The sequence below is a fragment of the Phycodurus eques genome, chromosome 3, assembly GCF_024500275.1.
Source record: "Phycodurus eques isolate BA_2022a chromosome 3, UOR_Pequ_1.1, whole genome shotgun sequence".
Lineage (NCBI taxonomy): Eukaryota > Metazoa > Chordata > Actinopteri > Syngnathiformes > Syngnathidae > Phycodurus > Phycodurus eques.
The window spans coordinates 28868451-28940539 of record NC_084527.1 but is presented as its reverse complement, the minus strand read 5'-3'; the positions used below and the strand labels follow the sequence as shown (position 1 = coordinate 28940539).

General features: G+C 40.7%; 1 protein-coding gene across 3 annotated transcripts; it reads right to left on the bottom strand.

Moving 5' to 3' along the window:
- Positions 1-14833: 14833 nt before the first annotated feature.
- Positions 14834-57258, bottom strand: atad1a (ATPase family AAA domain containing 1a). 3 transcript variants are annotated; one of them, XM_061673013.1, is made up of 11 exons: positions 57190-57258; positions 55705-55906; positions 55519-55617; positions 55058-55178; positions 48216-48416; positions 43301-43407; positions 43047-43136; positions 39961-40011; positions 39691-39863; positions 38578-38660; positions 14834-15162 (listed from the first exon to the last, which is right to left on the bottom strand). In XM_061673013.1, exons 2-11 carry the CDS (start codon positions 55873-55875, stop codon positions 15149-15151), a joined length of 1110 nt encoding a protein of 369 aa, XP_061528997.1. In that variant the 5' UTR covers positions 55876-55906; positions 57190-57258; the 3' UTR covers positions 14834-15148. The 3 variants fall into 3 exon arrangements, with proteins under 3 accessions (XP_061528997.1, XP_061528996.1, XP_061528998.1); XM_061673012.1 differs by lacking the exon at positions 14834-15162 and having other exon boundaries at positions 30975-38660; XM_061673014.1 differs by lacking the exons at positions 14834-15162; positions 48216-48416 and having other exon boundaries at positions 30975-38660.
- Positions 57259-72089: the final 14831 nt, after the last annotated feature.

The window sequence follows — 72089 nt, the reverse complement described above, 5'->3', positions numbered from 1 at the left end:
AATTTTAAAGCTGTATGAACATCTTTTAACAGTATAGTACCGCATTTTGGATTTTTGTCACAGTAATTTAATCTACCGTAATGTTTTCAATAGTGTAACACTGTATTATGGATTGTAGTGTCACCATAATTTAACAGTACCTCTATCATAATTTATTTTAACAGTATAGTACTGGGTGGCACGGTGGCCGACTGGTTAGAGCGTCTGCCTCACAGTTCTGAGGACCGGGGTTCATGTTCTCCCCGTGCCTGCGTGGGTTTTCTCCGGGCACTCTGGTTTCCACCCACATCCCAAAAACATGCATGGTAGGTTAACTGAAGTCTCTAAATTGCCCCTAGGTGTGCATGTGAGTGCGAATGGTTGTTTGTTTGTATATGCCCTGCGATTGGGTGGCAACCAGTTCAGGGTGTACCCTGCCTCCTGCCCGATGATAGATGGGATAGTCTCCAGCACTCCCGCGACCCTTGTGAGGATAAGCGGCTCAGAAAATGGATGGATGGGTATATGTTACTGTATTTTTGATGACAGTATGTTACCAGAATTTATCTGTGAGTGTTGGTAATTTATTTTAACAGTACAATGGAACCTCGATTCAACATTCATCCATCCATCAAAAATTTTCTACCGCTTATCTGGGTCGGGTCGCCGGGGTAGTAGCCTTAGCGGGGACACGCAAACTTCCCTCTCCCCAGCCACTTCATCCAGCTCTTCCGGGGGGATCCCGAGGCGTTCCCAGGCCAGTCGAAGGAAGTAGTCTTTCCAGCGTGTCCTGGGCCGTCACCGGGTCTCCTCCCGGTTGGACGTGCCCAGAATACCTCACCAGGGAGGCGTCCAGGAGGCATCTGAATCTGATGCCCCAGTCACCTCATCTGGCTCCTCTCGATGTGGAGGAGCAGCGGCTCTACTATGAGATCCTACCGGATGACCGAGCTTCTCACCCTATCTCGAGAGCCCGGACACCCTGCGGAGGAAACCCATTTCAGCCGCTTGTATCCGGGATCTTGTTCTTTCGGTCACGACCCACAGCTCATGACCAGAGGTGAGGGTAGGAACGAAGATCGACCGGTAAATCGAGAGCCTTGCCTTTCGGCTTAGCTCCTTCTTTACCACAACGGATCGATACAAAGTCCGCATCACTGCAGACGTTCCATTCTTCCCTCACTCGTGAACAAGACCCCAAGATACTTGGGGCAGGATCTCATCCCCGACCTGGAGAGGGCACGCCACCCTTTTCCGACTGAGGACCATGGTCTCAGATTTGGAGGTGCTGATTCTCATCCCAGCCGCTTCACACTCCGCTGCGAACTGCTGCAGTGAGAGTTGGAGGTCATGGCTTGATGAAGCTAACAGAACCACATCATCTGCAAAAAGCAGAGATGCAATACTGAGGCCACCAAACCGGACCCCCTCTACACCTCGGCTGCGCCTAGAAATTCTGTCCATAAAAGTTATGAACAGAATCGCCGACAAAGGGCAGCCTTGGCAGGAGTCCAACCCTCACCGGAAACGAGTCCGAATGGTTGTTTGTCTATGTGTGCCCTGCAATTGGCTGGCGACCAGTTCAGGGTGTATATCCTGCCTCTCGCCCGGAGTCAGCTGAGATAGGCGCCAGTACGCCTGCGACCTTAGTCAAGAAAATGGACGGATGGATAACTTTGTACTGTACTTGACATTTTCGGCCACACAAAAAAAAAGTACAAAACAATAATTTTAGGTAATATGGGTGCGTATGGTCACAAAAAAAAGGTGCGTCAATATAATGGACGACCCCCCGCCCCTATTAGTTTGTTAAAACAAGGTTCCACTGTATATTACTGCATTTTGGGTTATAGTACACAATAGTAGGATAACTGTGGGTTGTGGTAGTTTTCCAGTACATGCTAGTATGTTACTGTTTCTTCACAGAGTAATAAAGATAATATTCTATTGTCATGAACACATGCCCACAAAGTTCTTCCTCTGCATTGAACCCACAATTGTTGGCACGGCAAACACATACTGTTAGCGGTGGCACACAATGGAGCAGGGGGCTGTTTAAGCGCCCAGGTTATCGTTCAAACATAACCCCTCCAACATCAGTAAGATGCTGAAGGCGCCTGGGCATGTGAAGGGGTGATGGTGCACACTACTATCACTTGGAAGAAAATGCAACGTGAGTGTGGCTTGGTTAGTAGAGCCAGTCATCAAATGACTGAAGAGTCTATGGTTCAAATCCCACCTGCCTGCTTTTGAAGTGTCCTTGGGCAAGTCACTGAACTCTAAATTGCCTCTAGGTTGGTGTTGGATATGGAAACTGTTCTCAATTGCGTTACCTGGTTAAACAAAGGATATTATTTTTACAGTATAACACTTTATACTGTTAAATTACCGTTTCTTCATGTTAACCGAGCATTGACTGTTAATTTACCTGCGAGTAATGACTATTTAAGTGTTTTACAATTATTAAAAAATACTGTAAGATACAGTTGTAACTAACTGTTAATTTACATGCAAGTAAATTTCGCGTGTCGCTGGCGTGCTGGAGCCTATCCCAGCTATCATTGGGCAGGAGGCGGGGTACACCCTGAACTGGTTGCCAGCCAATTGCAGGGCACATACAAACAAGCAACCATTCGCACTCACGTTCACACCAACGGGCAATTTAGAGTTGCCAATTGACCTAGCATGCTTGTTTTTGGGATGTGGGAGGAAACCGGAGTGCCCGGAGAAAACCCACGCAGGCACGGGGAGAACATGCAAACCCCACACAGGCGAGGCTGGGGATTGAACCCTGGTCCTCAGAACTGTGAGGCAGACGCTCTAACCAGTCGGGCATTGGTTCCTTGTAATGTAGTTTAATGGGTTTTTTTTGTTTGTTTGTTTTACAGTTTTAGGCTAGGAAGCTTTTATTTTAACACAAAAAAATCAGCATACACTCCAAATCCTGTGACAAGGCGAATTATGCGTGATATGAATATGAAACAAAATCATTGCACTGAATCTACAATATGTGAACCACGATATAATGAGGGAACACTATACCATTATATTGCACAGTTCTAATTTGCGGGGTTCCTGTTTATAATTCAGTATATTTGAAAGAAAATACAAGTTCTACTTCAGCGTGCGTGCGTGTGTGTACGTGTTTGTGTGTGCGCACGTGTACGTGTGTGTGTGTTAAGGAGTGGGTGCCTAAGGGGGATCTCGCACAATGTGCCATTGAAGTTAGGACTGCTCCTGCTTGCTTGCCCGTGTGAGAAAAAGTCAAAGTAAACTTTCAAACGACAAGAACAGGCTGCACTGATAGCAGCACAGCTGGGCTGAGATCAGCCATCCAACAACAAGCAGAACGTAGCTGAGGGCGATGTAAAGGCTGTTCCTCCTTAGCCAGACACTTGATGTTTTATTATATTTTGTTTTGTTTTGTTTTGTTTTTCCGGTGACCTTCTTTGCAGTCTCTCAGCAGCGGGTGATGAGTGTGTCCCATCAATCAGCTGCGACCTGCATTGATCCCACTTTTGTAATGTCGCCTACAAAAACTCTGCATGGCGAGATGGGCAACATGGTGCGAGACTTTGAATACGTCGCTGCTGCTGGGTCAAATCAATGACACGCTCAGCCAGTATATCTGTCCCCAAAACAACATCAGTGATGGTTGTTTTGCAGCGTTGATTTAAATAGAAAGCAAGTTTAGTCCGATAAAACATCAATATATGGAACATCCAAAAGGCAGACAAAAGGGGCAAGGGTAGAAAATTCATAACAAATGGCTTGAACAAAGAAGACTCAGGAAATGAAAATGAGAGGGAAACATTCGGTCATTTATGAGACTGATCAACCATAACTATCCATTTCACATAACCTCAAAATGTATTAGCTTGTTTAATTCACAGAGAGGGTAGAAAGGATGATTACTTAACTGACAGGAAATTAATTGCAAGCATTAATTAGGTCCTCTTCTTGTCCTGTGGACATGTCGTTTTAAATGGATGTGCTTGACCTACTATGTAAACTCTATGGAAGGTTCACATTTCATTTGCATCTGTAGCCCTGGGTTCAGCTCTTGACAAAATGCCACCTTAGTAAACAGCATGATTCATCCTCAGAGCACTCCTGGGCATGTTTTCCATGCACTGTGATGAATTTTTTTCAAGGAACAGGTTTCTGTGAATGAAGTACTCTTTCAAAAGCAAAAATAACATAAAAATACAAATTCATGGGAAGTAGAAAAGAAGTAAGCTACCAAAAGAAAATGAAATGTAACAAAAGACTATAACAGCAATGTTTTGCTGCACAGTGTCCAGTAGCTTGTTCTAGGGAAACAAAATACATTTCAAAAATCAAGCACATAATTACATTTTTGTTAGCATTGCGCACATCTCTCCCCAAAAATTTAAATCCTTTTAAAGTGATTTGCACTCATTTATAATTCTTTGTTATACAGTGTTCACATGACGCCCCATGCTCCTTTACCCTGCCAGTGAATGATTGACATGACATTGCCAACTGCTCTTGCGTCCCTCTGCACTGAATTGTCTCGATGACTGTTTGATGGAGCGGCATGACATTTGCTGCAGACACGAGCTGATCTTTGAGAATCAATCCCAATGACATTAGGCAGCTGCTGGTTTAGAGCAAAAATGTCTTGACTTTGCTGAAAACATCTCATGATGACTTACTTTCATGACATATTCATTTAGAGTCTTTATCGGGTCTGTGAAAGTACCTTATACCTTGGTAAAAAAACAACAACTATGTTTTTATAAAATGACAACATGGAATGTTGTTGAGAAGTTATACGCTGTATGGCAAAAATGTCGCACACTCAACATTTTGTTGGAATGCATTTATTTTTAGCTATGGCACTCATCAGAATCAGAATATTCTTTATTTGCCCAGCATGTCCAAAAAACACAAAAGGAATTTGTCTCCGGTAGTTGGAGCCGCTCTAGTACAACAACAGACAGTCAATTTACAGAACACTTTGGAGACAGAAAGACATTGACAAAAAAAAAAACAGTCACTGAGCAGTAAAGGGTTGCTAGTTATCTGGTAATGCCGGTACATTTTTTATTTTATTTTTTTGACAATTGTGCAAAAAGATGCAGAGTCCTCTAGCACTTAGAGCAGTTCGAATGACTAATATTGCAATAGTCCGGTGCAATGACCATTGTGCAAAGGGCGCTGAGACTTCAAGGAGTGTATGCGGTTTAGAGTGACGAGTAGTGCGATCATCTGGGACGATGTCGGTTGTGCAAATGTTACAGATACTCCTCAATCAGTGTGCAAATGGAGCAGATGCTACTCTGGCATGAGTGGCCAGTATATGCAAATAGTGCAGCATGGCGAGACAACTACAGTGAGTGCACGAGTAATACATAATTGGCCCCACAGAAATGTGACAACGACAGACATGTGACATACTCGTCAATCTGCACTCTCCAGACTATATAACCTTTTTCCAGAGACCAATCATATTTCTCTCAAATGTGCAGCAAATTGAAGCCTTGAAACATATTACTATCACTGGAAAGTGGTCAGCTCTGTTTACATTTTGAATGTGAAAATGCTCTGACTAACAAATTGACGACAGGCTAGCATGGTTGTTTAAGAACTAAGAACATACTCATTACAGCAGAGTAAAAAATAAAAGAAAAAAATATCTGAAATATATTAATTGTTGAGGAAATTAAGCAATGACAACGCCTTCACTTTTTGCTTCATTAAACCCAGATGTTGACTTTCTTTGGGCAGTGCACGCCAGCCAATCGCAGGGCACATATAAACAAACAACCATGCGCACTCACATTCACACCTATGGCCAATTTAGCATCTTCACTTAACCTACCATGCATGTTTTTGGGCTGTGGGAGGAAACCGCAGTACCCGGAGAAAACCCACACAGGCACCCCACGTCTTCAGAACGGTGAGGCTGCACTTTTTTAATTCTTAAATTCTGCTGTTTTGCAAATCAATACTACTACAGTACTACATTTCAGTTCATACAGTTTTTTTTAGAAACTGCATTCTCTTGTTCTACATTAGATGCATTTTTTTCTTCCTTTCTTGTTTTCGTCATCCTCCTTGCTACCAGATTGGCTGCTTGGCTGTTGTTACCTGTTAATTGCTTCCATAAGCACTGACAGTTTGACAGCACCTACGGTTTGCTTAATGGACTCCATCTCCACCGGTAAACTTGGAAGTTAAAAAAAAAAAGACAATAATGGGATTCAAATAGAGTTGAGCCTTTGCCTATTTACACTCTCTTGAGCTCATGGTAACATAGTGAAAATGATTGTCTCTTTTATTAATGTTTTATAACAAACTCACAAAACAATGATATCATGGTGGGTTTACAAAGCCAAAAATCCTTTGTCTTGGCATTGCTTAAAAAGTGCACATTTAGGAATGTCATGCATATCAAGCAGTTCTGATAAAGTTGCCCAATTTAGCCTTAAAATTCAGAGATGGAGATGAATACATTTCAATGCATGTTGTGGCCGGGTTTCGAGAGCAAATTCAAGAAGGTTCATCAATGGATATTCGGGTAAGCACTTAATAGGGAGCTGATGAACATGTTGTTCCTGGGTGCCGAATATGTTCTTCATTCTCTATCATTAATAAGGTAGATAACTCAAATTATACAGCTTCACCATAAACACTCAAACATGGTAAGGGTTTACACTATATTCTTTTGTCATAACATAACTCTATGTACACAGTCTTGTATAAAGTACCTGGTCTTGAGTAAAAGAACAAGTTATCTTAAAAAATAACCTTGGTAGAAATGAAAGTCATCTTGTATGATGTCTCTTGAGTAAAAGTCTTAAAGTATATGACGTGCTGTATTTAAATATCAAAAGTAATTTTCTGATAATAAATGTAGTTAAGTAGGTTGATTGAAGACTCTAAATTGCCCATAAGTGTGAATGCGAGTGCGAATGGTTGTTTGTTTCTATGTGCCCTGCGATCGCCCGAAGATAGCTGGGATAGGCTCCAGCACGCCCGCAAGCGGTGTAAGAAATGGAAGGATGGATAAATGTAAAGTATTGGAAGTATAAATAAAAGTTTGGGTTTTTTAGAAAAGTGAATTTTTAGAATGTTGATTATGCTTTTATATATCTAAATTATTATTTTTATTTTATTTTTAGTGGTGTTCATTAGTTAAAGATCTGCATGTTGGCTAATGATAATTTAGCCTGGCCAACATACGATGCTGTTGGAAGGAGCAACAGAGAGAGTCACACACAACCAGCGCGCTTATATAAAGACTTCCGGATTACCTAGGTTTTATTTTCATAACCTCCCCATACCGGTATTGATTTTACTGCATCAGTAGAGGAAGGACTACTCTTCCAGTAGAAGTGAAAGCTGCCAAAATATAAATAACAAAGTAAAGTACAGATACATGAAAATTTGACCTAAGTACGATAAGAAAGTGTTTAAACTCCGTTAAATTCATTACCTAACAAGACTGGGTACACAGTACCAAAAGTCAGGCCTAATTTGAGCCTAATTCCCCTATTACGATCAAAGTCATCAGAATACCCGATTATTAGATGTCACTAAAAGATTATCCTGAATGATTATCCTGTGGTGCAATGTGTCAAAGGTTTGGCTATTTAGACGTCCATAGATTGACCCTCTTACATGGACTTAGTATAAAAGTGTCAATTTCATTTCAAAAAACACCTTGGTTTTGTCATGCGAGTCTCCAGAAAAGGCCCCTCTGACAGCTACTTCTGCTTGACCCAGTTTTCTATCTGCTTTATCGATACAGTATTTGGCTAAAACCGCCCCCTTTCCTCTGATTGGATGCATCCATGAAAAAGACCCACTTGTGAGAGCACACGTTTGTTATGTTGACGCCGCTGGCTCGGAGCAGAAAGAGAATGCGGAGATCTTCGCTCGTGACGCAGATAAGCTTGACGAATTTGAATGACCTGATTTTAGGCCTCTCGGCAGATGAAAATGTCTGGAACTCAGGAATGTGTGGACAATTTTAATTCATATTTCACATGTTTACTGAGGCCGGCAGGGTGGACGACCGGTTCGCACAGCTGCCTCACAGTTCTGGTTCGCCTGTGTGAAGTTTACATGTTCCCTCCATGCCTGGGTGGGTTTTCTCCAGGCACTCCGCGTAGAGCGTAGATTTGCGAAGCGGATCGATGGGAGCGGCATTTGGAATCCTCTCTCCCGGATCTTGACCTGCACTCTGACTCGCCTCTGTAGTGACGACGCCCGATGTCCCGGCTGCCAAGCAACCCCTCAAGAACTGCTAAACAGTTCAGGGCAGCCGTGGCCCAATTCTTAAGATAATCACCTGCCACTGTGGGGGACCTACGTTCAAGAACCCGACTGGACCATCCGCCAACATCCCCTGGACTCACGGCTGTGGTGTCCTTGAGAATCAGAATCATCTTTATTTGCCAAGTATGTCCAAAAAACACACAAGGAATTTGTCTCCGGTCGTTGAGCAAGACACTGATACCCTGAAATGCTCCCCGGGCGCTTCAGCTGCCCCCTGCTCCAGTGTGTTCCACTAACATGTGCATGTGTTCACTGTGATGGGTTAAATGCAGAGAACAAATTTCGTATGCATGCATGTTCATGACAGTAAAAAGTGCTTCTTCTTCTTCTAAACTTCTGCATTCCTCTCTGCTGACCTGCTGAGCCAGTTTGCTTTCACCTTAGACAAGAAACCTGGTTTATCATTTGGTGCTGTAAAACTGACTGCAAGTCTCCTCTCACTGGCACAGCATGGTTGATGGGGGTAGGAAGTGATTGATGACTGCTGAACAATGGAATACGGTCACAACCACCCCCAATCCCCCCACCCCACGGTGGTTCGAGACAATGCCTGCGGACATTGAAATGACACTGAAATCCCACGTTTGCAACAAACAAAATTAACCTTTATGAATGTTCTAAAAGTATGCCGCGATGCCTGTGTGATTTTGTTTTTAGTTTGCCGTCCAACTTTGTTTATTCTGACTGTGCCACTCTGTTTGATATCATCCTGCAAAAACTGATTGTGGCAAGAACACTAATTTAGCGCCTGCACGAGAGTTATAACCATAGTTTGTTATTATGTTTATTTCCTAAGCGTAGGAGAGGACAAGGTTGAGAGTATTTTAGATTAATATATGATTTTTAAACCCATCTCGTTTTTCGGCCAAATTGGAGACTAAATTCAAGTCGATGGGCCTGGTCTTCTCTACTTCCCCTGTCCCTTAGACACGCCCCCTGGGTATTTAACCCTTCGACTCCCGCCTTTTCGAGTTCTTGTCCTCTTGGCTCTTGACTAACATCTCTCCAGCTACGGGGCGCCTTCGGCCAACCCCTTCCCCTCCCCTTGTCTTTGTCCTTCGCAGGCACCACGTGCGCGAGCGTCCACCTGACCAAGACGGTGGCGCTTTCTGGTCAAAGAAGCCAGCCATGCGGCCATGATCTATTGGCAGAGGCTCCAGGAATCAACTACCGGCCAGTTACGCCCGCAGTTGAGAGCATGTGCGGGCCCCGCAACAAGTTCAAATGGTAGCAAAAGTTACAAATACGCCACAACGGGACAACAACTTTCCTTTTGCATTTTTGGGGTTTTTACTTTTTGTGCATCTTCTTCTTCAACTAAACCTGCCACCTTTCCTCCTGTGATGGTCGGAGAAAGACCATCTCTAGCGCCAACTGATCTATGTTCCTGAGTAGAACATGGCAATCATTGCCAGAGTGTACAAAATTAGTGCCTACTAATTTTGGGGTAAAATACCAACTTCACACAAGTTCCAGCTTTGTACTATCTCAACACGCTGTAACCAAGTCATGCTCATTTTTAATCCAGCAACACACGATGTCCTATTTTTCTTTATGTATGCCTATTTTCTTTCTATTACCATTATTATTATTTTCATTTTGTAGAGTCCCTCTGTGTGTTACCCCGTAGTTCTCCATTTTCATTTCATTAAATTTTCTATAAAATTCCACTTCCTGTCATGCTTTGTGTGTGTTGGAGTTTAATAGTAAAACCGCTGTAATCGATAAATCGTATTTCGTGTAGCAACCTTCTAAATTACTGAGCTAGATTAAGGTTTTTCATCACTTTTCCAAAATTTCACACATATAAAAAGACGTGGTGCTCCTTTTCAAGACAAAGAAACTAAACCGCAAGTAAATGCAGGCGTTTATCTTCCACCGTATCTTTTTCCAAATTAATTTTGTTTTTATCCAAAACCAATATATGCTACACCTCCATGCACCATAGATCACAGCCACTCCACCTGTGAGTAACTCTTGAGGAAAAACAATTGTGAAGGTTGGTGACTCCCTAACGTTTAGCAACTCTTCCCATGTGTCAGTAAGTCGTGTGATATCTCCAAAGACGAACGAAAAACACAAAAACATAGAACTGAAGAGCTCGTTACCGAGATGACCAGACAGTTAGGTGTCATCTTCTATTCTAAAGCCTGACCATGCAAATGCTAAAACTGCAAATTAGCTCGAGCTAGACATATTCTATGCATCACATATTTCAATTTTTAAAGGCAACAAAGAGCAGTAGAGAGGAAAACACATTGCTTGCTTCAATTCAGTGCAGATACTGTGAGCATTTATTTTTAATAAACTCAAACTCAATAGGTAATAATATGAGCAATATGTGCGAAAGGTCATAGGTCGAGGCATATAAAAACCTACTGAGGAACAACGGAGGTATATCTTGTCTGGTAGTGACTCCAGTCAAATAAAAGAAGGGACACCTCTCATATTTTCTTTCACCATACAATAAAATGCACCAGACAGAAAATGAGCCCACCGTTTAAAGCCTAAGAGTCGGCTAAACGTATTGAAGCATTTTAGCTTCATCTTGAGCGTAGTGGGATTTATCCCAACTTTTAATATGAAAGCGATTAAGGTTATTATTATTATTATGACTATTCCCCTCTGAAAATGGATGTAAATGGGTGACAATCGTGTGATTCCTGTTCGTCTGTAGGCTGTAGTAGAAAGACAAGATATCATGACATAATTATGATACACTCAAGACTAGTGGGGAGGAGGAAATGATTAAAAAGGATTAAAAGGATAATTATAGTTTACAGTCTTTACAGTGTGCATCTCTGGGCATATACTGTATTAGGATATCATTAGGATATCTTTTCTCCATGAAGCCAGGGTTCATTGTCTTCCTTTGAATTTGCAGGGAGGGTCTCCAATTTTGAGCGACATTCAATCGAGTTCTGAAATTTCTGACCGAACAGCTTTCTGGAATGCGTCACGAAGAATCATTTTTTTCCCCCACTACTGACAAAAGTGGCCCAACATTCACACATTTAGCTCAAGTAGGAAAAGAGTCTTTGTGCTTCATCTTTTCATGTTCTCTCTGTGCTGTGGTGTGAAAGACAAGCAGGAAGAACTATTTTGTTAAATATACAGTATATGTGGTAATTAATAAATGATTGGACGTATAAAAAGCCCCTTTCCCAGTGTAACGCACGTTTGCATCAGTGCTGAGATAACCATCTCACTTGAGATCAGCTCATCCAAAGTGGAAGTGAGTCACAGTATTTTGGTCCTGTGTCGCTGGAAAAGAGACGAACAGCATGACAGCCCCCGTCCCCCGAATGAATAATTAGTCATCATTATCCCATCTCCGTTCTAGCAATGGCTGCTGCGCTTTTGTACTTTTCTTTATGCTCCTTACAAGATGGGCCGCTTTTGACGAGTCTGGATAGAACATGATAATCTATGCTGCAGTGGTTCAACACAGTCTGTCCCATATACTGATTGGATCAGTGTGGTCTTAATGTTTCGTCTTCCTGTGATGAAGTGTGAAAGCACTAAGGGAAGGAAGGAAATGGTTTTGGTTACTATACAGCAAATGTCGCATTAAAGAATGTGGATTTTGGCAAAGTGCATTCTTTCATATTTGAGTGCAGCAAAATTATTCATTACATAGTGTACTACTCCTCCTCCCACTACTAATGCTATAAAAGTTGAACTAAATTCACTGTCATGTTTTTTTTTTCTAATACATTGGACTGGTTAGTACATCCGCCTCACAGTTCTGGGGACCGGGGTTCAAATCCCGGCCTCGCCAGTGTGGAGTTTGCATGTTCTCCCCGTGCCTGGGTGGGTTTTCTCTGGGCACGCCGGTTTCCCACCACGTCCCAAAAAACATGCGTGGTAGGTTGATTGGACACTCTAAATAGCCCGTAGGCGTGAATGTGAGTGCGAATGGTTGTTTGTTTATGTGTGCTCTGCGATTGGCTGGCAACCAGTTCAAGGTGTACCCCGCCTCCTGCCCGAAGATAGCTGGGATGGGCTCCAGCACTCCTGCGACTCTAGTGAGGATAAGCGGCTCAGAAAATGGATGGATGGATTTTGGCAATGTGCATTCTTGCATATTTTAGTGCAGCAAAATTATTCATTACATAGTGTACACCTCCTCCTCCTCCCACTTCTAATGCTATAAAAGTCGAACTAAAGTCACTGTCATGTTTTTTTTTTTAATACTGGCACATCTGCCTCACAGTTCTGGGGACCGGGGTTCAAATCCCAGCCCCGCCTGTGTGGAGTTTGCATGTTCTCCCCGTGCCTGGGTGGGTTTTCTCTCCTCCCACATCCCAAAAACATGTGTGGGAGGTTGATTGGACACTCTAAATTGCCTGTAGGTGTGAATGTGAGTGCGACTGGTTGTTTGTTTATGTGTGCCCTGCGATTGGCTGGCGACCGGTTCAGAGTGTACCCTGCTTCCCGCCCGAACATAGCTGGGATAGGCTCCAGCACGCCCGCGACCCTTGTGAGGATAAGTGGTAAAGGAAATGGATGGATGGACATTAAATATGTTTAAAGGTAAGTGCTGTAAATGTGTGCAAAGGCCTAAGATCAATTTAGTACTTAACAGTTGAAATATAGCTCAAAACCAACATCGCTTTTGGAGTGATTTTTACTATCCCCGTAATGAAGGCGGGCTGGGGCGTATATTTTCTGACATAAGGCCCTCCCCCACTATAGAACTAATGAGCGCCAATTGCGAGTTACCTAGTAATAATAGCTTAGCCATTTCTCGCACAACTACATCGTGCAGTTAGCCACCAAGCTATGCCTACGACCTGAAAAATGCATCTTTTTGCACTATTTGGGCTAGTGTCTCTGTTGTGGTGACCCACGCACGGCACACGGATAATTTAAAAGTGGAAATAATATAAAAAGAATGACAAAAAAGACGTTTTTAACCTGGACTTAAAAACATTCACACTTGGGGCTGATGTCACTTCTATTGGCAACTTACTCCATTTGTGTGCAGTGCATTTGTTTGTACGACTACTACTACTACAACTATTAATAACTGACTGGCTGGTCACCATTCCAGCGTGTAGGCCAAATTCACCTGAGATAAACTCCAGACCAGCTCATCCAAGGCACTAATGACAGCGAGCCATTTAAAAAATGGCCGAATAATGATAATTTTAAAAAGTCAAATCAATAAGGGATAGTAGCAAACAGAAGCAGAGCGAAGTGACCTTTGGCGGCTGAGAGGGTTCAGAAGGAATGCGGAATTAGCAAAATTCCTGCTCGACAGATTTGTTTATCGCCTCTGTGATTTTTAGCTGATTTTACTTTCCAAAAAGTAAAATTTTAAACAAATAACATTGAGCGCTCCACTTTTCATAATCGGCGCAACTGCGGTCGAGCGCAAAAGCTGCCGTATCTTGATTTTCATGCAAGCGCAATGCCCGCTATGGGTATTTGCCAGGTTGACAGATCGGTCTGCACCAAGCTTAGTGTATCGGCGCAGCAAGGGTGTGCCCTTGGAGAATGGAAGACAGAGTAACAGTTGTAATAAAAATATGCAATATAGTGGAACCGCAAAGCAAGAACCATGATGTAGCGGGGGATTACTGTATCTGTATTCCGTGACGATAAATTGCAGGGACTCATTGTTCAAGGGCTGGGACTCATTGCTTCCATGTGCATCCCGGGACTCCATCCATCCATCCATTTTCTGTACCGTTTATCCTCACAAGGGTCGCAGCCGTGCTGGAGCCTATCCCAGCTATCATCGGGCGGGAGGCGGGGTACACCCTGAACTGGTCGCCAGCCAATCGCAGGGCACATATAAACAAACAACAATTTACACTGACATTCACACCTACGGGAAATTTAGAGTCTTCAATCAACCTACCACACGCTTTTGGGATGTGGGAGGAAACCGGAGTGCCCGGAGAAAACCCACGTAAGGACGGGGAGAATATACAAATTCCACACAGGCAAGGCCGGGATTTGAACCCCGGTCCTCAGAACTGTGAGGCAGCCGTGCTAACCAGTCGCCCGCCGTGCCCTCACAAAGTCTCAAGTGTAAAATGATCTATGCCAGGTCTAACACGCATCCGCGCAGTTACGCCACACGCCACGCGCCACACATGATTTAAGTTATTCATGAAAATAAAGCCCTTAATGTTATACTCCCAACTTAGCCACTGGCTACCATCAGCTTGTTTACAGTGCTATTGCTAGTAGTGCAATTTTGGAGAAGCTGGATATGTGTTCTCTGTGACTACAGTATTTCTTATAAGTTCATGACAATGCACTTTCATAATGGAATGCTATTATAAATGGAAATGTTTGAGAATTGCGCTTGTGTATGTTAATGAGGGGCAAGGTTTTGTTCAAGGTCGTGGGGGGGATTAGTGTAATGAGGTTACATTTAAATCTTGCTAGCAGTTTTGGCACAGCTAAGTTCCCCTTTAAACGTGGTGCTTGAGATGTTAATAATAAGATCAAGGTGGCATTTAGTGCAGGTTCTGTATAGCCATGTGGATGAGCAGAGTGCAGTGAACTCTGCAGGCAAGTGCAGTTTATTAAGAACAAGTGACAGGTGTAATAAAGTTAGCAATTCACGTAGAAGCTGTAATTTAAAATGGTCAAAATATCTGCAGGGGACACAAGTGAGTATCAGGTAACAGGTAGAAGTAATAGGCAAGAAAGATACAACTATAAAATGGAGACAACACCATTCTTTAGGACATGCACTCTGCAAAGACGAGGTGTACAGGGGATATTCTTCCTGACTCATTTTACCTAGGACACAACCTCTTTCAGTTCTCATCCTCTGGTTAGTGTTACTGGACCCATCAATCCCCAACTGCCAGACGATGTTTCTATCCCCTCAAAGTCACACCGGTACACCTGTTCAGAACACACACAAACAAAATGCAATATAACCTTTACAGTTCAAGTCACTTTCACCTTTAAACCTTTGAATGCATGTCCAACTGTTCAATGAGTTACAGCTCTATGCCCAACTTGCTGGAGCTGAAAGGCAAAATTCACAGCAGGTTTTTGATCCATGAATGGACCAATAAGTTTCCTGCTTCAATTTAAACAGTGCAGAGCAGTGACAGGGTCCCGCCTCTCGATACAGGAGGTACTCAGTTTACGATGGTCCCGACCTACAATGTTTAGTGGTTATGAATGGCGAGTAATATTCCTGTTTTTCTTTTGCTTGTTTTATGTTTAGGGACTAAAAGTGTTGCATACAAATATTTATTGTAAGTATGACTTAACTCCTGTTAGCATAATGTAGGTTGGTGATAGAGACTATTGCATGTTTTCTTCGCCATTTAAAATCATCTTACATCGGTGTAGTGGGAACAGAACTCTATCTGAAATCAATTGCTCCCTGTATGTAGTTCTTTATTAACCACAAAGTAGCATACTAAAGTAGCCTGCTAACTAAAATACAGACTGACAAACCAAAATACATTTGATCAGTTTAGTTTATTTCCCGCACATTCAGCTGTTGTGTAAACTGGGACCCCGTGTCTTGTTTTGAGGCTCCACATACTGTATTTTGTACTGAATTACATTTATTGAACCACAAAAACATGGTGTGATTGTCAAGAAATAAGTGGGTTGCCACAAAGAGAGGAATTGGGAGAGAATAAAGGAGAGTGGACATTTTGAGAGGCTGCCTCGCCCCATTGACTGACTGTACCCGGCACGCTTCTTACATCATTTGCGAGCATTTTGGCGTCAGAAATTGCACGCATCACTATCTCATTCACAGCCAGGTACATATGAAATCAGAAATAAAAGTATTGTTGAAGTATTGTTGTAAAACACAATATATGTATGCTGTATATACTCTACTCTATTGTATAGCTTGGTGGCCCTGCGGCGGTCAGCTGGATCGAGCTTAAGCTTAAAACCCGAAAATATTTTGTGTGCGTGTGTGTGAATTATTGGTTGTCTGTTACATCTGTGATGTTGCGACACCGTGCACTAGCGACCCAAACCAGTAGCCGAATTTTCAGCCACTCATGAAAACTAGATGCTGAATGCCGCACACTGTGCAACTGTTCAATCGGGTCTGGCCGCATCGCTCGGTGTGCAGCAGGCTTTAGATGAACCTGCATGATTTACTGTGACACCAAAAATAAATATTGAAAACAAAAATAATTACTTGAGGCAAAACTAAGGCTTGGGTGGTTTGCCTCGGGTGGGAGAGTCGTCTCCCGAACCATCTCTCGTCCGTCCATGGCCTATTCTTGACCAAGATATTGAACCCTTAGTTGCTCTCCTTCGCCATCAATAGGTGAATGAGGGGACTGTGTTAAAATGTTTTGAGCGCCTTGAAGGTGGAAAAGTGCTAATCAAGGGAAAGTAGACTTAATTATTCTCAATAAATTATTTTCTCTTTAAATTACGTTCTTACCTAATTCTATACAACCCCAATTCCAATGTAGTTGGGATGTTGTGTTAAACAAATAAAAACAGAATACAATGATTTGCAAATCATGTTCAACCTATATTTAATTGAATACACTACAAAGATAAGACATTTAATGTTCAAACTGATAAACTTTATTGTTTTTAAGCAAATAATCATTAACTTAGAATTGTATGGCTGCTACACGTTCCCAAAAAAGCTGGGACAGGGTCACGTTTACCACTGATATTACGTCACCTTTTCTTTTAACAACATTCAATAAACGTTTGGGAACTGAGGACACTAATTGTTGAAGCTTTGTAGGTGGAATTCTTTCCCATTCTTGCTTGATCTACAGCTTCAGCTGTTCAACAGTCCGGGGTCTCCGTTGTCGTATTTTATGCTTCATTATGCGCCACGCATTTTCAATCGGAGACAGGTCTGGACTGCAGGCAGGCCAGTCTAGTACCCGCACTCTTTTACTACGAAGCCACACTGTTGTAACACGTGCAGAATGTGGTTTGGCATTGTCTTGCTGAAATAACCAGGGGCGTCCATGAAAAAGGAATTGATTGGATGGCAGCATATGTTTCTCCAAAACCTGTATGTACCTTTCAGCATTAATGGTGCCTTCACAGATGTGTAAGTTACATATGCCATTGGCACTAACACAGCCCCATACCATCGCAGATGCTGGTTTTTTAACTTTGCGTCCATAACAGTCCAGATGGTTCTTTTCCTCTGGAGGACACTACGTCCACAATTTCCAAAAACAAAATTTAAATATGGACTCGTCGGACCACAGAACACTTTTCCACTTTGCATCAGTACATCTTAGATGACCTCGGGCCCAGAGAAGCCGGCGGCGTTTCTGGGTGTTGTTGATAAATGGCTTTTGCTTTGCATAGTAGAGTTTCAAGTTGCACTTACGGATGTTGTGCCGAACTGTAATTACTGACATTGGTTTTCTGAAGTGTTCCTGAGCCCATGTGGTGATATCCTTTACCCATTGATGTCGTTTTTTGCTGCAGTGCTGCCTGAGGGATCGAAGGTCACGGCTTAAATCTATTTTATAATAACAATTTTGCATTTATCAAATCCAAAATTCAACCAAAATGTTTATAGGGGTCATTTTTAAAAAACAGGGTTGAATGTGCTTTACAATTCATTTAAAATATACAATAAAACCAATAAACCAATAAAATATACCAAATAAAACCAACTGTCAGAGTATGGGCAAGTCTTACGGCCATACTACCCTGAGAAAGCCCAATCTCGTCCGATCTCGGAAGCTAAGCAGGGTCGGGCCTGGCTAGTACTTGGATGGGAGAGTAGGGGCAAGTCTTATATGGTCGGGCAATTGGTATCATATTTTGGAAGCTACAACAGCAAAATCTCAGTTTTCCCTGTGTTTCAAACGGGACCTGGGAAGAATAAGAATAATCTCCAGACCTCAGTCAAGGGAACAGAGCATGTGTTTGTAAACGATCATTGATGTATGATGGAAAAAGACTATTTATAGAGAAAATAAAATTCTTAAAATTTATTCTAAATGAAAAAAAATTGTAACCAATGTAAAGAAACCAGCAAATTACTGCATGATTGCCAAAATTATGATAGGAAAGTAATTACCTTCTAAAATATGTATTCTCAGGATCATGTACATAATGTTTGAGTTTTAAGAAAGTTCAGTACTATGCAGTGGGGCAAAAAGGTATTTAGTCAGCCACCAATTGTGCAAGTTCTCCCACTTAAAAAAATGAGAGAGGCCTGTAATTTTCATCTATACCTCACCTATGAGAGACAAAATGAGGGGGAAAAAAAAAATCCAGAAAAATCACATTGTCTGATTTCTAAAGAATTTATTAGCGAATTATGGTGGAAAATAAGTATTTGGTCCAAAACAAAAGTCCATTCAATACTTTGTTGTATATACTTTCTTGGCAATGACAGCGGTCAAATGTTTCTGTAAGTCTTCACAATGTTTTCACACACTGTTGCTGGTATTTTGGCCCATTCCTCCATGCAGATCTCCTCTCGAGCAGTAATGTTTTGGGGCTGTCGCTGGGCATCACAGACTTTCAACTCCCTCCAAAGATTTTCTATGGGGTTGAGATCTGGAGACTGGCTAGGCCACTCCAGGACCTTGAAATGCTTCTTACGAAGCCACTCCTTCGGATCATTGTCATGCTGAAAGACCCAGCCACGTTTCATCTTCAATCCCCTTGCTGATGGGAAGGAGGTTTTCACTCAAACTCTCACGATTCATGGCCCCATTCATTCTTTCCTTTACATGGATCAGTCATCCTGGTCCCTTTGCAAAAAACCAGACCCAAAGCATGATATTTCCACCCCAATGGTTCACAGTAGGTATGGTGTTCTTTGGATGCACCTCAGCATTCTTTCTCCTCGAAACACGACAAGTTGTGTTTTAACCAAAAAGTAAAATTTTGGTTTCATCTGACCATATGAAATTCTTCCAATACTCTTCTGGATCATCCAAAAGCTGTCTAGCAAACTTCAGACAGGCCTGGACATGTACTGGCTTAAGCAGGGGGACACGTCTGTCATTGCAGGATTTAAGTCCCTGGTGGCGTAGTGTGTTACTGATGGTAGCCTTTGTTACTTTGGTCCCAGCTCTCTGCAGGTCTTTCACGAGGTCCCCTCGTGTGGTTCTGGGATTTTTGCTCACCGTTCTTGTGATTATTTTGACCCCACGGGGTGAGATCTTGCGTGGAGCCCCAGCTCGAGGGAGATTATCAGTGGTCTTGTATGACTTCCATTTTCCAATAATTGCTCCCACAGTTGATTTCATCACACCAAGCTGCTTACCTATTGAATATTCAGTCTTCCCAGCCTGCTGTCCTTCGACAGCTCTTTGGTCTTGGCTATAGTGGAGTTTGGAGTGTGACAGGTTTTGGAGAGGTGTCTTTTATACTGATAACAAGTTCAAACAGGTGCCATTAATAAAGGTAACGAGTGGAGGACAGAGGTGCCTCTTAAGGAAGAAGTTACAGCTCTGTGAGAGCCAGAAATCTTGCTTGTTTCTAGGTAACCAAATACTTATTTAACACCATAATTTGCTATTTCTTTAAAAATCAGACAATGTGATTTTCTGGATTTGTTTCCCTAATTTTGTCTCTCATAGGTGAGCTATACCTATTATGAAAATTACAGGCCTCTCTCATCACCATCAAGTGGGAGAACAATTGGTGGCTGACTAAATAGCTTTTTGCCCCACTCTATGTAGTAAGTACAGTGGTGTCTTGATATTCTGCATGAGCGATCCGATTTCCGAGTTTTTCAAGATACGGACACTTTTTTTTCTTTGATGTGGAAGCAAAAATTTTGAGATATGAGCGATTTATGGTTGCAGTGAATTCAACTCAACTCAGTTCATGACAAGCAGCAGTTTGGCAAATAGTGAATTCTACAGGGCTTTCAACTCTTCATTGCCGCTCCAGTTGAAGTTTAAGGTCAAACCAAACATAAATCAAAATAATTATATGTTGTGTTTTTAAAACAACCACCTACAATAGCTTAATGCAATATGATTAAAAAGATCTGTACAATAATGTCTGATTAAAAAAAATCTGTTTTACACCCGAGTGTAAATAATCACACGACTACCATATCATAATATGGACTTTCTCCCAAATGTGAATAACTGTATGTAATGTTCTGTAAGTAAATGTCTTATTGATAATTATGCACTTATATTTTTTACCTCAATGCTGCAAATTGTGAGATGGCGTCCTGATTTTCTTTGCCCCTATGGCAGAGACAAAGTTCTATTGTAATGTATTGTATTGTATTGTATTCTATGATTAGGCTCACTTTCAACTAACCTAAGATGAGCTGCAGCAGCAGTGATCCCAAAGAGCTGCACTATGCTTAGCTCACTCAGCCTTACCCTTTCTGATTACTTTTCATCTGGTATACAGTATGTCCATGACACACTCCAATTACATCCGCTAACGGAGCAGACTATTCTCCAACCTCGCTCTCCAACAAGTTACAGGTGATGCTGAGAGCTGAATTGTTAAGAACGCAGGAGAGTGCAGTGAAGGTTGTACATAGGCAAAATAAATAAATAAACACAAATAATCAGACACAGCTGTTCAATTACCTTATCCGGTTAGGACATTGCTTTTATTGATTTTAGATGCATAACTTCTGCCCTCTTTGATGAAATCTAAAAGTTTCACTTTTTCGCTGATGGTCATCATCTTCTTCCTCTTGGGCACCCTGGAGGAAGCTTTCGCAGGGCCACATCGCTTTGGCGGCATTGTAAGGACTTGCGTAACTAATCCAAAAAATTATCGCTTAAACAAAAAAACGTTATTACGACAATAATACTAACAGCGTGGACGAGACTGGCGAGACACAACAAGGGAAGATGCTGGATGAGGCTGCGATGATGCGCAGCCAATCAGCTCACGGGATGAATCCACTCGTGCTCTCATCGGTCGATGTCGCGCTGGGAACCAATCACGTGCCTTGTATGCGTGCCCGTACAGTACAGGCATGTACAAAGCCTCTGAGTCAGCTCATCTCTTTGTTGGCATGCAGGGAAACCTTCCCTCGCGACAACATGAAACAACACGTCTTTCCGCAATATGGCTGCCGATATGGCTGAATTTTTATTTATTTTTTTGATGAATATTTTGGAAAAACCCGCGAAGCACTGCAGCCGCAAAACGTGAAGCGCAAAGTGGCGAGGGAACACTGTACAGGAAGTCCTCGATTGACGAAACGAGTTCCGTTCCTACGCTGGCGACGTAACCCGAATTTCCGCGTAAGTCGGATTTCACCGTTAAAGTCGAACTACTTCTGTTACGGGTATTGTCCCACGTGATTGTGACAGCAAGCTCTGTGTGTGTGGGCGTGTGTGTTGATGTGTGAGTGAGACGGGACTGCGCAGGCGACGTCCGGCGGGATTGTGAAGGAGAAAGGAGTGCGCGCCAGTGCGAGTGTACAGTAGCAAGTGTAGTGACGGCGACCGGGGAAGAGTAGAGATTAGCGGAGGACCCGTTCACGTTGAATGTGCAGAGGAGCTATTAAAGCAGCAAATCGGTGCTTTGTGCCTTTATTGTTTCCACCACCCAGCTCAGCAGTGCAACGAGAGAACAGAGTTAACCCCAAGGAGGAGAACCTCGGGCCTGGAGAAGGCGTCTCCCGACCACGGTCTGACCATAGCAGGAAAGGTTAACACTTCGTATAAAGAAACTAAAATACATTAAAATAAAAAAATAAGATGCTGTACTTACCATTACTGCTGAGAATGTGAAAAAAGGAGGGCGAAAAAAGCAAAGATACTCCCGGCGCACAAACACAGACAAGCACTAAGCACTAGCTAAGCAGAAACACTATGGTGCTGGGGACAAAATGGCAGACGAGGCACGGCCGTTGTAAAGTCGAAACGTCGTAGGTCGAGTACGTCGTAACTCGGGGACTTCCTGTATATGTTATACCTGTAGAAATAGATATTGAATTGGATCACTGTGTGTGAAGCTAAACTGTTTATTAAAAATGACTAATTTAAGGGAACACAATCATTACAGTGTAACTCGTCAATGTCACTCAGTCTCACTCTCGCACATGCACTAGAGAACAAGAGATACTGTAGAGATACGTTTGATGCATGTCTGCTGTTATTGTATTAAAAATCATTGAATCATGATGAAGATATTACAACCCCAATTCCAATGAAGTTGGGACGTTGTGTTAAACAGAATAGAATGATTTCCAAATCATGTTCAACCTATATTTAATTGAATACACTACAAAGAGAAGATATTTAATGTTCAAACTGACAAGCTTTATTGTTTTTAGCAAATCATTATTAACTTAGAATTTTATGGCTGCAACACATTCCAAAAAAAGCTGGGACAGGTGGCAAAAAAGACTGAGAAAGTTGAGGAATGCTCATCAAACACCTGTTTGGAACATCCCACAGGTGAACAGGATAATTGGGATCAGGTGGGTGCCATGATTGGGTATAAAAGGAGCTTCCCTGAATTGCTCAGTCATTCACAAGCAAAGATCGGGTAAGGTTCACCTCTTTGTTAACAAGTGCGTGAGAAAATAGTCTTAACAGTTTAAGGACAATGTTCCTCAACGTACAATTGCAAGGTATTTAGGAATTTCATCATCTACAGTCCATAATATCATCAAAAGGTTCAGAGAATCTGGAGAAATCACTGTATGTAAGCGGCAAGGATGAAAACCAACATTGAATGCCCGTAACCTTCGATCCCTCAGGCGGCACTGCATCAAAAGCCAACATCAATGTGGAAAGGATATCACCGCATGGGCTCAGGAACACTTCAGAAAACCAATGCCAGTAAATACAGTTCGGCGCTACATCCGTATGTGCAACTTGAAACTCTGCTATGTAAAGCAAAAGCTATTTATCACCCAGAAACGCCGCTGGCTTCTCTGGGCCGAGCTCATCTAAGATGGACTGATGCAAAGTGGAAAAGTGTGCTGTGGTCCGACGAGTCCACATTTCAAATTGTTTTTGGAAATTGTGGACGACGTGTCCTCCGGGCCAAAGAGGAAAAGAACCATCCGGACTGTTATGGACGCAAAGTTCAAAAGCCAGCATCTGGGATGGTATGGGGCTGTGTCAGTGCCAATGGCATGGGTAACTTACACATCTGTGAAGGCACCATTAATGCTGAAAGGTACATACAGGTTTTGGAGAAGCATATGCTGCCATCCAAGCAACGTCTTTTTCATGGACGCACCTGCTTATTTCAGCAAGACAATGCCAAAGAGTGTAGTAAAAGAGTGTGGGTACTAGACTGGCCTACCTGCAGTCCAGACCTATCTCCCATTGTAAATGTGTGGCTCAGTATGAAGTGTAAAATACGACAATGGAGACCCCAGACTGTTGAACAGCTGAAGCTGTACATCAACAAGAATGGGAAAGAATTCCACCTACAAAGCTTCAACAATTAGTGTCCTCATTTCCCAAGTGTTTATTGAATGTTGTTAAAAGGTGATGTAACACAGTGGTAAACATGACCCTGTCCCAGCTTTTTTGGAACGTGTTACAGCCATAAAATTCTAAGTTAATGATTGTTTGCTAAAGAAAAATAATGTTCATCAGTTTGAACATTAAATATCATTGAACATTGGAATTGGGGTTGTACTTTTGATAAAAAAAAAATTATATTTGATGTCAAAGCAGGCAAGGTTAAAAATCGCATGACAACTCCCGGTATATCAAACTAAATGAAGAAAATAATAATGGTTCTGCTGGTGGTGACCACAGACCATTTCTCCCCTCATCCTCCTGACAGAGATTTTTCTCAGATAATGCAGCCCCTCAGCCTTCCAGGACAGTGTAAAGTGATTGTCGGAGATACAAGGAGACGGGCCAGTACATTAGGATTGAAGGGGCCAAAGAAGGGAACAACCCAGCAGCAAGATGACTAAATGACCTTCTCTAGATTTATTCCTTTAACCCCCCCCCCCCTCCCCCCCGAAATGTGTTTTTCCTTGCCTACCTTTAAAGGTTTAGACCAGGGGATGGCCTGAATCTCTGAGCTGAGTTCTTGTGAAGCACTTTGAGAGTCTTTTGTGATTGAATTGGTTTGTTGTGGGGGCTCCATTGCCCATTCTGGCACAATTTCGTTCTCAATTAATTGACAAAGATACAGAATATATAATTTCATTCATTGAGATAAGCAGTGTTTTCCTCATTTTGCTTCAAACAGTGTTTTGAAGGTGTTATTTTCCTGACTACTGTAGAGAACTGAGCCCTGAGGGACAGACACATATCACAGGGGAGGTATGTTGAGGTAACACTTATTCTGGACCGTGCATTTATCACTGGTGTCATTGAGATAAAACGTGTTTGAGTCATTGTCCAATAACTCTAGTTGTTTTTGATATCCATTTTTCACCAACTTTTACTTTTCCCTTATTTTTATGACCCCCTGCAGGCTGTTGCAGCCAGCTGGGCGTTAAGAATTTTACTTCTCATATTATTCTTACATGCCAGAGACAAAATTGATGACCTACTTTTAAAGGTAGCAAAATTACTCACACTGTACTTCAGTAGAAGTACTGATATTTGTGTCAAGAAATTACCCTACTAAAAGTAGTGATTCAGCTCCTTAAGTAAAAGTTATAAAGTAACAGGATCTGGAATGTACTTAAGTACAAATGTAAAAATATTTACTGCCATACTGCCTACTTACAAAAAATTGAATTACTTTATTTAAATTACATTACTTTACATTGACAAAAACTGTTATGAGATGCCGACTATAACTTTCTCACTGTCCCAGCTATATGTATGGGTGTGGTCCAGCTTTGTTTGCGTCAGCGCCCGTTTGGGTGTTAGCTTTTTCCTTTTCCATGCTATGTTGCTTGAACTTGGCATGTTCCTCGTGTAGATGACATTCCCTCCCAAAGTACTTCAGTTTTGCACAAATTGCAAATGGCTTTCGTGTTGTCTGTCTCAGACTTTCTCCAGTGCAGTCATCTGGAGCCAGCTGATAGACGAAATATTCTTCCATCATCAGCAACTGTGTGCCGTCCTCTGTTTAAAGAGAGTAGGAATGGAAACTCACTCTGACTCCCTCTATATCAAGAACTCCATGATAGTTTGTGAATAAGTGGTTGAGCATTTAAGATCAGGAACACAACGTTACATAACGTATGTGGAGAAAAACATTGCACTTTGCCTCATTTAAAACAGAAGTGTAAATATCACTTTACCATCTGTTCATGCAACAGGCTTACACTTTTATTCCAACACATTTTGCCTGGGGGAATGGGGTGGTAAGCATGTCACCTTACCAGTCGATCTACGTTCCTACCCTCACCTATGGTCACAAGCTGTGGATCGTGACCGAAAGAACAAGATCCCGAATATAAGCGGCCAAAATGAGTTTCTCTCCCTTAGAAATAGGGTGAGAAACTCGGTCATGTGGGAGGGGCTCAGAGTAGAGCCGCTGCTCCTCCGCATTGAGAGGAGCCAGATGAGGTGGCTCGGGCATCTGTTTAGTATGCCTCCTGGGCGCCTCACCATGTGAACAGAAGACATGTTCATCATTCAACACTCAGAAAGACTTGATAGAGTTTAGATTATTTGTGATTATGTAATCATCATGGTGATATGTTATGACCAATGGTGAATTCCATCAAAGCACAACCAGTTTAAAGTACCACATTCTAGCAAAGTATATCTTTGCTAAGGTTAGCAAAGATGCTAACAACACTGTGGAATCCAGTTGCAGTCATCAAGCTACACTGACAGAGTGCGGACAAAAGCTCAACAAGTAAAACATTTAAACAATGCAGCAGGTAACACATTATATAGAACCTGTTGTCAAGGACAACTGTTGTCAAAGAATTCACCAACTGTATGGAAATGAAAAGACAACAAGAATGGAGGAGCTGGCCAAAGCTACAGTGAGAGGAGACCACTGGACAGCGGTAAGCTATTTGTGACACGTTTTCACTCTAATGATGAGGCTCGTTAATCATTCACTGCCAACCATTTTGAAAGCGGAGTTCCCTATATTGTCAGCCATTTTAGAGCATTTTGGCTGATCTTCCAAGAACCACAGAATATTGTGTTCTGTGACAATATCAGCACCAAACCTACCAAAAGAAAAAGTACCTCAAACTTTAGAATAACAAAAACAAGACCGAGAAAGGGCTTTTGTTGGTAAAATAATAATTTATTTACAGATATTTAACTAAGAAATATGCCGTCACAAGCCGAAATTCACCACCTAATCTTTATCTTCAACTCAAAAGCTGTGTTGATCGCAAATCCAAAGCGATGCAATGTTGCCATCATCGAGGATCTGTTAGTCATCACAGTGGTTTACAAACCTGAATTTCACAGACAAACTGGGCGAGACCCTCTTCTACGCCTACCTGTTGAAAAACATACCTGACCAATACGTCGGTGGCAGTAAAACGTTATAAATGTCCATGGCAGTGAATGAGTTAAGCCGTGTACTGTTATAGATATTGTAGGCTCTATTTTACCAACCAATACGAGCTAAGTTGCTAAATGTTTTTTGTTTGTTGTTTGGTTTCGGTTTTGTTGAGTATTTCTTCATTGAAACACTATACCTTAAAGAAATATATAAGTTGTCATATTTCAATTGATGGATTCAAAAGATCAACTTTATTCAGCTCAACGGAAAAGTGATTAATCACGATTAATTAAATAGTAGAACTCGATTAAAAATGTTAATCACTTGACAGTAATAGTTTGAAGGCAAGTGCTGAAAACAGGGGGGCTAAAAACTAGCCCTGTGACAAAAGCAGGCTGGGGCGTATACTTTCACAAGTCACCTCCCCACTATATAAACACCAAGCGCCCTTATTCCATGCGGTGGCCAGTTGGCCTAATTGCCACTTCCTTATTCATCATAACTTGACTCAGTTCTACCAGTATCGCGTGCAACTGGCCATGAAAGTATGCCTACAACTCTGAAAATAATCTTCCCTTAAGTGTAATGTGTTTGGTGTTATTTGGGCTCCAGTGTCTCTGCCATCTGGCCCCACGCGCGTTGCGTTGCGAGGAAGCGGCGAACCGGATGGGATCTGACTCACTGCGGCCCCTCGCCAGCGATTAGAGTAGCTGCTGGTAGTCCGGCGAAAAGGCATAAGGGTCGGAAGCCACACAGTTGCCGGCCACGAGTGGCAGGACAAGGAGGAGGAGTGAAAATTGCAGCCGCGAAGGTTGGAGTCGTTACAGGGATGGTGTGGGGTTAGTAACACATGAATCGAAGGTATTTGTTGTCTTACTAAGTACTTCTACTTAGTATCACATGAATGAAGTTGAAGAAGAGCAGATCAGTACTGGTCTCGATGGAAAATACTGAAAATCCGGCCAGTCTCTCATTGAGACCAAGACGTCTTGTCTTTGGGAGTCGAGTCCGAGCCAAGACCTTCAAAATGTGGTCAAGAGCAGTCTTGAGTGTTACAAAACTAATAAAATCATCAGGAGACAAGGCACCAGCTTTCACAGTTATGCCGATGACACAAAGCTGTACATCTCCGCGTCTCCTGATGACATAGGGCCGATTGATAACCTTCTTAACTTAATTTAGATACAGATATTAATTCATGGAAGGCAGTGAATTTTCTACAGCTCCACCAGGACAAAACAGAGGCTTTAGTTATTGGTCCTGAAAGCAAGAGAGAGAGACTGTTTCCGAAACTACAAGGTTAGAAACCATTACAGTGTGAGAACCCGTAAAGCACCTTCTTTTTTTTTTTTTTTTTACTCTGAGCTTAATTTTCTTCCACATATCAAGAATTTAACTAAGATAGGTTTTTACCATCTTCAGTATATAGCCAGAGTCCACCCATTTCTCTCTCAGGCTAACACAGAGGTGCTGATGTATGCTTTTATCTCCTATTGTTTAGACAATTGCAACGACCTCCTGTCTGGTCTTCCCTAAACGACCATCTCTAATCTACAATTACTGCAGAACTCAGCTGTTCGTGTACTGATGTCAACCAGAGGGCAAGAACACATTATACCGAGTTTAAGATCACTGAATTGGCTCCCTGTGTGTTGTAACATAGAGTTTGAAGGGGATGTTATGAAATCAGATTTGTGCCAAAAAGAATCACACAAAGCTTTTTAAATCGCAAACAAATAACAAGACTATCAAACAAAACTTTTAGAATTGCAAGCAAAAAATAAATATAAATAAATATAATCTAACTCAAGCAAAAAAAAGAATGTTATTGCAATGAAGATAGTTTTTTGCTTGCGATGAGGATAATCACCTGTGCACTCCCTGACTTTGTGCTCACTTCCAATCTTTGTGCGTGCGTTGCCTGACTTTTTGAGTTTTCTTTTTGGCACAAACCTCTTGGGTTGGCGGGCTTTATGAGGAATGAGTCCTTGTTGGCAAATTCATTTTGAGTGACAGCTAAAGCCCACGGATGTGATATATTATGTTTTTTTTTCGTGTCACACTGAGAAGAGCCAGCGACAAGAATGCAAGATTACATTTTCGATCACTTTAAGGAAGTGTAATTATCTATCATATATGTTGTCAATGCTGTAATAGGAAGTAGTGATGTTGTAACATGTTAGAAGCGCACAGCCACAGTTTATCAACAATTTAGCAGCTAATAACCGTTAGCTATATTGTTCACGATAGCTACCATACTGACTCGTCCAGACTGCATACTATATGGCCATTGGCCACACTTTATCATCTTATGATGACGTGAGAATTATGTTACTGAATACAATTTAAAAACGTATAACCAGTACGCCTTAAAGATGGACTTAGCATAAAAGGAAAGCACGAATCCTAAATAACTTGATTATATACATTACTGGGGTGTCAAACACATTTTTGTCATGGGCCACATTGTAGCTGTGATTTCTCTCAGAGGGCCATTATGATTTTGAAATCATAGAAATATTGAATCACCTCCTTATATTATTGCATACACAACAAATCGATGAATCATTTGGAAATCAAAATTCAAGGGGAATACTTTAACTATCAAGTTACTGTACTGTAAAAAGGGGTTTGGTAAAAAAAACATGGTTGCAAATATTTATTCCATATGACAATTTATGATTTGCTTTCGCAGGCCACAAAAAATGATGTGGCCCCCGGGCCTTGAGTTTGAGACCTGCGATATACAATATCTACTTTTAAAGTTAGCCAGTCTTTCTTACTAGGTGCTGACAAAAAGAAAATAATTACAGGTAAAGACAGTTTTAATTTCTGTAATGTTTTTTTTTCCTTTCAATATTAAGTTTGTCTTCATATCAAATGTTTTCCCCTCTGAAATCATTTAGTTTTGAAGGAAAACAAGCATTAGGATATATGTATGTATATGTGTGTGTATTTTGTTAATGATTACTATTAGAAACAAGAGTAGTATGCCGTGGTAAAATGACAATTAGATGAGGTATTAAAAATGGATCATTCCCAAGCCTACACTGTGGTCTCCTTTAACTTCTGTCCAGTGCAGTCTTCCCCAGTTGGTTTCTTCAGGTGTGAGAATCACCAAACAGTCCACGTTGTGTCCAAAAAATTCATCGAGAATGATCCTGGCTTCCAGCCTCTGTTTGTTTGAACAGTTTTCATTGGTCTAATCAAATTAACCTTCCTGTCTTTCAGGCAATGGAGCAACATTTGCAGGATCACAGCGCTGAGGCTGACCAAGATGATGGGCTGGTGGTGTCAGACACATTGCCCCGTCCCACCATGTCCTTCATGGGTTCATAAATCCCATCACGTCGACCTTGTTTGAACAGGAACTCTACATTCAGACACTCGATCTCCAGGGACATTGAATGCATCGTCATCTTCAGCTGCTCTGCACAATGTTGAGTCCATTCCTGTCTACGTGGGTCATGGTGGACCCTGTGGCGACATCCTCTGCAGAGTTTCCCAACATACAGACCCTTTCCAAAACATTTGAATATCATGGAAAGGTTTATCTCCGTAAGTCCATTCAAAATGTTAAACTTTCATAGATTATAGATTCAGGGCCCACAATTTAAAGTCTTTATTTGTTTATTTTTACCGACCATAAGGCGCACTTAAAAGTCTTACATTTTCTCCAAAATGGACGGGGCGCCGTATAATGCGGCGCGCCTTATGTGTGGACAGAGTTCCAACATCTATAAATGTTGTTGTGTGATGAGCGCTCCCGCTAGACTATTTTTAAAAATGTTTTTTATTTATTTTTTTTTTTTTTAAGCATTTCCTGCCGACACACTGCTTACACTGGGAAAGGATGCTGTGGGAATGAATCAGGAAACAAAGTAATAGTTGAGTGAATTAATTTGAACAAGAACGTGATTATCTGGAAGAGTTTAAAATCCAATCAATCTCGTTCCTAGTCGTTCATGCAAAAAAAGAGTTTTGATAAAGCGAATACTGTATATGCTCACGGCACTCAGGAGAGATCCAGAGAACAGTATAGGAGCCATTATCAACTGCAAATTGCACCTGTTATGTGAAAAGCTTTTGCTTCCTGTAAGGTAATTTTTTAACTCCACAGCTAATTAGTAATCCTCGACCTCTGACCATTTAACTAAACAGCTATTAGAGCCTCAGACTATGATTAGGAGATATTTAGTCTGTCAGCAAGTTCTGATGAGGGGCATTATGTGATTTTTGTTAAAAAGCAATGTGGTGATTCAGACTTCAACAATACATTAAAAACTCACTAGAGCAAATAAAATACTACATGCAGTCATACAAAATCACACACTGTATTTAGGATGATCCAATTTGATAAATGATAATAATCAGACCATTTATTTTTGTACTTTGTTTACTCAATTACAATGGGGCTTTGACATATTCACAAAGCAATGACTGAGGTTACATTTAATTTCTTCTTTGAACGATGTAATCAATATATACATTATACAGTTTGTGGTCAAATTCATAAACACGATCTGTCCAAGAAGACAATGTATTGCGTTCAAAGAAATAACTTAAATGATCAACCCACATTATGAGGCATTTCTCAAATACAAACCCCAATTCCAATGAAGTTGGAATGCTGTGTAAAACCTCAATAAAAACAGAATACACATACTTGCAAAACCTTTTCAACCCACAGTATATTCAATTAAATACATTACAAACATGCTATTTTATGTTCAAACTGATGAACGTTAAAAGTTTTTTTTTTTTTTTTTTTGCAAATACTCACTCATTTTGAATATGATGCCTGCAACACTTTCCAAAAAAGCTTGGGACTGGGGCAACAAAAGACTGGGAAATTTGAGGAATGCTCCAAAAACACCTGTTTGGAACATTCCACATTTGAACAGGTTTATTGGAAACACTTGACTCTCATGATTGGGTATAAAAGGAGCATCCCGAAAGGCTCAGTTGTTCACAAGCAAGGATAGGGCAAGGTCAACCACATTGTGGAGAACTGCGTGAACTAATCGACAGTTTAAAAACAATATTTCGTACAATTGAAAGGAATTTAGGGATTTCATCATCTATGGTCCTATGTGTCATCAAAAGATTGAGAGAATCTGGAGAAATCTCTGCACATAAGCAGCAAGGGGGAAAACCAACACTGAATGAGCATGATCTTAGATCGCTCAGGCGGCAATGCATTAAAAACCGGCATCATTGTGTCAAGGATATTGCTACAAGGGCTCAGGGACACTTCAGAACACCATTGTCAGTTAACATACTGTAGTTTGTCGCTATATCTACAAATGCAAGTTAAAACCATGCAAAGCGAAAGCCATACAGCAACAACACCCAACAACGCTGCCAGCTTCTCTGGGTCCAAGCTCATCTGCGATGGACTGATGCAAAGAGGAAAGGATTGCTGTTGTATAACGAGTCCACATTTCAAATTGTTTTTAAAAATGATAGACGTCATGTCCTCCATATTGTTATCAGAGCAAAGTTCAAAAGCCAGAATCCATCATAGTAAAGGGGTGTGTTAGCGTCCCTCGCATGGGTAACTTGCACAACTGTGAAGGCACCATTAAAGCTGGAAGGTACATACAGGTTTTGGAGCAACATAAGCTGCCATCCAAGCAATGACGTCCCTGCTTATTTTAGCAAGACAATGCCAAGCCACATTAGGCATCTGTTACAACAGCGTGGCTTCGTCGTAAAAGAGTGTGAGTACCAAGGTTATTATAGTAAACGAAAATGAACTAAACTGAAACTAAAATGTGAAAAATACATTTTCGTAAATGACAAATAAAAACGAGAATGTTTTCAAAAAATAACTAAAACAACATTTTACATTTGTAAAACTAACAAACTATAATTATCGTGAAAATGTCCTTAATTTTCGTATTTGTCAATTAATTTGATTTTAAATGTACAACCCCAATTCCAATGAAGTTGGGACGTTGTGTTAAACAAATCATTTGCACATCATGTTAAAGGTATATTGTCTTCAGCAAACAATCATTAACTTAGAATTTTATGGCTGTAACAAAAAAAAAAAAAGCTGGGACAAGGTCATGTTTACCGCTGTGTTACATCATTCTTTTAACAACATTCAATAAACGTTTGGGAACTGAGGACACTAATTGTTGAAGCTTTGTAGGTGGAATTCTTTCCCATTCTTGTTGATGTACAGCTTCAGCTGTTCAACAGTCCGGGGTCTCCATTGTTGTATTTTACACTTCATACTGAGCCACACATTTACAATGGGAGACAGGTCTGGACTGCAGGTAGGCCAGTCTAGTACCCACACTCTTTTACTACACTCTTTGGCATTGTCTTGCTGAAATAAGCAGGTGCGTCCATGAAAAAGACGTTGCTTGGATGGCAGCATATGCTTCTCCAAAACCTATCGAAGGTTACGGGCATTCAATGTTGGTTTTCGGCCTTGCTGCTGACATGCAGTGATTTCTCCAGATTCTCTTAAACTTTTGATGATGATATGGACCATAGATGATGAAATCCCTAAATTCCTTGCAATTGTACGTGGAGGAACATTGTCCTTTAAACTGTTCAACTCTTTTCTCACGCTCTTGCCCACAAAGAGGTAAACCTCTTGAAAGTGTATCCAGTAGTAAATGAAAATGAACAAAATAACTGAAGCTAAAATTGAAAAAACATTTTTGTAAACAAAATAAAAATGAGAACGTTTAAAAAAAACAAAAAACGTATCTACCCATCAGAAGTTTGCAATTTAGCAACAAGGGAAGGAAAACATGCACATAAGGATTTTTTTTTTTAAAGCTAAACATAAACACATTTTTAAAAAGCCCATACTACACCCTGTGTCTCATGAATGGTTTTACTGTACGTTATGATGCATCTAACCTAATCTTAGCAGCGGAATTATGTGTCATGATCTGTGACCTGCGGTTCCTTTTTTGGAGCTTGGGTGGTGCTTTGTGCCGTGTCTTGCCTCTCTCTCTCTCGTTCCTCTCCGCTTCAAGTGTTCCTCCCATGTCTCCCGCTTCGTTGCCCGCTCCAACTACACCGTCCAGCTCTTCCACCCGCTCACGCTCCCGCCTCCTGCCCGTTCCTTGCTCCCACGGATCTCCATCACACATTAGAAATATAACCCTAAATTACCTCAAAATAAACCACTCTCTTCGAATCCCTCTGTCTGCTTTTGGATCCAGTCCTATACCATACGATTACATATCGTGACAATTATGCACTGCATTTATTGCACTTCAAATTCTGTGGACTGTTATGCAGTACCTGTATTTGATTTGTGGGCGGTTGGTCATCTGTTAGAAAGTTAATAAATTGTTAATAAAAATGGTATTTGTTGTTGAGTTTTATTTACACAATACTCATTGTGATCTTTTTTTTTCCTCATCTCACACTTGACAAATACCCTGAATATAAAAAAACTAATACTGAAACTAATAAAAACTCAAACAAAGCATTTTCAGAAAAATGTAAACGAACAAACCTGCTCTAAAAACAAATAAAAACGAACTGAATTTGCAAAAGAAAAGTCAAAACAAAATAAAAACGAAATTGTACATCAAGCAAGAATGGGAAAGAATTCCTCCTACAAAGCTTCAACAATTAGTGTCCTCAGTTCCCAACCACTTATTGAGTGGTGTTAAAAGGAAATGTGGTGTAACACAATGGTAAACATGTCTCTGTCCCAGCTTTTTTGGAAAGTGTTGCAGGAATGAAATTCAAAAGGACTAAATATTTGCCAAAAAAATAAAAAAAACAGTAATATTCATTAGTTTGAACATTAAAATATCTTATCTTTGTGTATTCAATTGAATGTAGGCTGAAAAGGATTTGCAGATCATTGTATTCTGTTTTTATTTACATTTTACACAACTGCACTGGAAGTGAGGTTTGTACTTGGACTGACACTGTTCCTGGTGAATGGTAACATTTTGGAATTTAACTGTCATGCGTGGTATTCCAATGAAGCCACAGAGATACCTAACTTTAAATAAATGAATCCAGAAGCAAAAACCAGTGGTACATATTGGGCTCATTGTCACCTTAATGCTAGAGGAGACCTTTAACAAAAAAAAAAAACAGCTACACCCAAATGTCAACCTGCCTTGGTGAGAAGAACTTCAACTTTAGCGCCCCAAGTTGCTTGCTTAGAGACAAACATGCTCATGAAAATTCAGAAATGTTTGTAAATGCATGCAAAAACATGAAATGATACATTATGATGACTGAATAGGTGTATTCAACATAAAAATGAATATTCCAAATTGCTTAAATAGCGCTGCATTTAAACTCCTAAAATTTCCCTTCAAAATCCAAAGATAAAGCAGAGTGCTGAGCTGCCACCCAACACTAATTAGATCAGCACAATTTCTCAAATCATTATTGATGACGTAAAAGTGTGATCTGTTGTTCACTGCTTACTAGCAATACATAATATATTGGTCATTTTCGTATCGTTTGATCAATAACGGTAAAGACATGACCCGCTGAATTAACCTTTTGAAAATCAATTAATTTTACTGATATGAGTATTTGAATTATTGGCAGTTGTTATCTACCAAAAGGTTATCGTTTCTCAGAAAAAAATATTCGAAAGTAAACAGTTTCATTAGAGCGTCAGCCTCACAGTTCTGAGGACCCGGGTTCAATCCCCGGTCCCGCCTGTGAGGAGTTTGCATGTTCTCCCCGTGCCTGCGTGGGTTTTCTCCGGGCACTCCGGTTCCCTACCACATTCCAAAAACATGCATGGTAGGTTAATTGAAGACTCATAATTGCCCTTAGGTGTAAATGTGAATGTGAAAGATTGTTGGTTTTCTAATCCCAAACTAGTTGTAAGGTCAGTTGAATAATTATTTCTAGCTACAGGAGACTCTAACACACATCCCAAAAACATGCATTAATTGGAGACTCTAAATTGCCCGTAGGCATGACTGTGAGTGCGAATGGTTGTTTGTTTCTATGTGCCCTGCGATTGGTTGGCAACCAGTTCAGGGTGCACCCCGCCTCCTGCCCGATGACAGCTGGGATAGGCTCCAGCACGCCCGCGACCCTAGTGAGGAGAAGCGGCTCAGAAAATGGATGGATGGATGGATTTTCAACGTTTTCTGAAGACGCTAATTACATTGTTGGATATATAGGATTTTTCTCCATTGCTTAATATGTCTTTTCCATGAAACCTAACACAAATGCATCTTCTGTCTTCAGAGTTCCTTTTTCTGGTTATTTTACAAATGGTCCTTCTTCGTCACTCAAGCTGTCTTTACTTTTAAAGCCACTGGAGAGAGCCTCGTTATGTTGCTGCAATACACCAGAGCAATTTGGGAGCTCAAGTGCCAGGATGAATGAGGCACCCATTTTGCATTAACCCAATAGAAGACAGCAAAATAAATGGTGCTATTTCTGAGACATGAATGAATATTAGTACTATGACCGAATGAGTGCCAATTAGGATTCACTCGCGATCTCCTTAAAAAAAAAACTAATTTTCCGAATCATAATTTTCACATTCTTATGAAAACAAAATAAAAATAAATCAAAGCACATATTTTATTCTGACAAGAGCTGCAATGCTTTTGTTTACTACTGCCACCATTTTGACTAACTAGGCCTGCACAAATTTGGAGTTGTAGCAACGGTTCACGTAGATAAGTAGTCTCACGGAGAGCAGTATTCTTCTCCGAGACGATAATCTCCGTGGAACGAGGTGTCCTATTGTCTTGAGGAACTGCACGGATGTGCTTGACAAACTGCGACCACGGCAAATGAAATGAATAAAGTTATGCAAGAGTCATTCAACACATGTTGGCAGATGATTGGGGAGAGCTAGCTAGCTACCGCTAACGAGCACCTAAGCTAACTAACTGGCTTAGTAGAAGCGGATGTTGCCAGCCAGCATGGATTTACGCATTTTACGGCACCAAGACAGCACAAAACAGACCACGGCCACAATCCGGTGAGAGATCCTGATTAACGTTAAGCCATTTTAAATTAAAAAGAAGCATTTTGACAGTTTCTTTTTTCCGGAGAGAGAAGCGGTTGCTAAAATGCGCCAGCAAAAATGGATCAGCGCACTCCCTTTCTGGTGTTGTGACAAAATCTGCGACCAGGATTTAACCAGGAGCTATAGATAGTTTTCAAATAATCATTAGATTTTTCATTTGTTGGACAATGACATGTCCTTATTTCAGAATAGTACAAGGAGTAACAATTCGATTGTGATTCGGTTATTCGTTACCATCAATGTGAAGAGCGGTTTGGGATTTATATGGCGAGTCCAAGCTCTAATACGTATGTATGAATTTTTTTAAGTGTCAGAACTATTGCATGTGTTTACCGTTATTCAGATTGTACTCAGACAAAAGTGCAATGGGTTTAATGATTATTTAGGATAATTTATGCACTTGTATTCAGAGGGCTTGAAGGGTAAGACGTAAATTGCCTCACATCATTTTTATGAAGCTGTTTACAGGAAAACTTTACCGTTATCCAAAAAGTGTATTTCAGTGGGTCACCACCTTTTGCTCTGTCAGTAAGGATTGCCTTTACTATGAATGCCTAAAAATGTAAATTGTCAATTACCTTTTGAAAATAGAACTTTAAGTGTGGCTGTTTCAGCATGGAAGACATTTACCCATATAACACCAAGGCCGCAAAAAAAAAAAAAAAAGTTAAATTAGAATATTCTTATATCTTTACCGTGATTGATCAAATTATATGAAAATGACCAATGTATGTTTATATGTATAATTATTATTATTTATATGATTAAGTGTAGTGATTTTATATATAATTATCTATAGTATGACATGGTGATGCGGTTTTTAATCAACACACATTTGTGTCGATAGCTTATAGCACTGGATAGGACTAACAAACAAACACACGTGTTGCATTTGTTTGGTCGAAGTACTGTATGTATAACAGTTATTTTGCCCTTTTTTTTCTCTTTTTTGAAAAGTGATATTTGAGCTGTCTGGAATTAATAGATAAACGATTAATATAATGCTTTACTGATGAAACAACTATGGATAAAAGAGACAGATAATTATGGGAACATAAGGGAAACGCAAAGTGTGGGCAATCAATGTTATAAGTTATAAATATGATTTTTGGACCAGGAGGAAACACAGCATTCAATGTGACATTTAAAAGTTGTGCAACTTGAAAACACCTTCTGACTTAAAAGTGATATTAAAATCCCCTTGTCTCAGATGCCACCTTATTAGTATAAGTCTATCTTCTGAGTGGGGCCCATTCTGGAACGACAAACTCCCATGCTTATTTGTATTTCTATTGTAGAGCAACAGACAGTGTCTTGTCTAACACTGTCCGTCTCTCACCGAGGATATGCATCCCTCTAGCCATCGATCCTCAATACCGCTTGTCATCAATGTTGTTCATGCAGGATAATTTATATAAAATCATTGCACTGGCAGATCAGCGATAACGCGTAGTGGCTTTTAGTTCTTGCCATGAATCACTATTTAGAAACCAGCCGGCTCATTCATATGCATCAATGGTCATCATGTTCTCTGCATCGAGCTCTTATGATTGAATGTTGGTGTGAAGAATTTATTTTTGTGCGATAACAGCCTACATGGAGGGTCTCTTCTGAAAAACAGTATGATGATTTAGCAAGTACATTTTACCATAACACATTATCCCCTTCTGCTACTATTGTTATACTTAATTGTATCTACTGCTTGTGTGTCTTAGGTTTAAGTAAACATGCTCTATTACGGTCTACTTGGGCCATAGATAGCCAGAGCAGTGACAAATGTTTGCGCATGCCTCGGATAGCAGATTTTACTGCACAACTAGTGCTGCCTCTTGCTCCTTTTACAAGAGACAGATTTAAAAAAATAAATAAAAAGTGGACCTGATGGACATCACTAAGAACAAAAAATCCCACAAGCTTAAAAGATATTCAGTCCAGCGGAACCTCAGACACAGAGGGTAACTCAATCGCCGTACCCCGTTTGGACTCCCTCATCTTGTCCAGGCCAAACAGGAGGTCGAGCTGGGTGATTGGACGCAATCTCTCCTCATCCACGGGTCTGCAGCACAGAACATGAAAAGTTACTAATGACACGCAGCCAGAGAAAGTTCCACTTCAGTTTTGTTTAATACGGGCCAATTCATTACAATTAGAGCACATATCATTTCAACGCGGGCCAAAACAAGACTTGCCGTGTAAAAAATATTTCACCTTTACAGAGATAACATTTGCTCCATATTCACATTTTCAGAAAGGTATTACTTTAACAGTTTTTTTTCATAAATACTAAGGGCTATAGTTTACAGTGGTGGAGACAAATGTACTATTTTGTATTTAAATGTTAAGGAACTTAGAAACGGTTTGTGCATCTTGATAAATCCAGTGCGCAGCTCCTGAAGTGTGCGCCTTGCCCACCCAGGGAGAGAATAATACAGACATATGGACAGCCACGCGCACAGACCTTTTTGGGGGCAGGTGCTCAAGCCAAAAAAGGGCAAATTATTCATATAATTAAAAAAAAACAAAACTCTAGTATATATTCAACGTATGCATTTATTTCTGTTAACACAACAAAGTCAATAATACAACTTTTAACAAGGAAGGTGACTATTAACAAATGTCAAATGAGACCAAGATAAATCATTTTTTAAAATGTCCATTATTAGTTAACCTATAACCTGTACACAGTTGAAAATAATTAGAGGGGATGTAAAAATACCAACTTGGATAACGTGGTTGCACAATTGTTTTAAGAGATGAAAACTGTAAAGCCTCACGCACGACAGCCGGTTCACAACTCCGCCTTCATGAACGGATATCCGGTTGTATGGGTTTATCGTTTCCAACCCTAGCATATGTGCAGTATTTGTATTAATAGGCATTCTGTATTGAGTCCAATTGCCCTCTCAATGTTAAAACCATGCATTAAGATGATAGCACTGAGCTTTAGAGGAAACCTTATCATGTATTAATTCCCACTTCATGATTTCTCATAATTGCTGCACTTGTCTACCTTCAAGCTTGAGTTTGAGACTACCACTGTTACGCAAACAGAAGCTTAGCTGAAATGTTGTGGCTGTGGCTCATACTTTTCCTTCTCCTGGACCTCCCCGAGCTGCTGAGCGATCTGCCTCATCTGTTCCTTGCGGACGTAGTCCCGAACTCTATACATGGCGGCGTCGCGGCAAAGTTCCCGCAGGTCACTGCCAGAGTAGCCTTCTGTCTTCTCAGCTATCTCCTTCAGATTAATAGTGCTGCTCAGCTGTCCAACAGAAAGTATTATGGTAACATGGGAGAAGAATTAAAAGGAAGTCTTTTAAAGTACACTTTGCTTTTTGCATGCATGAATCATATCTTACATTTTCATCTGCTAATATCAACCGCAAGATGTCATGTCTTTGTTTTGTGTCCTGCAAAAAGACAAAGGTTTTCAATGACAGTCAAAAAAATATACACAGTTTGTGTGGTTACATGGCTTTTTTGCTCACCAGCCACTGTGGCTAGTGGGTTCCCAGAGTCATAATCCACTCTGCATTTTTACTAGCCGCAATTTTGTTGTTGGACTTAAAAAATTATTAAAGGTACTCTGGTTTTCTCCCACATTCCAAAAACATGCATGGCAGATTGTTTGAAGACTCTTACATTGCCCGTGGGTGTTAATGTGAGTGTGAATGGTTGGTTGTTTTCAATGTGGCCCGCGATTGGCCGGTGACCAATTCCGGGTGCCCTGCCTCTCGCCCAAAGTCAGACGGGATAGGCTCCAGCACATCCATGACCCAAGTGATGATAAACGGTAGAATGGATGGATGGATGACTATTTTTTTTATATAATGGATGGATGGATGACTATTTTTTTTTACTGAAAAAAGTCCAAAAAAACTATTTTTAACTATTTTTTTTTTCAATAATCCAAACATCCATCAGGTTATTTGACTTAAAACAAGGGACTATAGATTTTAAGTTTCAATGTAGCTGCTTTCAAACTATTCAATAATCCAAATCACAACTACCCTAAACACAGCCGCGCAAGTGTGCTTACTTTACAGACTCCAAAAAACAAAAGCTTTGTCATGCAGCTCTTAAATTGTCACTGCCCAAACGTTGATATTTCAGCCCACTTCTCACTTGAGAAAACACCCCGCGGTAAGTTGCAGCTGTTTCTATTGTTGTTTTGGCACTGGATATGGCAACATTAGCCCTCTCGTCTAGTGTCGCACACGCACACACAATCACCAAGTCTGGTTAGCAAACAGCTTCTTCATTAAGTCATTGAAGTGAATAAAAGAAATAATGTTTCTGTAGGTGGCACGGTGAACGACTGGTTAGCACATCTGCCTCACATTTCTGAGAACTGGGGTTCAAATCCCGGCCCAGCCTGGTAGGAGTTCGATGAGGCCATGGATAACGACGGCCATACGGCTTTGAGGAAATTCTGGTCCACGATCCGGCGTCTCAGGAGGGGGAAGCAGTGCACCATCAACACTGTGTATAGTGAAGATGGGGTGCTGGTGACCACAACTCAGGACATTGTGAGTCGGTGGGCCGAATACTTAGAAGACCTCCTCAATTCTACTGAGATGCCTTCCCAAATGGAAGTAGAGTCAGGGAGGTCTTTGAGGCGGGCTATCCCATCCGGGTTTGAGGTCACCGATTGTGGTTAAAAAGTTCCTCAGTGACAGGGCCCTGTGGGTAGATGAGATCCGCCCGGAGTTCCTTAAGGCTCTGGATGTTGTAGGGCTGTCCTGGTTGACAGGCCTCTGCAACGTCATGTGGACATCGGGAAAAGTTTCCCTTGATTGATTGGCCCACCCTTCTTAAAAAGGGTGGGCCCCCTTTTTAAGAAGGGGGACCGGAGGGTGTGTTCCAACTACAGGGATCACACTCCTCAGGCTCCCTGGTAAGGTCCAGGGGTTCTGGAAAACAGGGTCCATCTGAGTCGATCCTCAGATTCAGGAAGTGCAGTGTGGTTTTCGTCCTTGCCGTGGACCAGCTCCACACTCTCATAAGTGTCCTCGAGGGTGCATGGAAGTCTGTCCAACCAGCCTACAGTGCCATGAAAAAGTATTGGCCCCCTTCTCAAATTCTTATATTTTTTCATACTTTCCACACATTTAAGATCATCAAACAAATGTAAATATCAGACAAATATAACCGAAGTGAACTTAAAATGCTTAATTTAAATGGCGATATCATTTATTATTTATATTCAAAAAAGCTATTCAAAGTTACCTGGCCTTGGGTGAAAAAGTAATTACCCCCCTTATTAAATCATGAATTAATTGTGGCTAATCACAACTTTTGTTTAATTTTCACTGAACATACCCAAGTCCGAATACCCCCAGACCTGTTCAATCGATAACATATACAGAAACTGTCTGACAAAATCAAGTCGGACAAAAGATCTAAAAAGGCTGCAACAAAATGACATGATCCAAATAAATTACAGAACAGTAAAGAAATAAAGTAATTGGCATCTATCAGTCTGAAAAGGGTTACAAAGCCATTTCTAAAAAGCTGTAGGATTAAGGCTCATCTTAGTTTTGCAAAAAAAACATCTGAATGATTCCAAGACCTTTGGGAGAATATTATGTGGCCTGAGCAGATGAAAGTTTAGTTTTTTTGGAAGGTGTGTCTCGTTACATCTGCGTTAAATGTAGCACAGCATTTCAGAAAAAGAATAACATCCTACCAACAGTCAAAAATAGTAGTGGTAGTGTGATGGTCTTGGGCTGATTATTCAGGACCTGGACAACCTGCTATGATTGATGGAACCATGAATTCTGCTCTTTAATAGAAAATACTGAAGGAGAATATTCAGCCATCAGTTTGTGACCTCTAGCTAAAGCGTACTTGGGTTCTTCAGCAGGATAACGATCCAAAACATGGCAGCATGTCAATTTCTGAATGGCTTAAAAAAACAAAATGAAGGTTTTGGAGTAGCCTAGTCAAAGTCCGGACTTGATTATGATTGAAATACCATGACCTTAAAAACTCCTTGCTCGAAAAACCCCACCATTTTTGCTGACTTAAAACAATTCTGCAAGGAAGAGTGAGCCAAAACATCAAACGAAATTCTTGATTTCAGTTGTTGCTGCTGAGGATGGCCCAACCAGTTATTAGGTTGAGGGTACCATTACTTTTTCACACAGGACCAGGTAACTTTGAATAGTTTCCGAACACACTCCACCGGGAGGAGGTCCCGGGGACGACCCAGGACACGGTGGAGAAACTATGTTTCCCGGCTGGCCTGGGAACACCTCAGGATCCCCCGAAAGAGCTGGACGAAGTGGCTGGGGAGAGGGAAGTCTGGGCTTCCCTGCTTAAGCCACTTCCACCGGAACCCAACTTCGGACAGGCGGAAGAAAATGGATAGATGGATGTACAATATTTCTCTGATTAAACAATATTTCACAGATTGAACATGCTTTTGCAAGGAAGTTCTTACAGGAAGGCCAACATGAAATGTGGTTGGCATTCTGCGTAGGATAGCAGGATCTACATCTTGTGGTCGGTTAGTTGCCCCCATGACCATCACCTGCAGTAGAATCAATGGTACAGTGTTAGCACATGCTAGTACAACATGCTTATAGCTACATAGCTGCTGATGGAGAACAACTAAGCACTGGTGTCTGCAAAGGCACCTCCTAACCACCCAGCAGCTGTCATCACTTTAGAGTGTGAGTGAGCATTGGTAATTACCTGAGTGGCTGAGGAAGTTTCCAGGCCGTCCCACAGGCTCATAAACTGAGCCTTCATCATGGCAGTGGCCTCATGATCAAGGCTGGAGCGGTTCCTGAGAAATGACTCTAACAAAGACAAAAGCAACAAGTAATACACCCGAGAGTGCAAGTACTGTATTGTTGAAGTTCTGACTGATGATTTCAGAAGGGTTACTGTCTAGCCCTGACTAACTCTTGGTTAAAATTACAAAGACTTTTGTCTATAGAGGTCAGTCAATTTGGAGTTTAGTTTTTCTCCACTCACGTTCTGCTTTCCTACACTTTGATTTCGAGATCTTCACCATTATAGTACTCCTTCTCGGTGTTCGAGGTTGCCTCGAGATTGATTTAATAGGAGCAGCATCATTCATGATTTTTGAGATAGTCCAGGTGAATTTATCCAAACGTTAATCAAATGTCTCAGCATTCACATTTTGTGACACAGCTATGATCTCCATAAACTTAGTGGTGGTACTCTCATTTATGTACCTTTTCTTAAGGTTGTCTGAACTTTTGGGAGAATCTATAATTCAAAGAACACAACAATAAAAGTCAGAAATACCTATATCCTACATGTCAACTGATAGAATTTCAACATCATTAGAGATGGCCAGGTCTAACGTGTGTGGGTTGGACTCTTCACATGTTGAGAGAGGTCAAATGTATCGCAGAGGTCCAGTATAGCAGAAAGTTCTTTCGAATTTTTTCCCATGTTATTGTCAACATGAATATTTATCCATGTTATAACAAAATAGTTGTAGTCAGTAAAAATAACTGACAGTAGTTCTGAATTTTCCATTGGATCTTGGAGGTCTTTAAATTAAACAAAAACAATAACCTTTGGATCACCTTTGACTAAAAAACAGAGATATTAAAAAGAGCTAAACTCGCCCTGTATAATTTCTTTACAGAGAAATAATGATTTAAAAATAGCAATACCACTGTAATCCCCATTCGACACTTGTTCATAAAATAAAAATTTGTTGGTGTTGCCTCATTTAAAATGGTGTTACAGTTACATTTTGTTAACCATGTTTCATTTAGTAGAATATAGTGTAGGTCAGGCACGGTGGTCAACTGGTTAGCACATCTGCCTCACAGTTCTGAGGACCGGGGTTCAAATCCCGGCCCCGCTTGTGTGGAGTTTGCATGATCTCCCCGTGCCTGCGTGGGTATTCTCCGGGCACTCCGGTTCCTTCCCACATCCCAAAAACATGCATTAATTGAAGACTCTAAATTTCCCGTAGGTGTGAATGTTAGTGCGAATGGTTGTTTGTTTCTATGTGCCCTGCAATTGGCTGGCGACCAGTTCAGGGTGTACCCCGCCTCTCGCCGAAGATAGCTGGGATAGGCTGTAGCACCCCCGCGACCCTAGTGAGGATAAAGCGGAACGGAAGATGAAAGAATGAATTAATGAATATTCTAGGTCATGGGTGGTAATGATGTAATTAATCAACATTGATTTATTACCCAGTGACCTGATTTTGAATATAGCTAGTCTCGCAGAGATATAATAAATGTAGACAATGGTTTGTTAGGTTCACATTTTATCCTCACTAAGCTTGTAGCTCTACTTTCTTTGACCAACTTTCTGTGCCTTGTAATTGGAGGGATAAAAAATGTCTGATCTCCGTAGAGGTTAGATTTCTTTTGGAGAAGAAAGTCTCTATTTGATTTGTGTCCCCCAGCATATATCAGTCAGATTTGATGAAGATTTTTCATGTGTTGAGAAGGGGGCCTTGGCATCTTAGTGGATGTTGGTTTCAGGCGAGGGGGAATGGGAGGAAGGTGTGTGGTGTGCGTTGGATTCCAATATAGACAATAGCATTCATCTGTCACATCTAACAGAGCATTTATATCAGATGATAGTAGTGAGTGGTGAGTTGGGCTTTGCTCCAAAAGGACGGGGAGGGGAGTGGGGAAAGTGCTGCCTCATCTCATTCCTCAATTGGACCTCCGATTGTATGGGTGACGCTGGTGACTCCATTTGCTCCTCGTGTCGTCTTAGCTCATTCCTCCGATTGTTTAGGTATGGGTGGAGACTGCTTCTGTGCCTTTTGTCCTTCAGCCACGTCAACAAGGCCAATGTTTTCCTTTTGTCCCGCTGAATGATGTACACGGTAAAACAATTTGGGCAGCCAATAACTTAACGGCTTGTTAATTTAGACAGAAACCGGCTGCCTTGTAAAGATGTCTGTGCTCCCAAAAAAAATGCAGAAATTGTCAATGAAGCTCATGGATAGCGCAGTTAATTGTAAAAGCCTGCTGAAACGCTAATCTCCAGATCGTATCATTGGAAGAAGTCCAATTATGAAAACCCCAGCATCCAAAATTTCACTTTTGAGCTCTATGAAATCTCGTTTCAGTACCTCTGATTGCTGCTTGACAACATCAGGGACCACTGTGTGTATAATGACCGAATTCAAAGTTGGGTTTTTTCGAAATATCAGACATCATATCATTGGTAAAACACACTACTTTGGTCTTATGAATGAATGAAGCGCACTTGGACGGCAAGTAGAATGACTTACACTTCAAAAACAGCGACTCCATGTCCGGACTGCAGAGTGTGTTGAACTCCGTGACATCGGTACACCATTTTTCATTGATATATAAGCATATTACGCCACCTTTTGTTTTCCGTGATAGCTCCGTGATGAGGTTCGCTCGGTGTTTATCATTACTGCGCCATTGGGGATGCGTTTACCTAGCCATGTCTCCGTGAAGCACAGGGTGACGAAACATCCAAAGACTTTACTTGTCTTTTTGAGAAGATGAAGCTTGTCCATTTTGTTGGGTAGAGAGCATAGATTTGAGAAGTGAATCAACAGGAGCGGCATTCGGAATCCTGTCTCCGGAGCTTAACCTGCACTCCGGCTCGCTTCCCTTTTGTGGCGTCGCCTTCGCCGCCTCCATGCGCCATAGACTGCAACCGCTCTGCCGGTGAATAACTCCAAGAAACAAACTGAGCGGATTTGTGAGAGTTGGTGGAAAAAAAAGTTGTATGATAAAACCGAACTATGAGATATAGATGTCGCTACATCCCTAATACATAGTGTCCACAACATCAAGACGAAAGATAAAACATTGTTGAAATATCAGTGCAAAATATTTATTAATTTTGTAATTGATTTATTCTTTTCAGCATTATTATTAATTTGTGCAACTGCAATGTCTTGATTTTAGTGAGGTTAGCACAGTCATTGCCATGAATGCAATTGTACTAATTATTTCTTAAAGGGGCTTAAATAATACGGTATAAAGACGCTAAATATGAAATAATCACTAAACCTTCACGTATTATATCATAAATATACAGGGCCAGTACAGATTTTGACAGGGCCACCACAGCTTGGCTCATGGTGGCCTGCTGTCGGCAGTGACTGTGAGAGACGGAGGTGCAAGGGGAGGAAAATGTCTGACTTGCTTTTGGCTGCTTAAGAGCACGTCATTTTTGCTACGTGGAAAACCGGAGGCTTTCAGTGGATACATTTTCATGGCTCGAAGGTAGTTATGTGTGGGCACAAGAAAGATGCTAGACGAATTAGCAGCCATTTTTACAGGTCGCAGCAGTGTTACTTGATTGTCATTTGCCAGTTAACAATTGAACGGGGCTTAATTACAGCGCATTCATCAGACACGCCCAAACAGCGGCTGAGAGTGGAGAGAACGATTTAGAAGCCTTGTTTTATATAATTGATTGATTTATTGTTTTTTTTAATCATTCAAATTGAGCAGGGTTGTTAACCCACTTCTCAGTCATATGTCAAATTCATAAGACATTTATTTTCACTTTACAGGGACTTAGAATAAGTCACTTTTTCTGCGGTCTGTGGAAAAAGAACCTTTTTGCTGCTGAAAACAGAGACCAATGTCTTGTAAAAGTCTACATTTCTCAAAGGTTCTCTAAAACTCCACATCATTCCATGCTGCAGAAAATGTTTCAGCTGCTATGATTACTGGGGGAGAAACACTCATGGTGTGGCCACCATCTTCCCCTGACCTCAAGCTTGTTGAGAACGTGTGGAGCATCCTTAAAAGGAGGACCAATGAGTGTGGCAGGAGTATAACTATAAACAGCAACTGGGATGCAATGATGCTGCCTCAAATGAGATACAGGCAGGAACTATCCATGGACTTTGATTAGCGTTTACAGTGCCATGAAAAAGTGTTGGCTACCTTCTGAAATTCTCATAGTTGTCTGATATTTACATTGGTTTGATGAGCTTAGACAAAGTGGGGCAACTATGCAAAAATATAAGAATGTGAGAAGGGGGCCAGTACTTTTTCACAGCACTGTAAATGGAGGAGGGAGTTGTTCAGGTGATATTGAAAAGGGGCTACTGTGTTACCATGACTTCACTCCCATTTTTAGTTGATATAGCATTTGATTAAAAAAAAATAAAAATAAACCATTATCTTTGTGTTGTGACATTTTTTCCCCCAGTTCTTTACAATCTATTTGCCTTTTTAAACTGTTGTGCATTATATTTTGGCACACTATATTTTTAGTCTTTTTTAAATTATTTTAAAACTCATTGTGGTAGTTTTGTAAAATCCCAAACAGAATTTTATTGAGAATGTTATTGTTTCTAACTTTTTTTTTTTTTTTTACTGTAACACACGAACTATTTAGGAAAATTTAATAAAACAGCAAATGCCGAATAGAACTGAATTCTTAAGCAATTTGATAAAGTATTTAAGAGCATTAGGACTTTGTACCTGATTGTCTTTATTATGAGCCCCTGTGGCAGAGAGCATTAATCTTTTTATATGCAGTTATTTTCATCTTGCTACCAATGGAGTGAAAAAATCCATCTATGTACAGTATACATAAAAAGTAAACATTTATTAAAAGATTATGTACTGTCAGTCATTCTATTTGATCCACTCACCAATTTCATCAATAAATATGATGCACGGCTGGAGTTTGACTGCCAATGAAAAGACAGCAGCTGTCAGCTTTTGTGATTCGCCATACCACATATCGGTCAGTGTAGATGCCTGCAGGTTGATAAACTTGCAGCCAGAAGCTTTGGCTGTTGCCTTAGCAATCATGGTCTTCCCACACCCAGGAGGACCAAACAATAAAACACCTGTAAGGATAAAATGGTAACAGGTCTTAGTCATTTTACACAATAGTCTATTATTTTGTTGAACTCTGCTGTTCTTCAAAGATGTTAATAAAAAACAGATTTCCTGGATTTTTAAGAAAACAAAACTATTTTCACCGACTTGCAGAACTTGGAATATTCGTTCCCGAATTGTTCGTCTCATGACAAATGTAGAGAGAGTGGATGTGGCTCTGCATACTTTCACAGGGGGGACAAAAACAAAATTTGGAGGCTATACAAGGAATAAGGTTCCCGGAGCGCTAATTTCAGTGGTTGTCTCATCCTGAAACATGACTCCGAGGCAAACAGAAAAAAAAACAACTCCACAAAAACTCAGTCATAATTTACAACTAAAGCCATGGTTCATAGAGAAATTCCACAGAGGGATCTCATTGTTCAAAGGTATCAGCCAGGAGAAGGGTAACAATGTATTTCAAAGGCACTACTGTAAATAATATACCATGGAACAAAATGAAGACAGTTATCATGAAGAGGAGAAAATATGGCACAACAGTGACATTACCTAGAACTGGCCATAACTAAAATATATGAAAAGAGGAGAAGAAAACTGGTCAGCGAGGGGGCCAACAACAATTTTGAAGGAGTTGCAGGAATTTCTGGCAAATACTGTGTTTGGTACATGTGACAACAATCTCCTGTCTTCTTCATATGCCTGGGCTATGGAATAGGGTGGACAGATGGAAACCTTATCTTATTTATAATAATAATAAAATTAAAAAAACCCACACACACACAATTGAAATCTCCCAAACGCCTGTGGGCAAGTGTGTTACGATCAAGTGAAACCACGGTTGAACTTTTTGGCCATAATTAAGAAGCATAAAAAGTATGCTTGGCACAAACTCAACAATGCTCATCACCAAAAGAACACCATACATATGGTGAAACATGGTGGTGACAGCACCATGCTATGGGGCTGTTTTTCTTCAACTGGAACTGGGACATTTGTCGAGGTGGTGGCAATTATGAAAAGTTCCAAATACCAGTCAGTGTTATCACAAAACATTCACGCTTCTGCTAGAAAGCAAAAAACAAAAAAAGTCTGGAAAAGCCTACTAGATCATTTGGAATGAATTTGTGGTTAATCACAAGCACTTTCTTGGCTGGTGTCCACTGACTCCCATTTTACATGAGTTTGAATGTGATTGGTTAATTGTGAACACAGCCACATCTCGAGTTATAAGATGGCTTGCAAACTTCAGCAAGTACATTACCAGTTGTTTATTTTTACTTCCTCTCTCTTGAATATATATTTTTTTCCTGTGAGTTGTACTGGGTTACATTAAAAGGTAGAAAACGTTCTGAAATTATACTAAACCCTATTTCAAATGCAGTTGGGACGTTGTGTAAAATGTAAATAAAAACATAATACAATGATTTGCATATCCTTTTCGACCTAAATCTGAGTACATTACAAAGACAAGATATTTAATGTTCAAACCGATAAAGGTGTCTTTTTTTTTTTTTTTTTTCAAATATTCAACCATTCTGAATTTGATGTCTGCAACATCTTCCAATAAAGCTGGGACAGGGGCATGTGTACTACTGTGTTACATCACCTTTCCTTTTAACAACACTCAAAAAGCCTTTGGTAACTGAGGACACTAACACTAATTCTAACCTTTGTTGGTGGAGTTCTTTCCCAGGCTTGAAGTACAACTTCAGTTGCTCAACAGTCCGTTGTCGTATTTTGCGCTTCATAATGCCCCACACAATGCAAGCCCAAGAGCAGCACAAGCCAGTGCAAACTTTTGGCTAGTCCCAAGCCCAGATAAATGCAGAGGGCTGCATCAGGAAGGTCATCCGGCTTAAAACTTTGCTAAACTAATATGACTGTTCATCCAAATAATTCCATACAGGATCGGTCTTTGCCCGGGTTAACAACGTCCGCCATGTTATTGATACTTTTCATACTTCAGCCATTTGAGGGACTGAGGGACTTTATTTTCATTATTGTATCAGAAAGAATATGGGTGATATGGATCATTAGCAGACAGACAAAAGGCGCACAGCATGGCACAATGTTCGCACTGCAAAAGCCAAAATCTGTTTGTGGCGGCCCGGGCCGCCAGAAGCCGAAAGGAAATGAAGATAATGTGCCACACATTTTCAATGGGAGACACGTCTGGACCGCTGGCAAGCCAGTCTAGCAATCACACACTTTTACTACGAAGCCACGCTGTTGTAACAAGTGCATAATGTGGCTTGGCATTGTCTTAAATAAGGAGGGACGTCCCTGAAAAAGACGTTGCTTGGATGGCACCATATGTTGCGCCAAAACCTTCAGCTTTAATGGTGCCTTCACAGATGTGCAAGTTAACGATGCCATGGGCATTAACACAACCCCATACCATTACAGATGCTGGCATTGGAACTTTGCATTGATAACAATAGGGATGGTCCTTTTCCTCTTTGGTCCAGAGGACACGACAGTCGTGATTTCCAAAAACTGCTATATGTCAGAGTGCTAGTATTGAAGGTATCTGCTCACCAGTGACAGAAAAAAAAATCAATTTGTATACTGATGATTTTCTTCTTTATTTACAGGTACCCAAGCCATCTCTTCAAGCAGTATTCAATCTCAAAATGTTTTCACTATTAACTGGACAAAATCAACAATACTCCCAATAATAGCAAACTCATGGAATCCTGCAGATCAAATCCCAGATTACCCCATTCCTATAGGAGACGTTAAGTTTTTCGGTATTAATATTTCGCCAAAAGAGGCGGCTGGTTAGCACATCTGCCTCACAGTTCTGAGGACCCTGGTTCAAATCCGGCCTCGCCTGTGTGGAGTTTGCATGTTCTCCCCGTGCCTGTGTGGGTTTTCTCCTTTTTTATCTTTGGGGGAGCTGAAATCTGCAATTGGGGAAAAGAACCAATCAAATGTTCAAGAGCTTGTACAAAATTGCAAAGGAAGAGTGGGAGATCCACCTGAGAAGTACAAAAAGCGTTTGGAGGCTGTCAGTGTTGCCAAAGGGGGTGCAACCAAATATTAAAACTCATTCACTGCCAGTTGTCCATGTTAACATCGATATTTGAATTCGACAGCCGTCAATGGTGGTGATTTAAGGAGGGGTGCCAATATTGCCGCACATGCTGTTTGCTCTTTTTTCTTTGAAATTACAATAAGAATTACAATAAATTGGGGAAAAAAATTATTTGTTAAATTACTTTGGACCTCCAATTAAAAGATGCTAATAAGATAAGGTTGGTACATTTCTATGTATTTCTGAAGATATACAGGCTATGCAAAAAATGTAGGGGTGCCAATAATGGTGAGCAGGACTGTATATTTCGGATATCTGCCCTTGTGAATGCAGCGTAAATGCACAAATCAAATACTCCCCGCCAATGCGACTTTGATGTCATAAAAATACAGCAATTGGTGGCGTAGATACACCCACAACAAATTAACACCTTTAAAAATACCCTCCATAAATAAAATATACAGTAAAATGATGGACAAATAAATATGGTCTAAATACAGTACACGAACGACTGCACCTCAGCAAACCCGACTGTCAAGCTCCTGAAGTTTGCAGATGACACCACTGTCATCGACCTCATCAAGGACGTTGACGAGTCTGCATATTGACAGGAAGCGGAGCGGCTGGAGCTGTGGTGCGGCCGACACAACCTGGAGCTGAACACGCTCAAGACGGTAGAGATGATCGTGGACTTCAGGAGGCATCCTTCGCCACAGCTGCCCCTCACGTTGTCCAGCTGCCTTGTATCAACCGTCGAGACCTTCAAGTTCCTGGGAATTACAATCTCTCAGGGCCTGAAGTGGGCGACCAACATCAACTCCGTCCTCAAAAAGGCCCAGCAGAGGATGTACTTCCTGCGGCTTCTGAGAAAGCACGGCCTGCCACCGGAGCTGCTGAGACAGTTCTACACAGCGGTCATCGAGTCAGTCCTGTGTTCTTCCATCACAGTCTGGTTTGGTGCTGCTACAAAAAAGGACAAACTCCGACTGCAACGGACAATCAAAACTGCTGAAAGGATTGTCTGTACCCCCCTACCCACCATTGAGGACTTGCACGCTGCCAGAACTAAGACAAGGGCGTGCAAAATCCTCTCGGACCGTCTGCACCCCGGTCAACAGCTCTTCCAGCTCCTTCCCTCAGGTAGGCGCTACCGATCAACGCAAACTAGAACTAGTAGACATTCCAACAGCTTCTTCCCTCTTGCGATCAACTTCTTAAACACCTACCCTATAATTCCATTACAACATGCTGGCAATTTTTTGACTTGAGTTCGTTGTCACATTTCGGTGGGGCCAATTATGTATTACTCGTGCACTCACTGTAGTTGTCTCACCATGCTGCACTATTTGCATATACTGGCCACTCATGCCAGAGTAGCATCTGCTCCATTTGCACACCGATTGAGGAGTATCTGTAACATTTGCACAACCATCATTGTCCCAGATGATCGCACTACTCGTCACTTTAAACCGCATACACTCCTTGAAGTCTCAGCGCCCTTTGCACAATGGTCATTGCACCGGACTATTGCAATATCAGTCATTCGAACTGCTCTAAGTGCTAGAGGACTCTGCATCTTTTTGCACAATTGTTTTTTGTCAATGTCTTTATGTCCCCAAAGTGTTCTGTAAATTGACTGTCTGTTGTACTAGAGCGGCTCCAACTACCGGAGACAAATTCCTTGTGTGTTTTGGACATACTTGGCAAATAAAGATGATTCTGATTCTGATTAGCAGTATGGCCACAATTAAACAAGCAAAATAATTGCTGGCAGTGGCCAGTGGGTGCTACCCTCATTTAAATCATTGGGGGAAGAGTCAGCCCAAGCCAACAGAATATATTTTAATATTTCATATTTGTATTATTGAGGAATTATTTTTTACTTCCGTGTTGTCACTTAAACAGAATCTGTCCTGACAAAATAAAGTTGGACAAAAGATCTAAAAAAGCTGGAACAAAATGACACGATCCAACAGTCAAGTAATGAAGTACTTGACATCTATCAGTTTGGAAAGGGTTACAAAGCCATTTTTAAAATTTAGGATTCCAGTAAACTATAGGGAGAGCCATTAACCTCAAATGGAGAAATTATGGAACAGTGGTTAACCTTCCCACCGGTGGCCGGCCTACAAAGATTACCCCCAAGAGAACATCAATGACTCATCCAGGAGACCACGAAGGAAGTCAGGACAACTAAAATACTGCAGGCCTCCTTTGCCCCAGTTAAGGTCAGTGTTCATGACACAATAACAGGGAATAGACTGGGCAAAAATGGCATCCTTGGCAGAGTTCCAAGGCGAAAACCACTGTTGACCAAAAAGAACATAAAGGCTTGGCTTACTTTTTCAAAAAAAAAAAAAAAAAAAAAACATCTGAATGATTCCCAAGACCTTTGGAAGAATATTATATGAACTGACAGGATGAAAGTGGAGCTTTTTGGAAGGTATGTGTCACGTTATATCTGGCGTAAATGTAGCACAGCATTTCAGAAAAGAACATCATACCACCAGTCAAACATGGTGGTGGTAGTGTGATGGTCTTGGGCTGCTTATCTTCTTCAGGACCGAGACCACTTGCTGTGATTGCAACTTGCTGGAACCATGAATTCTGCATTTTAACAGAAAATCCTGAAGGAGAATGTTCAGCCATCAGTTTGTGACCTCAAGCTGAAGCGCACTTGGGTTCTATAGCTGGATAACGACCCAAAACACACCAGCAAGTCAACTTCTGAATGGCTTAAAGAACTAAATGGTTTTCGAGTGGTCTGGTTAAAGTCCAGACTTGAAGCCGATTGAAATGCAGTGGCATGACCTTAAAAAGGCCATTCATGCTCGAAAATCCTAAATTTTTGCTGAATTCAAACAATTCTGCTAGGAAGTGTGGGTCAAAACAGCTCCACAGAGATGTGAAAGACTCATTGCCAGTTATAGAAAATGCTTGATGTCAGTTGTTGCTGCTGAGGTTGGCCCAACCAGTTATTAGGTATAGGGGGGCATTACTTTTTCACACAGGGCCAGGTAACTTTGAATAGTTTTTTCCCCCTTAATAAATGAAATCACCATTTAAAAATAGCATTTTAAATTCACTTGGGTTATATTTGTCTGGTATTTAAATTTTTTGATGCAAAAATATGCAAATGTGAGAAGGTTGCCAATACTTTTTCATGGCACTGGAGGCATAACATTGGAACAAGGCACTTGGACCAGCAGTACAAACCCCAATTTATACCATTTATACTCATTATCATTCTTTAAAATGTTTGTTGTTCAGCTTTGTACTTAAGGGAATTGAGAAAAGTTTAACAATGACAACAACAGTACAAGGATCTGAAGTGGTAGAACTGGAAAGTCTACTAAGATGAAACAAGACAAGGACAAACCTGACAGAACTTGACTTGCAACAGGATGTTCCCTTCCCAAAATTATCTTAGATCTCTCCTCTGCACCTATATGCGTGTCTCTAGGTTACGATGTGAAATAGCCTTCAATCACATTATTTCTGGGTATGGGTATTGGATTAAATCAATATAAAAATATGATCTTCTGTCGTAATAACAAAATGATTTTGTAATGGTTGCCCACTGTCGTTCTGTTTACAACATAATAGAGTTACCTTTAGGTGGCTGAAACAGTTTGGATCCAGCCAAAAGGTGTCTTTTCTGAAAGGGGAGAATGACTGTGTCTTGTAGTTCATTGATTATCTCATCAAGACCTGCTATATCTCTCCAGGACACCTGCAGCAAGACAAAATAGAGTTAAAAACTGAACGTTTGTCTCTGCGAGAGCAATTAGGATATATAGTAAAACTGTCTTGCCACTTAATTTATTTTGCTCAGAACTGGCAGCGAATATTGGAAAAAAATCACACAATATAATCTAGTGGAGTTCACCAACACTGCAAACAAACACCAAGATGATGATACATATTTTGTTCAATCAATACCTTTATTACAATGCACAGTCATTACCTTTTAATGGCAAACATTTTGATAAAGTTGCTGCAACGATTATGATTACATTGTGGCATCAGTCTTCACTCTGATGTTATGGATTTATCAGGATTATAACCATTACCTTCATTGTTTGTGGATCTACTAGTTGTGATGCGATGTTCATCTCATACTCAGTAAGTTTGACCCCCTCAACACCAATCCTCTTCATTAGGTGTTCCGCCTGGGAGCATAGGGGCAAATTAATATTGGGCCAAATGTTGCTAAAGTATCACACTCCGGTTTGAAATTGAAGTCTGTACAAATATACCCTTTTCTTGGCTTGGCTTTTCTGTTTTGCAGTAGGGTCCATAGCTTCCACAACCCATTTTATGCTGTAGTAGGTGGCTGCTCCAAAGATAGTCAGCCTCAACAGCAAGCCCACCACTTCAGTCCTGGTCAACGGCCGCAGTAGAGCCTCTCGGGGAAGATCGTTCAGCATCTCAGCTGGCTGATGTCACTCCATTGGTTTACTGAAGTGGACAGAGGTGAACACAAAAGACAAATTTGTAAAATACTGTAGTGCGATGATTGACAACATTTATTGAGCCAAGGCACATATTTTACATTTGAAAAATCTCACGACACGCCAACAAACAAAAATGTCACAAAAAGTGGATACACATGAATTATGAACTTTTTTGTCATATAATAGAAGAGCATTTATTTGTTCTGTCTGTCACTTTATGTCGCTGACATTGATAGATGATCAAAAATACATTATTGGTTGCAGATAAATAATATCCCGCGGCACACCTGAAGAGCTCTCACTCACTGATTTGGAATCACTGTAGTGTCATACAGCTTGCATATAATACATGCCTGGAATACGACTTGCATTTTAGCATTTATGACCCATCTGTTTTATTATTTCATCTCGAGACTTTATGAAAACACAATTTAGGTCATTTAAAGAACGTCAAAGTGGATGATCCTAAAATGCGAAGCCATTCAGTGGCGGATACAGACATAATACATAGTACATGTATAAGACAGGTTTGTCTCAATAAATTTGAATATAGCAGAAAAGTTCATTTATTTCAGTAATCATATATTATAGAGACTTATTAAACACTTGTGAAAATATTCTTCAGAGGGCAAATTCCTGCCAAATGTCTACATTAAAAACCAGTTAGTTTTTTTTAAATTATTGTTTGTTATGTAATGTTGTAGTTTCTCGAGATGGTGAATTTTGGGTTTTCTTTTGCTGTAAGCTATATCATCACAATTATACATATATTTTAAAAAATATCAACAATTCACTGTGAGTGTGTGTAGTGCATCTCTATAAGAGGAGTTTTATTTTTTTAATTGAACTACCTAACCAAATTATGCTGGACCAGCAGTACAAATCCAAACTTATACCATGTTGTTGACTGTTTAAACATTTTTAAGAATATACATGAATATATTATATATGGTGATCTACAATACATACACGGGATGCCGATGGACTGTGACCCGTATAGTTACAGTAAATTAACTTTCCTAACACAAATCATACATTAAGTCTATACGTTAACTTCAGATTTATACAAAAAAAAAATAGTACTACGTCAGGCATATTTGTGCATTTATTTTAAAATTCCTGTTCACCACTGGGGACAACGTAACCTAGCATCTTAAAGGAAGCTGCGGCTAACAACCAGCGCTTGTTCAGTAATGTGGGTCATCACTATGAGAGCGAGGTAAACATAGTATCATATATATTTTTTTATACAACGCTGTACTGAAAAACTGAAAGTCGTCGGCTTACCAAACAAGATTAGACGATGTAAATACACCGGTACCTCCGGTGCATCGCGCATGTTAAATCGGGTAGAAACATAAGCTTTAAATTGTTCCGGTACTTCCTTTTTTTATTTCCTTCCGTTTGTTGGGACAACAAATCCGCCACTGGGTGGCAGAACACGCACAGAGGTTAGAAACTCCCCCAGTCAGCACCAAGGACAGCGAAACTCAATTTTAAACGATGCATAGACGCACGTATTGAGAGGGACAGCCACTGTGGATTATGTTGTATAAGAAGTAAAAACAAAAACAAACAAAACAAACTAATATCCAGTTGTTTTATCATATAATAATATGCACAGAGATGACGAGATAACTGAGACTTGAGGGATTTCTTTTTTCAGCATGGAAGCATGTCATTGTGTATTTTTGTGGACAAATAACCAGAGCGTTTTGTCATCTTTTCAATTCAAGTGGTCCAAACTGTTGTACGAACCTTAAACGTTCATCTATGTTTGGATTTTACTCATTTCCATTGCTGCGTGACAATGAATAATCGCGTCTATTGAACAGCCCTGGAGATAAGGCCCTAACAAATGCAATTTGCAACTGCAATTTATCACACATGGGTCAAAGCGATTGTTAATTGTCCCAGATTGTGCATTAAATGGGGGAAGGCTGTAACTGCCTGTATCCAGATGGCCCTTTCATTTTCATAAGGAAAATATGGCAAGGCTACTGAGAAGAAAATAATTTTAAATCCTTAAAAAAGTCAGTATTTACTATTGTTCACTAAATTAAGGTAGATTGAAATTGAGGCAGAACACAAAATGTTTTTTTTTTTTTTTTTTTTTAATATTTACTGTCCACAGGAGAGGTAGTACAACCCCAATTCCAATGAAGTTGGGAGGTTGTGTTAAACATAAATAAAAACAGAATGCAATGATTTGCAAATCATGTTCGACTTATATTTAATTGAAGAAAAAACTACAAAGACAAGATATTTCATGTTCAAACTGATAAACTTGATTGTTTTTATCAAATAATCATTAACTTGGAATTTTATGGCTGCAACACGTTCCAAAAAAAGCTGGGACAGGTGGCAAAAAAGACTGAGAAAGTTGAGGAATGCTCATCAAACACCTGTTTGGAACATCCCACAGGTGAACAGGCTAATTGGGAACAGGTGGGTGCCATGATTGGGTATCATTCACAAGCAAAGATGGGGCGAGGTTCACCTCTTTGTGAACAAGTGCGTGAGAAAATAGTCAAACAGTTTAAGGACAATGTTCCTCAACGTACAACTGCAAGAAATTTTAGGATTTCATCATCTACGGTCCTTAATATCATCAAAAGGTTCAGAGAATCTGGAGAAATCACTGCATGTAAGCCGAAAACCAACATTGAATGCCTGTGACCGTCGATTCCTCAGGCGGCACTGCATCAAAAACCGACATCAATGTGTAAAGGATATCACCACATGGGCTCAGGAACACTTCAGAAAACCAATGTCAGTAAATACAGTTCGGCAACTTGAAACTCTACTATGCAAAGCAAAAGCCATTTATCAACAACACCCAGAAACGCTGCTGGCTTCTCTGGGCCCGGGGTCATCTAAGATGGACTGATGCAAAGGGGAAAAGTGTTCTGTGGTCCGACGAGTCCACATTTCAAATTTTTTTGGGAAATTGTGAGCGTCGTGTCTACCGGGAAAAGAACCATCCAGACTTTTTGTCATGGGTGTGTGTTCCGGGTTTTGTCTTCCCCCCCTGTTTCACACACATCTCCTCCTGTGAGCATCTTCACCACCTGTGCCTCGTTCACCCTAATTACCTATTGTATTTAACCTCGTGTCTCATTCCCTCTTGTTGCCAGTTCGTTGTACCTTGTCGTCGCGGTCCAGCATTCCTTGTTTCCACGTCAGACTCACAGTAAGATTTGACCCTGTTCCGATTATCGACCTTGCCTCTTTGCCTCATGTTTTTGGATACTGTTGCCTTTCTTGAATTGCCTGCCTGTGTACCGACCTATGCCCATCTATTAAACCTCTCTTTTTGGAAACTGTCCATTTGTTTTGGAGTCGTGCATTTTTGGGTCCTATCCTCTCTTCCGTTCATGACACTGTTATGGACGCAAAGTTCAAAAGCCAGCATCTGTGATGGTATGGGGCTGTGTTAGTGCCAATGGCATGGGTAACTTACACATCTGTGAAGGCACCATTAATGCTGAAAGGTAGATATAAGTTTTGGAGAAGCATATGCCGCCATCCAAGCAACGTCTTTTTCATGGACGCCCCTGCTTATTTTAGCAAGACAATGCCAAACCACATTCTGTACGTGTTACAACAGCGTGGCTTTGTAGTAAAAGAGTGCGGGTACTAGTCTGGCCTGCCTGCATTCTATACCTGTCTCCCATTGAAAATGTGTGGTGCATTGTGAAGCGTAAAATATGACAACGGAGACCCCGGACTGTTGAACAGCTAAAGCTATACATCAAGCAAGAATGGGAAAAATTTCCACCTAGAAAGCTTCAACAATTAGTGTCCTCAGTTCCCAAACATTTATTGAATGTTGTTAAAAGAAAAGGTGATGTAGCACAGTGGTAAACATGACCCTGTCCCATCTTTTTTGGAAAGTGTTGCAGCCATTAATTCTAAGTTAATGATTATTTTCTAAAAAGAGTCAAGTTTATCAGTTTGAACATTAAATATCTTGTCTTTGTAGTGTATTCAATTAAATATAGGTTGAACATGATATGCAAATCATTGTATTCTGTTTTTATTTATGTGTAACACAACGTCCAACGTGGGTTTTCTCCGGGCACTCCGGTTCACTCCCGCATCCCAAAAATACGCATGGTAGGTTAATTGACAACTCTAAATTGCCCGTAGGTATGAATGTGAGTGCGAATGGTTGTTTGTTTGTATGTGCCCTGCGATTGGCTGGCAACCAGTTCAGGGTTTACCCCGCCTCCTGCCCGATGATAGCTGGGATAGGCTCCAGCACGCCCGTGACCCTAGTAAGGAGAAACGGCTCAGAAAACGGATGGATGGACAACGTCCCAACTTCATTGGAATTGGGGTTGTACAATCTGCCCCTGTTCACTACTTATTCACCTCTAAGAGGATAATTAACTTTTGGAACAATGGAACAAAGACTTACTTGAATTAATTTGCATTTGTTGTTATTTTTTTCCATTACAATTCAATAAGGTAAGTGATAACAATGTCTCTTGTATAGCCCAAAGTAGACGTAAAATATCAATCATGCACAGTCTGAGCTTAAAGCATTGGGCAATTGAAAGTCCAGACTTCCTGAAGAAAATGGCACATATAAGGGCTATTGCACACACCTCTGGCCCTCAAAATGCGTCATAAAAAGCCTTAATCCCTCATATACCGCTGCGATGTGCCCCAGGAGATAGTCGACAGGCAGCACCATGTTGATGGGTCTGGGCAGCAAAGTTCTGGCTTGTGTGTCTGCAAAGTGCAGCTGGGGTTCCACATTACCACAACACCTTGCACCGTGCCTAAACATCTACCCTCAAGTGGGTAGATTAAAAAAAAAAAAAAAAAAAAAAACAGAAAAAATCTGCTGGCATGGCTGTCAAGCTTTATTACTGTATACCATTGCTGAAAACATTCACATTCTAAACCCTTTCTCTTCAGCGACACAGACTGGTAGCTGATTGCAATGTAATGTACATCAGAAAAATCTGTTGGTGTACATTATTATGGATTCAGGATTTGTGGACTTTATTTTTTACGGGCGCATGGTGGGTGAGTAGTTAGCATGTATACCTCAGAGGTCTAAGGTTTTGTGTTTGAATCTCAGGTCTATCGTGTAGAGTCTGCATGTTCCAAAAACATGTATCTTACATGAATTGAAGACTAAATTGTCCATTGGTGTGAGTGTGAATGGTTGTTCGATTGGCTTGCGACCAGTCCAGCATGTCCGTAACACCCAACGGTTAATTACGTTTTCCATTTCCCAGAGAGATTTATAAGTGGTAGCATGTTGAAATTAGTTAAATGTGGTTTAGTTGTTTTATTTGCATCCAAAAGAACCAAAGAGATCTAGTATGAAATATGTTATTTTAGTGTCTATCTGCTGTTCTCTGGTCTCTTTTGTACTGCATACAGTTATATTCAAGGTATCGGCAGCTGAAAGTAATTCATTTTACTCAAATACAACACTCCACATGTATTTCCCTTAATGTAATAAATAAATTACTTTTAAGTAGATTGAATCAGGCCAGCACGGTGAACGACCGGTTACCACATCTGCCTCACAGTTCTGGGGACCCGGGTTCAAATCCCGGCCTCGCCTGTGTGGAGTTTGCATGTTCTCCCCGTGCCTGAGTTGTTTTTCTCCGGGCACTCCGGTTTCCTCCCACATCCCAAAAACATGTGTGGTAGGTTAATTGAAGACTCTAAATTGCCTGTAAGTGTGAATGTGAGTGCAAATGGTTGTTTGTTCATATGTGCCCCGCGATTGGGTGGCGACCAGTTCAGGGTGTATACCGCATCTCGCACGCAGTTAGCTGGGATAGGCTCCAGCACGCCCGCAACCCTGCATGGAAAATGGACAGATGGATCTTCTACACACAGCTGTTGCAAAGAGACTTAAGTTACTCTAGGTCAGGGGTGTCATTATAATTTTGGTCATGGGCCACATTGTTGGTACGGTTTCCCTTAGAGGGCCGTTATGACCGTTAAACCATATACAGTCATGCTTACCATTATTGGCACCCGTGAAGTTTAAGTCCTAAATCTATCCTATCTCCTGAAGAAAATTAATCAAGTGAAACAACATTTTTCTATAGGGAACTTGCATTTCATACAAAAGAGCAACATTTTACAACAAACAACATTTTATGGAGAGATGAAACAAAAAATATTAAACAAAAATTGAGCTTTTAGGCAATGCACAGAAACAGTATGTTTACAGATGGCGCAATGAAGCGTTTAACGAAAAGAACACCTTGCCAAAAGTCAAGCATGGTGGAGGATCCATAATGCTGCGGAGCTGCTTCGATACATCTGGTACTGGAGGCCTTGATTTTATCACAGGTATCGTAAAATAAGAAAATTGTCAAGTGATTTTAGAGCAAAATGTCTTACCCAGTGTAAGAAAACTTGGCTTGACCCAATATAAGAAAACTTGGCTTGAGATGAAGATCATGTGTCCTCCAGCAAGACAAAGACCCAAAGCACTCATTCAAAAACACACAGTAATGGTCGAAAAGGAAATAATGGACTGTTTTAAAATGACCAGCAATGAGTCCTGATCTCAATCCAATAGAAAATCTTTGGGGGAGCTGAAATCTGCCACTGGAGAAAAAATAAACCCTGCAAATATTCAAGAGCTTGAACAAATTGCAAAGTAAGAGTGGGAGATAATACTACCTGAGAAGTGCAAAAAGCTTATAGTTGGATACTTTAGAGGCTGTCTTCGCTGCCAAAGGCTGTGCAACAAAATATTAAGCAGGGGTTCCAATATTTTGTGTATTATGTTTTATTCTGTGTATTATTATTATGTTTTATTCTTTGTAATTACATTGTCTAAGTGGCTGGTGGCGTGCACTCGAGCCATCTCATATTCCGGGTCACACTGCAAGCACATTGTCAGATTTACTTCAAACTTCACAGAAAACAAGAATAGTAAAAGTGAAACATGTCCACATAGTTTTCTGTTGTGTCCGAATCCTGTAAACGTGATTTCTGAAACTGAAAACAGATTTTGCAGTAAAATTTGCGCTGTAACAACCACAAAGAACATTTTCATCTTTGTCAAAATTTAGAATAAAAACTAACGTAACGTAGATAACATTAATGAAAACTCACCCCATAAGAATCTGGAAATTATTCCTGTAGACGTCATTGCCTCTGATCAAATAAGAGGTCTGTTGGTGTTCTTTTCATCGTTGTCATTCCTCAGTCACTTTCACTTTCACTTTTTGAAGTCAGATTTGAGCTGACGCAACCACGACTTCTTCGGCAATGCATCTTCATTGAACCAATAACAGACTACAATAAAAAAAATAAAAAAATAGCAGTAACAGTTACGAGTACTTAAAATGCAAGAGCGGTGCATAAGTAGCCATGTAGCTCCTTTGAAACTGGTAGCTGATTGGCCGACTGCCATATCCCCACAGCCCCAACTCTGAGTAGGCTACTGTATAGTTAATACAAATAAGAAGCCGCTGCTCATTGAATTACGTGCATGTTTGGCTGATGCCGGTGTGCGGGCCAATGTCATGCTGACTTCAAAATGATCCCGCGGACTGGACGAAATTGCTGCACCGACCGAAAGTAGCCCTCGGACCGAGAACTAGACATGTCTGCTCTAGGTACTACATGTGCTGATAACTTGGTCAGAGCATAAAGTAAAGTAATGCTTAATATACTGATGTGCCAACTCTCAAAAGTTTAGAAAAACTTTAGAAGCATACCTTTTTTAACTTAGTCAAACTAGGACATTTGTTGAAATTGATTAAATGTGGCAGAACCAGTAGCAACTGACAGAACCAATTGTCTAGGTGTGATGCTCCACTGCTCAACAAAGAAATTTCGTATGGTGCTGAAGCTCTCTGTTCTCTTTATTCATTCTGTGACTTCACAAGAAAATAAAAGATGATTACAGCTGTTTTCCCTGACTGACAGCTTGTGCAGTTTCCTTAGCTCCAAGGGCCTCACCATGGTAACCAAGACATTGGCAACATACGGGGAAAAAAATACTGAAAAAGAGTGAGGATTTGTTCTCTCCTTCTCTTCTATCAGATCAAATAGGTAAGAAGGCTTTGCATCCCCAATGGCCTTTGCTATATTCATGTATCAGATAAGCCTGATTTGAAAGGAGAGAAAATTTGTGAGTCAGATGAAAATAGATGAAAATATATTTAGAGAATATGCTGAAGAATTGTTCGTTGTTGTTATTTTTGTTGTTGTATGTTTGTTTGTGTGTGTGTGTGTGTCTGTGCATGCCCACGTGTGCCTCATACCAAGTGATATTTTGTCAAACATTATAATAATAGTATTATCTTCTATGTAGTCAACATTTTAATATAAATAATAACATAGCGCCGGCACGACCAGTCCGGTGACGGACTGGTTACCACATCTGCCTCACAGTTCTCATGCGTGGTAGGTTGATTGAAGACTCTAAATTGCCCGTAGGTGTGAATGTGAGTGCGACTGATTGTTTGTTTCTATGTGCCCAACGATTGGCTGGCGACCGGTTCAGGGTGTACCCCGCCTCTCGCCAGACGATAGCTGGGATAGGCTCCAGCAGCCCACGACCCTAGTGAGGATAAGCGTTTATGAAAATGGATGGATGGATGTTAAATCAACATTTAAATGATGCTCACAAACACATTCTGGTAAAATGCTTCTCATTAAAATGACTGTCCTCCCAGATCCTAGATTATGGAGGTGTACTCCTGTTTATAGATCAGGTTCAAAAACTCTCAAAATTCAATCAATCAAATTTTTATTTATAAAGCACTTTCCATACACTGAAATGCAGCTCGAAGTGCTTTACATGGTTAAAATCAATCCGCTTCCACCCCCCCCCCCCCCCCACCAAACATAAACAGAAACAGAAACACTGAAAGATAATAAAATAATCATGAACATAAACATATACATGCATATATAAGGCCATTAAGACACTTAAAAACAAACAGAAGAACCTTAAAATACAGTAGATCCTGAAACACCTGGGGAACCAACGCGGTGATATTAAAATTTGTGTCATGTGCTCCCGGCTTCATCAGGACACGTGCTGCTGAGTTCTGCAATGATTGTAAGCCTGAAATGATCATTTTGGGCAGACCAGAAAGCAAGGCATAACAATAGTCAATCCGACTGGAGATTAAAGCATTCATTGGCACGAGAGAGAATTGGACACACTCTGGCTCTATTTTTTAAGTGATAAAAACCTATTTTTTGTGATATTTTTAATGTGGTATAAATGTGAGCTAAAATTACACAAAGTTTTTATTTTTGTATTTTTGTTGAAGGTAGGTCACTGTCGGCAGCGTGGGTTCATTTCCCGCTCAGTGACGGTGTGAATGTGAGTGCGAATGGTTGTCCGTGTATATACAGTATGTGCCTTGCGACTGACTGGTGACCAGTTGAGGGTGTAGTCCACCTTTTGCCCGAAGTCAGCTGGGATAGGCTCCAGCACCCCACTACCCTAACCAGGATAAGCGGTGTTGACAATGGATGGATATGATGAAGGTTTTCAGGATGGCACTTGTAATTTAGTCATAAGGCAGATGACTAAAACAGTTTTATCGTGGTTAAGCTGGAGAAAGTTCTCTACCACCCACTCCGAAATTTTTTTTATGAATAACAAATAAAATAAAATAAAATACAGTTAAACAAATACAGCACACTACATGTTATTTCATGGACTTTTGAGGAGCATGTATCTAATCTTTCCATAAAGGTTCTGTCAGTGAGGTAGCATAAAAACCTTTTGTGTGGGGCACCAGAGGCCAGAGGGGTGTTTTAGTCTGTTTAAAAGAATAGTGTGGTCTATTGTATCAAAGGCAGCGCTAAGATTCAGCTGAAACATCGCTGTTAATTTTCGGCTATCAAGATTGCCTCTAAGATCAATTAAAATATTCATGAGGGCAGTCTCAGTGCTATGGTTCACCCTAAAACCAGATTGATATTTTTCAAGAACATAAAAATTTGCTAAAAAGTCAGTAAGTTGAATTAAATACAAATTTTCTACAATTTTGCTGAAAATGCCAAAATGCCGGGTGGAAGTTGTTAAAATCATTGAAAATGTATGCACCCCGCTGCCATTTCCTTTGTCAGCAGTGCTCCTTTTATCAACCACCACTGCGAACTGCATTCCCTGGTTTATTGGCTTCACCCACACAGACAAATTCACTGTTCCATGTTTACAGTATCTATAAAACACTCATTGGCAAGACCCCTCCCTATCTTTGCTCTCTGGTCACCTTGCATACCAACACCTGCACTCTCCATTCAAGCAGTTTGGTTAACCTCTTTGTTCCAAACGTCCACAGTACATTTGGAAAAGTACATGTGAGGTTTTGGAGAGTTTTTGCTTGAATTTCTTTGCAGGATGGCAGAATAGCCTCTCTTAGCTGATGTTTGGATGTGAACTGCCTCCTACCCTCATAGCTCTTTTGCCTCGCATCTTCATAAATCCTTCGTTTGAGGATGCTCCGAAGATTCTTAACAGGGCTGTGATCAGGGAAGGATGGGGGCCACACCATGAGTTTCTATCTTTTCTATATTATTATTATTATTATTATCATCAAGGTGTTAAAATGACCTCTAAAATGTGGAGTTTCTGATTGACCACTTTCTTCCATGGTACAAAAAGAAGAACGTGATTTCCGTAACAAAATCATCTTCATATGTGACAATGCACCATTTCAGGTTGCAAATAGCTCTGCATCATTGGATCCTATGGGCATAAAAGCACAGAAACTCATGTGTGCAACCCTCCCACATCTCCTGACCTTAACCATATTGATCACCTTTCGAGCATCTTCAAGCAAAAGATCTGTGTGGGTGGCACCAGCTCTGAGAGGCTATGCTGACATCCTACAAAGAAATTCAAGCAGAAACTTTCCAAATTCTCACAAGTCCATTGGATGCAAGAATTGTAAAGCTGCTACCAAATAACGTATTGTATTTCCAAATGTAACTTGACCAGTAAGCTGTCCATCCAGCCATCCATTTTCTGAGCCGCTTCTCCTCACAAGGGTCGCGGGCATGCTGGAGCCTATCCCTGCTATCATCAGGGAGGAGGTGGGGTACAAGGGACACAAGCCAGTGCAAACTATAAGCCGGTCCCCAGCCCAGATAAATGCAGAGGATTGCGTCAGTATCTGGCTTAATATGTATATATATACGACATGTTACTAATCAGTAATCAGTAGAGTAACTAGGTTACTTTCAAAATCAAGTACCGTATTTTCACGACCATAAGGCGCACCGTGGGGCGCAGGCTTGGTAAAACATACGCTATCTTAAAACATACGGTAGCATGCATGCACGCTAAAACAATGTTTTTAAAAAGGCAGCGGGAGCAAAACTGAGTTCGTTTGTACTTTATTGAAGTATTTAACAATGTAATCACGTTATTGTTTTATCAATCGTTCCAAAAAAGCTGGGACAGGGTCATGTTTACTAGTGTGTTACATCATCTTTTCTTTTAACAACATTCAATAAACGTTTGGGAACTGAGGACACTAATTGTTAAAGCTTTGTAGGTGGAATTCTTTCCCATTGTTGCTTGATGTACAGCTTCAGCTGTTCAACAGTCCGGGGTCTCCGTTGTCGTATTTTACGCTTCATAATGCACCACACATTTTCAATGGGTGACAGGTCTGGACTGCAGGCAGGCCAGTCTAGTACCTGCACTCTTTCACTACGAAGCCACGCTGTTGTAACACGTGCAGATTGTGGTTTGGCATTGTCTTGCTGAAATAAGCAGGGGCCTCCATGAAAAAGAAGTTGCTTGGATGGCAGCATATTTTTCTCCAAAACCTGTATGTACCTTTCAGCATTAATGGTACCTTCACAGATGTGTAAGTTACCCATGCCATTGGCACTAACACAGTCCCATTACATCACAGATGCTGGCTTTTGAACTTTGCGTCCATAACAGTCCGGATGGTTCTTTTCCTCTTTGGGCCGGCGGACACGACTTCCACAATTTCCAAAAACAATTTGAAATGTGGACTCGTCGGACCACAGAACATATCCTTTACACATTGATGTCGGTTTTTGATGTCCGTTTTTGATGCAGTGCCGCCTGAGGGATCGAAGGTCACGGGCATTCAATGTTGGTTTTCGGCCTTGCCGCTTACATGCAGTGATTTCTCCAGATTCTCTGAAACTTTTGATGATATTATGGACCCTAGATGATGAAATTCCTAAATACCTTGCAATTGTATGTTGAGGAACATTGTCCTTAAACTGTTCGACTAATTTCTCACGCACTTGTTCACTAAGAGGTGAACCTCGCCCCATCTTTGCTTGTGAATGACTGAGCAATTCATGGAAGCTCATTTTATACCCAATCATGGCACCCACCTGTTCCCAATTAGCCTGTTCACTTGTGGGATGTTCCAAACAGGTGTTTGATTAGCATTCCTCAACTTTCTCAGTCTTTTTTGCCACCTGTCCCAGCTTTTGTGAAACATATTGCAGCCATAAAATTCTAAGTTAATGATTATTTGCTAAAAACAATCAAATGTATCAGTTTGAACATTAAATATCCTGTCTTTGTAGTGTATTCAATTAAATATAGGTTGAACAGGATTCGTAAATCATTGTATTTGGTTTCTATTTATGTTTAACACAACATCCCAACTTCATTGGAATTGGGTTGTACAACCTCAGTCTAAATAACACTTAAACTCCCTGTGAGTACATCAGTGAGTGCTTTTAGAGTCATATAGTAGATTCTGACCGGTTGAGCAAAGTATCAGAAACGAAGCCAGTCACAACAGCTTCTTACGTCCTCACCGCTCTTCTGAAACACTCGGGCTGACTCTATAATCTCCACCTGGCAAGAACCATTCAGAGAAATGGACATCAAATTGAAGTGAACATGCCCAATTCCTCAGGTAGATTCTAATAAGAAAAATTCCCGGGGGGTTTAGGAGAGTAGAGCGTGTGTGTGTGTGAAGACAATGGCACAATGACACATGCTTGTAAAAACCACAACAATGACAGAGCTCTTCTGACATGAAGGACATTTGAGTTCAGAGCATGTGAGACTTGTCCTGTCGAGTGAAAGAATGGCCACTTCCACCTCCCATTCATCAAAGTGACAGCACTTGGCCACTTGGAAATGAATGAATAAATAAAGTAGAATACATTCAGTGCACAGATAAAGTGGAGCCTGCTGTGGCAGCACTGTTCGAGAGGCTTGTCAACATGTATGCTATTTAGTCCTTGTTGGCCAAAATGACATCCCCTACGTTTGGAACTCAGTTTACTCCTCTCTTATGCGTTATGTATTCATCAAATACAAAAGACTAGGACTTTGAATACCTCAATAAATGTCATTTTTAATATCTTCTTGCTGATATACATTAAATGGTAGACCTGCTGTTCTCTTCCTCTCGCCTCTCCCAGTAAAAACAAAAAAAAACACATACACCAAACAAATGAGAAACTTGAACTCAAATATAGTGCAGTACATCAGAATGCTTTCCTGACATTCACTGCGAAAAGAACTATATTTGTATGCATGTCAAGTGGAAACAGAAATGTATGTTTCACCCCTGAGTCCCTTGCTGTTGAGCTACAATCTGCCAGATATTCATTATTGATCATTACATTCCTTTGCTGCTGCGTTGCCCTGGTAACCACTTATAGATAACTAGCCTTTTTTTCTGAGTATTGCAATGACATTCGAGATTGAAACAAATGTAATTGGATACATTCATTGTGTGGGCCCAGTGTGTAAACAATACACTGAATGAATACGTAATGAAGTAACCTTGTTTTATGAATAAAAGGGTCGGTCAACTTTCAACAAATCCAAGCTGTCAAGCTTCAGACTGATATAATTCTGGCCTGCAAAAACATTTGGGGACCTGACCTTGAGGGAAACAGAGCCAGCGGCTATAGTTTGGATAGAATTCTGCAGTTGTATCACATATTAAGAGAAAAATAAATTGACAATTTTTTCCCCTCAAATGTAATAATAGTTCCGTGTCTCACGTAATAAATGAGAGTCCATAATCATTCAACTTCCAAAACATATGAATCCTGACATGGTAACTAACGTTTATTTCAACTTTAGAACGTGAATAGAAGTAAGCTCGTTTAAGAGCTGGATTGCGTCTTTAATCCCAGTATGAGGGTGATATCGCCATGTAACTGCACTTCACATGAGCATGTGCGCTTCCAAAATGTCAAACAATGCTTTTGTGTAATACAGTCATTCTCAAAACCTTTACACTAAGTACCACCTAAAAAAATTACTGTACCACCATAATGCACATTAAAATACAGTTGCATATCAGGTTCTAAGTGTTCATGAAAATATTAGTATTGCAAGTCACTGTTTGAACATTAACGCTGTGCCTAAATATATAAATATTGTACTAGAAAGTTTAATACTACTGAAATGCGGGCTGTGATTATTTTGCATACCACTAGAGTGAGCCCGCAGGAATTAGCACTACACTTTGAGAATAACCGGTGTACTGCATTCTAATTTGTTTCATAACAGCGGCCTGCAGATATTGTATTCATTTCATCTGTCATTGACAGCCACTTGAATGTGATGCTCCGCTCATAGGTTTTATGGCATCCCTGAGATCAATCAACTTGTGAACGAAAGCACACAGAAACCCACAGAATTTGTTTTTTCTTTCTAGGGATGAACATTTCTATTCTCCTTGTAAATTGGGTTCCGTCATCCATGGCACATGATTCTTAAAGTGACACCTTCATCATAAATTACACAAAGGCAGAGTGATTGCACCCACGTCTAGCCTGGAGTAAACAGTGGGTGGGTGCAAGCAGTCTTGTGATTGTTGGCAGCACAGGGGCCCATATTGTTTCACACTCCTATTTACATTGTATTTTTGAATCAATCTCCATCACCCACTGGTCAGTTTCTTCACAACGTTTCAGTTTGGGAGTCAGTATGGTAGAGTCTGTGGCAGGGCAATCCAATCAAGGATTACCTCTATTGCACCCAACCTGGTTAATGGAAAGAGACGCATCACTGTCACTGACGGAACACCCCATCCTGACCTCCACCATCGACCCTCGCCTCCACACATTGCCTTCATTTGACCCCTTGAGAAGTAGAGACATTTACTTTTGCCAGATTAAAATCTCTGCCTTCTGTGAAGAAAGTGATTCATGTCTAAATCCAACAGATAGTTACATTCAGAGGTAATGCATTTGTACAGCCATACAGTTGTGTACAGTTAGAAATGAAACAAAATGCAGTTGTGTTTTGCCAAGACCACAATGGATATGAAATGAAACTAAAAACTAGTAAAATAGATATCCAGAGTATATATTTTACTAATATTAGTGAGATTTTCAGGATCTCACTAATATTAGTAAAATAGATACTCTGGATATAAAAATTCTACACAAATTCGTTTAAATAGCAGGTTTTTGTTATATTAAAAAAGTGACCAAGCTAAATCACTTCAAAACTTTTCCCACCATTAGTGTGATTTAGGCGGCACAGTGGTCGACTGGTTAGCACAACTGCCTCACAGTTCTGAGGACCAGGGTTCAAATCTGGCCTCACCTGTGTGGAGTTTGCATGTTCTCTCTGTGCCTACGTGGGTATTCTCTGGGTTTTCTTCCTCCCACATCCGAAAAAACATGCATGGTAGGTTAATTGATGAAATTGTCCGTAGGTGTGAATGTGAGTGCGAATGTTTTTTTTGTTTGTATGTGCCCTGCGATTGGCTGGCGACCAGTTCAGGGTGTATCCTGCCTTTTGCCCAAGGATAGACTGGCATTTGTTCCAGCGATATGGAAAAGGGTTGGATGGATGGATGGGTAGCGTGAGTTATAACCAATATGACTCAATTGAATAATAAAAAAATATATATATATTTCGAGAAGGTAAGTACAAATAAACAACTGAAATAAGGTGGTTGCACAAGTTTGCTCACCCTCATAAAATCTGTGATATTACTGTGTTTAGAATTGCATTCATCATATATCATACATCACATTCAATGGACCATAATAAAACCTCCGAAGCGCAAGTGGGAAATTTGTAATGGTCCAATGTGTTTGGCCATATCTCCAAAAGGAATGTTTGGTGCAAACACGGTGCTGCTCATCATCAAGAGAACACCATATCGGCAGTGAAGCATGGTGGTGGCAGCATCATGTGCTGTGGGGCTGTTTTCCTTCAGCTGGAACTGGGGCCT

Coding starts and splice junctions, on each gene's coding strand:
- atad1a (XM_061673012.1), bottom strand. CDS start 55,875: ATGCTGAACGATCTTCCCCGAGAGGCTCTACTGCGGCCGTTGACCAGG. Junction 43,137..43,300: donor AAACTTCCTCAGCCACTCAG/GTAATTACCAAT, acceptor ATTCTACTGCAG/GTGATGGTCATGGGGGCAAC. Junction 39,864..39,960: donor TGATATTAGCAGATGAAAAT/GTAAGATATGAT, acceptor TCTGTTGGACAG/CTGAGCAGCACTATTAATCT.